This window comes from Catharus ustulatus, chromosome 17 (assembly GCF_009819885.2).
Source record: "Catharus ustulatus isolate bCatUst1 chromosome 17, bCatUst1.pri.v2, whole genome shotgun sequence".
Taxonomy (NCBI): domain Eukaryota; kingdom Metazoa; phylum Chordata; class Aves; order Passeriformes; family Turdidae; genus Catharus; species Catharus ustulatus.
The window spans coordinates 1620269-1691639 of record NC_046237.1 but is presented as its reverse complement, the minus strand read 5'-3'; the positions used below and the strand labels follow the sequence as shown (position 1 = coordinate 1691639).

The following is a 71371-nucleotide window of genomic DNA, read 5'->3' as shown; positions in this document are numbered from 1 at the left end:
TTGGCTGTGGCACCATGGGTTCAGGTACTCTGGGAGTGGAACAGGATGCCCTTTAATTCAGATGTCAAAGATACACCAGCAACCTGCTCTGGGGAGCTGGGGGAGCTGGGCTGCAGGTAGGAACAGCCTCACATTCATGGAAGGCTTGCTTGAAAGCAGATCTGAGGTGAGGGATGGATTCCCACCCCCCATTAGGCAATGCTCCCCTTGCAGATGGTTTTTGTGAGGTGTCCTCAGCATGGTCAGGATGTTGGAAATGCACACAAGGTGCTGCTGGCAAGGGAAACCAGTCTGAATTCCCCAGTGCAGCTCAGCTGTGCACTGGTGTGGGTTGTTTGAGCTCTGTTTGAGGCTCTCTGTATTAGATATATATTATTATAGATTAGATTGCACACTGGGTATTAGTTACATACATTAGATTTAGCTGTATGCAATATAGGCTGCTGGTTTTTCCTGAACAGGATATAAAACTGAGGGTGCCCTCAGAGTCAAGCACAATGTGTGCCCATCCCAGGCCCTGGAATGAGCCCTGCTCCTCCCTGGGTGAGCTGACCTGTCCTGGTCACCTCGTGCTCCTCAGCCAAGGTGAGCCCAGCAATGATTCCAGACCTTGCATTCCAGGTTTTCCCTCAGAGCCAGCCCCTCCTAGGGAAACATTCCCAAACTGAGATGAGGTTTGCATTTTATTAAAAGTAAAAAGAGGATTTACCTATAAATATTGCTGGGTTTTTGCTTCTGCTGTTGCTTCTCTCTTTCAGGTTTTTTTCTTCCTTTTGTTCTCTTTCTTTCCAGAAAGGCAAAAAACCCTGGGATGTTTGGCTGTAATGCAAGTATCTAATAATTTCCAGTAATAGAAGTGGTTTATTTCTACTTGAAAGTTGAAGCCAGCTCTGATGAAGTTATATATTCTTTGATTAAATAAGATATATAAGGCTGAGTCTGCTCTCTCAACATCCCAGAGCCACAAGGGCTTTAGCTGCTCAGAGGCTGTGTTACTCATTCCTCCCTTATCCACAATCCCAGACTGACCTAAAAAACTTTCCCAACTAATGCCTGACTGAAACTGCCAAATTTCCACATGAAGTCAGAATTTTACAATTTTAAATCTTCCCCACGGAGGGGGAAAAAATACCTTTGCAAGAAATTGCCAGAGCTTTTCTTATTTGCATCTTGCATGATTCAGCATTCTCTGAATTTCTCTGAACCCTGATTTTCCTCAGTCTTGGAGGGAAAAGGAACAATTTCTACCACCTTCATAGCTGGTCAATCAAATATTTAAAATATTAGTGCCTGGGTCTGCCAGTAGCTGCTTAAAAGGATTTTTATGAGTCCCTACCTGTGTTAGTGAGTGCCTAAACACCTCCAAATGTTTCCTCTCATTATACTTTGTATTGTGGTGAAGGGATAATGCTTTCATTAGATCCATCAGCCATTCACAAAATATAGCTCTGTGCCACATTTACATCAGGAAAACAAATCATACAGTGCCTCAACTTTCCCCCATTAGGAGCTGAATGGATGTCTTGCCTCACCCAGGCAACGGGAGATGTCAAAAGTTCATTGGATTTACGGATTACAAATCACCAGTTGTCTCTCAAGCATTGTGCAAATTATCAAACGTTGTTTTATGGCACCGAGGGAACTGCCTGGGCAGGGATTCAGGCGTGTGCTGAAGCACCTTGTTGACTTCAGCACCTAAATATCTAAAACGAGAATTTTAAATGAGAACAAGGGACACATTCTCCTCCTTCCCTGGACCAAAGTGTAGCTTAGTTCCCGGTCTCCTCCCTCAAGAAGTATTAAAGTCTGTGCAGGGGTTCAGCACATCAGCACCTCACTCTTGGAGTATCTGCATCTAAATTGCCTCTTTCCATTTATTTGGGTTTGTTGGGGGGTTTTTCTTGCTTATTGTAAAATGTCACGTATTCATAACTTCCTGGAAGTTGATATTGCAAGAAAAAACCCAAGTTGCATCTGCTTCATTATATTAAAATGTTAACATTTCTAATATTTCCTAATGGCACCACTATAAAGTGAACATTGGAATGAAAAGTTCTGTGCCAAAAGTGGAGCCTAGAGACAGTTAACGGCAAAGCATTCCTGGGGTGGCTGGGGGTTTGCTTTGGGGATGTATAGATGATTATAGAAAATTGGCTCCATTATTCCCCCAATTACAACGTGCAAAGTCATTTTACAGTGATGGCAGAATGGGGACCAGGCAGGTTACAGTGAGAAATACCACGGAGCTGTTGGGTTGATTTTTGTATTTTCTGCTTGTGTGTCGTGCCCTGTGCTCCTGCTTGGGTTTTTTTTTGCAGGGTTTTTATGCAGGGCTCTCATTGTCATCTGGCTGTTATTGTTTTAAATTGTTATTAGAACAATAACAGCCCAGGCACAGCCTGGAGGGCGGTCCCACAAACACCCCACATCCCGATGCTTTGTGCCCCGCTCAAGGTCCCGTTCCTAAAGGGTTTTTTCCGTGCCACGTCCAAGCCCAAGAGCTCAAACCCAGCACAGAAAGGGGTTTTGAGGCTGTGCATGTTAGGATGAGCCGTGTGATGCCTGTGTGATCAGCAATTCCGTATTCATGAGCAAGTAAAAGATGAAGTATAGTGTAAAGTAGCTGTTGCATTGGTGCTTTATTATCTTGAACCGGTAATTGAATAGCTGCTAAGTGCCGAGTCCTGGAGGGAAAACCCACCCCGTGCAGCTCCTTTATGCTCCAAGAGTTCATCCATCCAGCCTAATTTATGAAATGCCTTCGTGCTTTGGCCTTCCAAAACCCGAGCGAATGAGTTTGAGGCGCGATGTCTCTATCAGCATCTCGTGCTTTATCTCAGGAGAGGAGGGCAGCGCATTCCTGCTCATTGCTGCTATCTCTGAGCTCCAGCCCGGACAAAACCCCTGGAATGCAAAGCCAGGGAATAGCACAGCTCGGCCATGAACTTTGCAAGCAGGAAAACCCCTCTCCCATTCCAGCTCTGGCTGCTGAAATCCCTCAGGAGGGATGGCACAGCCCTGGTACCATGTGCTGGAGGTGCCATCCGTCACCCATGGAGTGAATCCCTGATGGAATCAGCTTTGGACTCTGTTAATTGGGAATTGAGCCCTGCAGAGGTTCAGCACTTTGAGACCACCAGCAGCCTGAAGATCTGTGTCCCCTGAAGGTGCCTGACCTGTCACAGAGGGGCTGAATTCCACCGTGATCAGCTCACTGCAGTTCTGTTTCAGCAGCAGCTCAGATGTCCCAGAATGCCAGCACTGCTGAGGCTGGCAAATCCCTGCCAGCCCATGGAGCCCAGCCTTGGTGACAATCCCCTCCTTGTCCCCAGCCCAGAGCTCCCAGTGCCACGTCCAGCCCTTTCTTGCAGCACACAAACCCAGAACACGGAGCATTCCCAACTCGCTTTTGTTACCTGTGGAAATGGGAATTCCCAGGAATGTTGTCCTGGGAGATGCAAGCTCAGCAATGGCCAAATTATTGACAGAAAAGGAAAAAAAAGCGCTCCCCATAGTGACTGAAGGTCTCCAAGAGCTTAGGGTGGATCCATGGCCTTCCAAAGTGCTGGATGCTGCGAGAATTGTGGAATTTGGCTCGGCTGTGCTGCCTCCTTCCTGCACCAAAACTTCAGTGCAAACAGAAAATGAAAATTTCTTCCTTCAAACACACTTAATTGCTTTCAAGTTTTGGCATTTCTGTCACTATTGGATTTCCAAGGCGTCCCATGGTAATGATTAGAACTAAGCAAATACCTCAAAATATTTTCCATGAAAACTCCTTTGAATAAAACATTGAATAGCCTTCAGCTGTGTTCACACCCCTTTCATATTTGCTTTCTCTGAATATTCCAGTGACTGATTTATGGGCAGAAATGTTAACTGAAACAGCAATTTTTAAGGGAATGTTGCATAACATTTATGGAAAGCAGATTTTAAACATGGATATAGTATCGAAATGCAGCCTAGTTGGAGTAAAAATAATACAAGGTGATTTAGTACCTTCAATCTGAGAAATCATCTCAGGCTCCAAAAGTGCAGAGACCACAAACAAAAGAAAGACCAAAAATGAGGGTCAGATGCAGGCAAAGCTTAGGAGGTACTTGGTGAGTTTTGAAGAAGTGTCTGAGCAGGGATTGTGTCCAGCTCCTGTGGACAAAAATATCTCCATAAACCTGGCCCCAACTCAAAATAAATGCTGGATATTTGATATTTGAAAAATGTGAAAGTAACTGGAAGTTAATTGTGAAGAGAGGGAGAGGCTGGGCTGGCTGAACTGGAGCTGTGTGCTCTGATTGTCCTTACTGACGGTGCAGGAGCCTGGGCTGCTTCTTGGAGACGTCATTGTCAAAGAGCAAATATTTGCATGCTGCTCTTCAACATCATTAGTTTTATTTTGGAAGGTGAGTCATTAAGAGCAAGGATTGAGAAAGTGTACAAATATTGCACACCTCTAATTTGTGCATTAATCAGGTGAGGTGGATCTGAGCTGACCAATCCAGGATGCTCACAGGCCACTCATGTTATCAGCAGAGTTTCAAAAAGAAATTAATAATACTTAAAGAATAAAAAGCCGAGCAAATCTTTAAAACTCAATTTTCGCATATGAAGCTTTTCTCCATTCTGCAGAGAGCACCAGGGAGAGAGAGCTCTGCTGCTACAGGAACTTGGACAGATCTGCATTATTCCCCTCGGAGTGAGAAAATATCTTCATGCCATCTCGGAAGAAAAGCTCATTTAAATGCTCTGTGAATGCAGCCCTTCCCAAAGGCCACCGTGTAGTCATGTATTTTGGATGATCTGCAGCTACAAAAGCGTGCAGCTAATGCACCCATCTCACCACGGGAAAGACTGAAACAAAAACACCAAAAAAAGCCCAGAGAGAGAAGAGAAAGCCAGCCCCCAGCTCTAACCCAGATTCCTGCTGTGAAATGAGGATGGTCTGAGGATGATCTTGTTCCCCAATTCCACCACAGCATTTAAAAATGAGCAGCCAGTGTTTTCAGAGGGACACTCACACTCCATTCTCCTTTTCACCCTCTGATTAACTCTCTCCAGAACATCCTTATCAAGGAGCAGTTTCAAGGCTGGACAATGATTTGTGTTCTCTTTCCATGGGAATGGGAGAATTTCCAATGATAAAAATCAGATATTTGAGGAGTTTTCCCCAAGAAGTGGTGATGTTCAGGCTGAGATTCTCCACCATCATATCTTTGGCATGGTGGATAAATGAACACACTTTAATTTCCCTTTCTTCCCTAAAAAATCATTTATTTACCCTCCTGCCATCACATGCTAAATTAAAGTCACGTCTTTCTTTTATTAAGGAGACAGCTTTTTTTCTGAGCTTCTTAAACTTTTCTAAATTTTCTTACCACAAACACTGCTCATTTTGTTTCTTATCCAGAGACTGATAACAGGGTTTCTATAAAAATGAACATTCATGATCAAAGAGCAACTCTGTATCATAAACAAATTACAACAACTGGGCATGCTTTGAAATAGCTTAACCTAATTAAGCTCAAACACTTTCGCAAAAGCTTTAAAAAAATGGGTGTAATTGGAGCTCCGTTCAGGTTCAGCTGACTTCATATTTTTAGTTTGGTTGGCTTTTTTTTTTTTTTTTTTTTCCCTTTTAGAGCTTTGCATAAACAAAACATTTTGACAGTGTTGCCTTCCTGGGGAAAAAAATGTTGGTGGTGCTGAAAATTCCGATTTCCAAATGAAACACAGCTCGAATTGCTCATTTTTGCAGCTCTGGGGATGTGTGTGAGAGGTGCCAAAAGCAGCCCCGGGTGCCTGTGACAGTGGCACTCGTGTGGCACTTGGGTGCCACGAGGGGCAGGGCTGGCTGGGCCAGTGCCCATCCTGTGCTGGGCTCCTGGGGGGGCTGGAAATGAAAATTGCTGGAGTTTTGTTTAAAAAATCAGTTCCAAGGCAGGTTTTGAGGATTAAAATGGAAATCCCAGTGGTTAAGCCCCATGTGTAAGGAGCAGGTCCAAGTGTTAGCCCAGCCATGGATTTCTCCACCTTTTCCAAGGCATGTTGTGGGTTCCTTGTGGAAAATTCACTTTAGGCTGAGATTATCAGACACTCAGCTTCTCACAGCTCATGTCTCATCTTACTCTCTCCCCTCACCTTAAAGGTGCTGTAAAAAACTTCTCACAGGTATTTATTGATTATAAACCTCTGAGCCACAAGGATTGATCATCCCCTTAAATCTGATTTTTAAAGAAAGAATAAGAATAAGAATAAGAATAAGAATAAGAATAAGAATAAGAATAAGAATAAAAGAATAAGAATTAGAATAAGAATAAGAATAAGAGAATAAGAATAAGAATAAGAATAAGAATAAGAATAAGAATAAAAGAATAAGAATAAGAATAAGAATAAGAATAAGAGAATAAGAATAAGAATAAGAGAATAAGAATAAGAATTAAACCTGCATCCTTTACTCAGGTCAGTGTTTTAAAGGTCCAGCACACCTGTGGATGGTAAAATGGCTCCCCAAAAATCTCTTTTTATTGAAGCATCAATTTTCTTAAACTTAGAATGAATAAATCTTCTGTAATCTCTATAGAATTGTGCCCTTCCCTCATCACCATAAAGCCAGAATGCTTTGGTTATTATCTGTTATAATCTGTTGTTATCTGGTCTTTTCTGCTGTAGTGAATTATTCCCTCTTTTTCAGAAGATTTTCATTTTATTGATTTTTTATTTCATCATGGAAACAATTTGCTGTTTGCCCAGCTGTGGAATTTCCATAAGGAGATGGTGATTTGCTGAAGGCTCTAATTTACACTTCTCAGGAATATTTGTGGGGAAAGAATCTCAAACCCATTCCTATCTGCTCCAGGTTTTCCTGCACAAGTATTAACACTGAATTTTGCTCCTTGCTTGTAAAAGTTTACTAATGATTACTGAAGGCCTTAATTGAAACAAATTTATGCATATAGCTCAAAACCACTTTTCCTCTGCAATACTCCATTTTTTATATATATTTCTTTTCCATTTCTTGAGGAGAAAATTTTCAGCAAAATTTCCTTTCATGATTGAAAAGCACCAGAAGTGCTAAGCCAAATTACCTGTAATTATATAACCTTCTGATTCTGCCTGTGTTTAACAGATTAAATGTTCTGTCTTTACAACTTTCAAGGTTAAGTGCCCATAATGGGACATGCTGGGGAGTAGGGTCATATAATCCCCAGCAAGAGGCACTCAGCAGCCCAAATGGAAGAGAGTTATTAAAATCTCTAACATGCAACTTTCATCTAACACTCAAATTATAAGGGAGCCACTTGGAAAGAGCCAAAGGCTATTTGCAGGTTCAATATATTCACTTTGCTCTCGACTGTGATCAAAGTTGGGAGCTTCACACGGCTTGGGCTGATGGAGGAGTTAATTTGGAGGAGTGCAGAAAATGCTGTTGTGTCCCCAAGCAAGTTCATAATTGGAGTTTTCCACCTGGGAGGGAGCAGAGCCTGCACTGCCCAGCTCCCCACAGGGCTGCACCAGCTCCTGGGCAAGGGTTAAAAGCCAGGGAGATTAATCTGGGCACCAAGACAAATTACACTTCTATTTTTTACAGAAAGTTTTCTAACTGGAGTGGTTCTGTTTTAATTGGGGACTATTACTTTAAATGAAATGCAAGATTGAGAGTCTTTTTTGCAGGGATATTTCAGTCACTGTCAAGACCTCCCAATAAGTTCATTCCTGCCTCTCCTCCACATATTATTGTTTTTTCATCAGGAATTTTCTAGAGTTTACTAATATTTTCTTTTCCTGATCTACCCCACATACCAAGTCTATAAAGTTGTGTCCAAAACCAATTTAGCCTTGGGGTGACCCATTAAAAAAGCAGGGTGTTTTTTTTTCCCAAAGGCCACTTTGGAATGTGTCACTGTCACACTGGAACAACTGCAGTGAAAGCCCCTGATCCAAACAACCACAGCACCTTTGCATGGCTGTTTTTGCTCTGTCAGTCCTTGAAATGACCTTGGCTTAATTACCTGCATCTCAATGAGTGAATCTACATAGCAAGTGAAGGTTAATTAATGAAGGATCATTTCTTACTTAAACCCATCAGGCAGTGGCTGACAAGCAAGTCTGGCCCGTGCAGCAGCAGCCTCTATCTCATTAGAAATGGTCAGATTGATGTGCTGGGCTGCTCCAGAAGCAGGGCCAGGACAGTTTGTTAATGAAGAGAACTGATGGGCTCCTGCTCAACACTCAGAAGCCTCTGTCTGTCATCAGCAACGTCACTGAACTTCAGCTTTTCCCTCCAGCTCCTCCATTCCCACAGTTTCATTTGTGCCTTTCCAACTAAACCTGGAATATTTCCACCCAAAAGCTGCTCTGAGTTTTCTACCTGGACAGATCCTGTCTCCCACACTGGGGTGGCTGGCACAAAACCCCATCAGCTGCAACACTCCAAACCTGGTGGCTGCAGGAATTCCTCCAGGGGACCTGGCACATCCCTGTGCCTTCCCCGACACTCAGGAGTCTTTCCCAGCCCTAGGAAGGGGAACATTCCTGCTGGAGGTGACAAAGAGGTCCCTCAAGGACTTGCATTAACCACATCCTCACCCTGCCGCAGCTCCTGGGGGTGAAACACCCACAAAGAGCCTGGAAGCCAAAACAAAAATCTGGAAAATAAGAATTGGAGGAAGATAGTTCCTGAAAGCAGGTGAATCCAAAGTTCAGAAGTTGTGCTGAGAGCCCTAAAAACCCTCAGAACTTGAGCTGGTAAAGAGCCAGACTTGCACTGCCCAAAAATCTTTTCGTTCCAATCACTCACGGCATTCCTGATTTTAGAAAAGCTCTTACACTTCATCTAGCTGGAAGCCCATGGGGTAGAATGTATTTTTCCAACAATAAACAGCTGGAAAACTGTCTTAGCCCTGCCCATGGCTTGGGGTGAGGGAGGGAATTTGCTCCTGTGTCACAGGGAACTTTTCACACACCAAGAGAGGCTCAGCTGCCACAGGAAGCTTTGCCCAGAGCTGAGCACACAGCTGGGTCACAGCTGCAGGGACTGATGGCACTGAGAACTCTGCTCTGCAGAGACCAAACCAGACCCCACTTCTGCCCCTCCAAAGGCAAAAACAGCACAGAGCAAAGCTCAGGAGGATTTCTGGGTGCTGGAACCAGAGCAGAGGGATCCAGCCTCACCATGGAACCATTCTGGGTTCTAAGTGCTGATGCTTTGAGGTCACCAAGTGTTTCCCTCTCCCATCCCTCTGGGTTTTGGGTGGGCAGCCAGGTTAAATCCATGATTGCCAATTTTCTCAGCAGGTTTGCCAAATGCAGAAGTGGCCAGAGAGGCAAACATTTCTTATGCTGGTGAGCAGAGCACATCAGGATAGAGGTGTGTTCCCTTCCACACCATGCCTGTAATCTTGCACAGTTACAGATTTGGGCTGCCTTGCCTCTTCTCTTTTTTCTTCAGGTTAAAATGTTCCTTTACCTTGTTCCAGCTCTTCCCTTCTCACTCTCATCCAATGATTAAGAAATAACAAGACAAGTCTCCAATATCTGTTCTTTTCTCATCCTTGCTTGTGCAGGTTTGCACGAGTGAAGGTGGGGCTGAGCTCAGAGGTAAAACTTGAACACACTCTAGAAAATAATTTAAAAGGTGAATTGCTCCCACCTGATATTAAGTGAAAAATACCTGGTGTGATCCTGCTTCTGTCTGTTCTATAAAAATTGATTTTTTTTTTCTATATGCAGAAGTATTAGGAATTGATTCTGGCTTGAGCAGGAGCCAGAATTTAACTCATCACACTTCTAATGTTTTCAAGTGCTGGAAAAAAATATATAAAAAGTTTTCTGTAACTGGGAAAAAGAGCTCATTTACCTTTGTAATTTTCTATTAATTTACTACTAGGATTCATTTTGCATTTAATTCAGTCCTCTAATGGCTTAAAACTGTGTCTTTGGTCTTTACACATTTGTGGTCTCAGCCGTGTCAAGCTTTTTCATCTACTTTATGTTCATTTATTTTAACTTTTAGTGGTCTTCTAGCCAATTCTTTATCCTTTTTATTACAAGAGCATGAAATTTTATAATGCCCTAGAGCTTTGTTAGTCAGCTGCTACAAGGTTCTTAACCTTAGTTAATTTATTCTTTCACTTTTGACTTTCAGATATGGAGCATGCTTTAATATTTTGGTTTTGAATATGAAAGCAACTTTTATTAAGTAGGTTTATGGCATTAATAGATCCTTATTTCATTTTTACAGGAGTGTTTAGGTATCCTGCTAGACACAAAATGTATCATTTTCCATAATTATCTATAATTTTTGTACTATAATTTAAACTCTACTATATTAAAATATTGCTAATATGACAATTTTAACCTTTTTAGGTAATTTTACTCCAGAATCATTGTAAACAAGCATAAGAATGGTTCTTTTTCCTTTTTCTAAAACCTGCATTTTTTTAGTTAGTTATTACATTAACAAGTAATTAAGTCATGGCAGTTTGCTTATGTAGAGAGAAAAAAAAAAAGATAAAGTTCTGAAATCATCTCTTGCTGTAATTTTACATAATTATTGTGAGCACATCCTGTACCCCAGCAGTGATGTAATGCTGGCCATTCATTCCTGCAGTCTGGGAAATCCCCCAGGAATCCATGAAATCCCTGCAGCCACCTGAACAATTCCAAATCCTGTGGCTACCTTGGCTTCAGCCCCACTGAGTTTCTTCACAAAACCACAGCAGGAGAGGATGCAGAATGAATATCTGCTAAAAAGATAAAATTCATGGCAGAAAAAGAACTGGAGTTGAGCAGCTGGGCAGTGGGAGCAAGAGGAAGATGAGGAGTGGGAATGGGAATGGGAATGGGAATGGGAATGGGAATGGGAATGGGAATGGGAATGGGAATGGGAATGGGGATGGGAATGGGAATGGGAATGGGGATGGATGGGAATGGGAATGGGCAGAAATCCCAAAAGTGGTGGAAAAGAAACCTCTGGCTGAAGGATAGGAAATGATTGCTGAGGAGTCCTTGTGTCAGAGTCCAGGCATGGGCACCCCTGGAAAAGTGTGGGATGGACTGAATCCTTAGAAAAGGGATTGGATGGATTGAATCCATGGAAAAGGGATTGGATGGATTGAATCCTTGGAAAAGGGATTGGATGGATTGAATCCCTGGGAAAGGAATTGGATAGATTGAATCCATGGAAAAGGGATTGGATTCACTGAATCGCTGGGAAAGGGACTAGATTGATTGAATTCCTGGAAAGGGTTTGGATGGATTGAATCCCTGGAAAAGTGTGGGATGGGATGGATTGAACCCCTGTCCTTGTGTTCAGGAATTGCAGCACTGCAGGACCCAGCCTGGAAGGGATGCAGATGTGGGCTGCTCCCAAAGGGGAAAACCTGGAATGTTTGAAGCAGGAGAAGTTCAGGTCTCCTGGGTTAGTTTGCCTGTGAGGCTGGAGGCACCAAGAGACCAAAGCAATTGTGAGCAGCATTCCCTGAGCAATCACCAATCCAAAGGGGGGACAAATGGAAAATGAACAGCAAGGGAAAATGTGGAATCCGTGGGCCAGGCTTGAAACAACCACATTTGTCTGCAGTGTTCCATTTTTATCCCTTCTGGTTTCCAGAACCTTCATTAATCTGTGATTTTAATAAAAATGCATTTTCATTTCGGCCCAGGTAAGAGTCCTTGCTATAATTCTCCTTCTCAATGTGGTGGAGTTGTTATTTCCCCTCCATTATTTACTCATGTGTAAGCACCAAACCAGCTCCACTGCACTGAGTTCATTTCTGTTCCACAGGGAGTTAACACTTAACATGATTTTATATATATATATATATATGTAATATATATGAACATTTCTTTGTCAGGTAGAAGCTTTTAGTTATTCTGACACCAGGCTTTCACACTGCAAAAATATTACTAATACTATTTTGCCTCTAAAGTGCATTTGTTATCAATATGCACTTAAACTGGTGATCAAGAGTTGGTGGGAGAGACACCTGCTCTGCATTTCTTATCTTTTTAATACCTTAGGGATACATCACTTAATAATTTAGTGCTAAACCATTTAGCATTTTAGCCCATCATCTCTTATATTACACATAGGATTTCAGTAATGTCTGATAAAATTATGTGTTAGCTGCCTTATGTGTGTGTAAAACTTAATAAGTCTTCTTCCCCCCCTCAAGTTTAATAACTGATTTCTTACATTTATGGATGTGAAATTTTATTGCTCATGGATATAGTTTGAACCTAAATCTTCATATCTTATAAATTGATTTTTAGTTTCCTTTTTGACCTTATGAATTTCAATCAGACATTGACCTCTTGTTGCTCATGAATCTGACTGATTTAGTGCCATATAACAATAATACTGTAGAAAAGCATTATCATAAGAGCCCACAGGGTTTGCTGAAACCCATAACTAGATTTTGGAGGCCTCTAGCAATAATAATTCTTGACCCAAGACTATTCTCTAATACCTCCATCCTTTACTGTCCTGGACTGGCCAATCCTTGTTTTAGTACATTCAAGGAAAGTGCTGGAGACTCCCAGGAGGATACGAGCTCAAACTGTGAGGAGAAGATAATGCTGAATATACTCCTGTAAAATGGAGCTTATAAAAGACCAGTTCTGTCTGGGATTTGTCACATTTTGAAGTGAGAGGGGAAGACAATTTAAAAGGAACCTTTTGTGACAGAAATTAGTATTTACTCAGTGTTTGAGATTTTCAAAAAATAAAAATTTAATAGTAATTGTCTTTACTGGAATGTGTTGTTATTCTTCAGTCTATCACTATAGCTGCAGCCTAAATAGAGGACTTGAATGATTACTTCTTTGTTTGCTTGGCTGTGCTAATTTAATTTAATTTAATTGCTTATATGCTTTGCTTTACTGAATAACCGGGTGTTGATGTTCATTATTCCTCATTAAGAAAGAATCTCACAGTGAAAGCAGAAGTGGGGAGGCCGTGGGCCTGTGGTGTTGGTTCCCAAATGCTGAATTTGGGGACACACATTTCCTGAGAGCAGGTATGGAAATGGTGATTTATTTATCACCTATCACCAGCACACCAAGAAATCAGAGAACACATCTTGTGGTGAACAGGGCAGGGGTTAAGGAAGGAGGAATGAGCTGGGAGCTGTGCAGTGCCCCTGGAGCAGCCCCAAACTGCAGGACCAGAGAGCCCCAAGCTGCCAGGGGGATTTATGGGGCCAGACTGACACGGGATCATGGCTTTAAAAATCCAGTGTTATGTAAAACTCAGCTAAGAGAGAGCACTCAGATTAATCCTTTTCACTTTGCTTTGTGATTCCCTTGCTTTTGACAGCAGAGCTGGCACAGAGAAAGGCAGAGCTGCAGCTGGACAGGAGTCTGTGCTGCTCTCCATCCTGAGAAATGCATTTTTTAGGCTGTGCCAGCCCAAGCTGGTCCCTTGGCAGCTCTGAGAGTGAATGTGGAGCCACAGCTGGGGCAGGACGTGGCCACAGCCCTGTCCTGCTCTCCCAGGGGCTCCTGCAGGACACCCAGCCCTTATTTCATGTGGGAGGGCAAGAGAAAGGCAAGGTGCTCCTGTCCTTCTCATCAAGGATATCCTTGATGCTGGGCATTTAAAAATGAATTGAAAGTGAAGCCCTCTCCATGGCAGTCCAAACAGTCCCTGGCACAGCAGCAGGGCCGTTTCCTCCAGGTGCCCTGCAGAGCCCTTGGCACAGCCCAGCTCCCAAAGCTCCCAGGGCAGACACAAAACTGGAGCTGGAATTCCCAAAAAGCAACTCCCAGCCTCTCCAGCATCACCCCCTTGCAGGAGGGCTCGTGGTATTTGGAGTAAATGATGCCAAGTGTTGCTCAAGGAGCAAAACTCAGATTCAGTGTGAGCCAGAGCAAGCAGATTTCAGGTGGAACCAAAAGAGCTTCTGCCTCCCCAGGCACTGGGAGCTGCTCAAGGCAGGAATTCCTGTCTGCTGTATTAATGTTCAAGGCTTTCCAATTTACACACAGAATGCAAGAGGTGAGTAGTCCAAAATGTAAATATATGAGTGGGGCTGTGTACTATTACTGCTCTGTTTATGATGCTGAAAAGTCAGAACTCTGCCAAGCCACTGTTTTCTTATAAACTATTTAAATAATTTATTGACATGTGAAGTTAACAATTCTCTGTGTTTACTCCAGCTTGTGTTAGATCTGATATGAATGAGGCTCTTTGGACCTTGCATTTTTATCCAATTTCCTCAATGTTGGCAATAATTTTGCTGTTTCAATAACTGATCTTATTCACCTGCTGCTAAAAACACTTGTCATGTTGAGTTACATACCCTGCACAGATATTGTTGCAATTAGCAATTACAAAATATCACAACAGAAGTGTACAAAGGTTTAGGATCCAGATTTTTGACTGTGTGTAATCATGTCCTAATTTGCTGAAACACGAGCCAGCAAGTTCTGTTCATCTGTACTTCTTTTAATTGATCTGCACGTGCAGATGCAGTAATTGCACATGTAAACTTGGAGCCAGTGATATAAATACAACAAGAAATTCCATGTTTTTCCTCATTACCAGAGTTCCTGACTGGAACACTGAGCCCAGGAGCTCAGGTTTTGTTTGTTTGTTTGTTTAAGAAATAAAAAAGACAATACAAGATTTATAAAAAATACTATACAGAGATATGTAAAAAGGAGAGAAACATTGGAGATTTTTATTGTTGCTGTTCCCATCCAGTGCCCTGGTACAACTCTAACCTGGGGACCAACAGCTCTGGTTTCTCTTTTGGCTCTCCAGCCACTGGAGTCTGTTTGGATTTCTTGGTGTCCTTCCTGGTGTGCTGGATTACTCATAACTGCAGCTCAGTGGTAGCTGCCAATACAAATTTAGTCTTTTCTGTTTGTTCTGTACTGTCCTGTCAAAGCAGATAAGTCTGCTTTGCATTAGAGCTCAAAAATTTAATTGTGGGAAAATGATGAGTCACTGCAGGGAAGGTAACCCAGTGTCTGTGTCAGGGGATGTTCTCCTGATGGACAGAGCACTGAAATGACATCAGGGCCACGAGCCAAAAGCAGCAGCTCTCACACCAAGGTGCCATTTCATTCCCCTGGGACGATGGGGCTTTTTGAGCCAGCCACAAGATTGATTTGGGGTCAAGTGGGAAAAACATGTAAGAGGAAAAGGGAATTTTCCAAGCTCTGTTAGCAATTCAGGCCACCTGCTTGGGAACATCCAATGAAATTCTCTCAGGACAGAGCAGGAATTTCCATTCTCATCCCCTGAGGTGTGGAGCTGGGCAGTGGAACAGTGGCAGTGCCCATCCCCAGGAGCCAGGACTGCCAGCACAGTGAGAGGAGCAGAGCAGAGCACAGCAGAGTCCAGCAGAGCAGAGCCAAGCCCAGCCGAGCCCAGCAGAGCCAAGCCCAGCAGAGCCGAGCCCAGCAGAGCAGAGCCCAGCAGAGCAGAGCCCAGCAGAGCAGAGCCCAGCAGAGCAGAGCCCAGCCCAGCAGAGTAGAGCCCAGCCCAGCAGAGCCAAGCCCAGCCCAGCAGAGCAGAGCCCAGCAGAGCCAAGCCCAGCAGAGCCAAGCCCAGCAGAGCCAAGCCCAGCAGAGCCCAGTAGAGCCCAGCAGAGCCCAGCCCAGCCCAGCAGAGCCCAGCAGAGCCAAGCCCAGTAGAGCCCAGCAAAGCAGAGCCCAGCTGTCCCAGAACCACAGGGCTGGAAGAGACCTTCAGATCATCCAGCCCCACCCCGATCCCAGCAGCACCATCACCCCTCACCTGTCCCCAGGTGCCACATCCAGGTGCCACCTCAACACTTCCAGAGATGCTGATTGCTCCCCTGCCCTGGGCATTCCAAAGCCTGACCACTCCTGCAGTGAAAAAAATGTTCTAATATCTAATGTGATCCTGCCCTGGTGCAACTGAAACCAATTTCCTCTCAGCCCTTCACCAGGACGTGGCAGAAGAGCCTGACCCCCATCTGGGGGCTGCACCCTCCTGGCAGGAGATGAGGAGGGTGAGAAGCTCCCCCCCTTTTCCAGGATGGAGGTCTGGCAGCCTGGAGCTGAATTACATCTGAATTCTGCAATCAAATCCCTCTCAGAGTCACTGCACCCAATGGAACGAGAGCACCGAGCCCTGCACGTGTCTGGTGCTGCTGTCTAAAGGAAGGACAAACGCAGCCAAACTCCTCTGGAGCTCCCCCAGGCCCAGTCTGAATCCTGCCCAGGTTAAGGTTGCCATCAGCCCTTCCCTGGTGGCTGGAGCTGTGGCTGTGAAGTTTGTGTGGAGGGCCCCCATCAAATCTGCATATCTGAGCCTGCCCTGCTGCATCCCGAGCAGAGCTTCTCAAGGGCAAACCCAGCAAGGCACACCAGGACTGAATGAAGTGGCTGCAGGATTTCCTTGTGATATGATAAATCACCAGCAGAACAAATAGCAGAAATGGAGTAGGAATGCATAAGGAAATCCCAGGAAGGATTGATAGAAATTAATTCAAAACCTTTTTCTCCAGCATAATTTGGACGAGACATAATAGAGTTCACAGTTTACAAGTAAGAAGCAAAAAGCAGGAAGTGCATAACTACTAAAACAGCTCAATTAATTCCCATTTCGTGCTGCATCTTTATGGGGAAACTCAGCTGTGTGCTAATGATCCTCAGAAGAACCCAGACAACACTGATGCTCTACTTGCACTTCTTGTTAAGGGTAAAATTCCCCCTATTGAAGAGGACAAGGAGAAGATCTATGCATCCACTTAGTACCACTTATCCCAATTTTCACTTAACAAGAGCCTAAGTAGTGTATACGTCTGGATTGTCCTTCTGCACTAAAGTGAATTTTCTGCCCAGTAAATTAGATTGGTCTGATGTGTGCTTAAAAGGAAGAAAATCTTTGCTTTCATTAGGGGCTGTGCTGGGAAATTGCTGCTTGACCTATAACTTAAACAAAAAAATTAGCAGTTGTTCACAACTGCCCTGCCAGAGGGACAGGGGATATCTGCATCATTTTCTGAGCAAGCAGCAGAGCTGAAATCAGGGAGCCCATCAATCCTGCAGGGAATAAACTTTGTGAGGGAGCTGCTCGTGGCTTTGTTATTCAGATCCTTCTCGTGGATGGTTCTTAATACACATTTATCTTGATGTCTGAGTTAAATTGGCATAGAGTGGGCTGAGAAGCATCATGAGACCATCAGCAATCCCTCAGCAGAGAGCACAGAATGCTGGAATGAAGTTTTATATTTAACTTACATCTGAGATAAACATAAACAGGAGAGTTCTGCCAGCCAAGGAGTCCTGACAAAGTTGAATTAAATGGCAGATCCTGAGTGTGTGTGTGTGCCTGTCACACCCTCCTGTGTGTCCTGAGTGTTCCAGGTCCAGCCTGGGCTGGACAAACACGGACTCACCATTCCCAGGGACACCTTCCAGCCCTCTGGGATCAGCAGCTGCCTGTGCAGCAGGCTCAGGACAGGCAGGGGCCCTCCCTGCAGCCCCAAACCGTGTTTTTATTTGCAGGAACACAGGCTCTGCGAGATATTGCAGTCACAGTTAATGAAGTCCTTAATGAACTGACAGGCCTGGCTCTTATCTCACTTATGCCAGATTTAAACCTATGTAACTCCATTAACTTGGTGAGTTGATCCTAATTTTACATAAGTGTAAAAAAGATGAAAACCAGACGTTTTATGTGCTCATTATCTAAGAGAATACAAAGTATGGAGTTCTTAAAAATCTTTTTTTCTGTTTTCTCTCAGTTGCAAAGAGATTTAAGGGCTCCTCCACCTCTGACCCTCCCCACTTTCCCTATGCACCCATTTCTGCAGCTCCTCACTCTGTTTTCCAAGTTAGTCTGATCATGCAGGTTCTGATCTCGTGGTGGTTTGGTACCTCCTGAAAGGAGTTTTGTAAACTTTGTTCCTAGTGAGCACATTCCTCCTGGCATGAATCAAAACTCTGCATTCTTCCTGCCTTCCCACAGAGCCTCCTCTAAGAGTTCAGCCTCCTCCAGAACATCCATGGCTTTCTTTAATGCAAAGAAATTACCAGCACACAAACCAGTCACACAACAGGGGTGTAAAAGTGTGGAACTGAAGACAAAATCATTTTCCTCCTCACAGTTTAACTTTGGAGATGTTTCATCCTGGCCTGCTGCTCTCAGCCAGCTCTGCTGAACTTTCCTGCCTGCAGTAGTTTACTTTCCACTTGAACTCTGAGAGATCAGTTTTACCCCAAGGAGACACACTCTGTGTGCACAGAGAAAATGATTTCAGATGTTTAGGTTCGCTGTTATTGCGTTTTGATATTGATATGATTTCCAATGAACATCGCACAGCCAGGCTCAAACAGTGATCCTGATCTCAGAGCTGCAGGGCAGGGACATCAGTGCCAGCAGCTCCCTGTGCCAGCTGGCTGCCAGACACACCAGGGAAGGGAAGGGAAGGGAAGGGAAGGCAGCAGTGGGCAGACATGTGAAATGCTGAAAGCACTGCAGGAATGCCTCTGCCTCTGATGGAGTCACTCAGGATTTACAGCTCTGGCAGAGCAAACCCAGAGCACAGAGCTGTTAGCAGGGACTGTCCCTGTCAGAGCAGGGATGCTGATTCTAATGGTACCTCCTGTCACTCACGGCACAGACTGGGTGTCACTGCTGGGGACAGCGGGTCACCCTTTTCCCTGCATTCTGAATGCCATTAAAAATATCAGAGCCAGAATGAGGGGAAAAGGAGCTATCAGGGAGATAAATAAGAGCACTGGAAAGAGAAATCAGAGAGGGGAATGGAAGGCAAGTGCCCTGCAGAGCCCCAAGGCAATTCCCTGGGGCTGGGCAGGGGAGGCAGCTCTGGGTGAGCCCCTCACCCAGCTGGGTCACAGCACTCATTCCTCACTCCACCCTCCCCAGGCTTGTGCCAGACTCCTCCAGAAGGTGCCAGGTTCCTGCCAAGAGGCAGAGAGAGCTGCAGGATGTGGCAGGGAGGGATGGGGGTGATCCCCTCTGCCTCTGGTGACATCAGTGAGTGAGAGCCAAGGCTGAATAAACTCCAGCCAGGGGCTCAGCTGAAGGGGAAATGAAGCAAATTTGGGATGTGAAATGCTGAGCAGGTGATTATTGCCTCTGTTTGGCCCTGCAGTGTGCCCACCCTTTGCATTTCTTGTGGCAGTGACCAAAGGTTGAAGTGAAGGCTGCTCTCCCTTTTGTGCCCTTTATCATGAATGAAACAAGAGGGCCCAGCTCCACTGATGACATTTCTGTACCTATTCACAGTCCTAGATGTGCTGAGAGCTCACATCAGATTAAAGACTGAATTCTGCTCCCTGTCCCAACCTCACCCTGCCAAAACCCCTGAGTGTCCCAGTGCCTGCAGCAGGAGGGCTCCAGCCTGGATCCAGGATCTTCACAGGGCTCTGGGGCTGCTCCTGCCATCCCTGGGCACTCAGACTCAGCCCTGGAATGTGCCGGGACACAGCCCTGGCTCTCTCTGACTGGGATTTTTAACCACTGGGAGCTGCAGGAGATTCCCAAAAAGGTGAAGAGGTTTTTAAAGCAGAGCTACACCTGAGTATGACAAATGCCACAGGAGGGCTGATGCTGTTTGGCAATTCCCTGGAAGCCCTGTGAGCAGAAGTTCAGTTCAGATTGTTTTCCTGAAATAAAAGCTGAACCCAGATGGCAGAGGTGAGCCTGCCTTGCCAGCCTCCACCAAGGGAAGATGCAGGTTCAGAAATAATATTTATACCCCAAATCTCCATCACCCTCTCTTTTTTAAGCTTATTAAAATTAAAAGCATGACCTGCCACATCACATTACATCAAAACATGATGTAACTTCTTAAATTAAAAAAAAAAAAAAGTATTAATTTATGATCTCGTATTATGCCACAAAAAGCTTTTGTTTTCCCCGGAGAAACTATAAATTTTTTACAGTGACTGTTTCTCCAGTATCTTTGGCAGACTGAAACAGTGAGGGTTGGCAAAAAGCAGATATTTAACAGCTCCTGACGAGCAGCCTATGAATCACCAGGCTGGGATGCTGGCACAGCTCCCTGCAGGTACCTCTGAAATCTGCTCCTGCAGGAACCCTGAGCCACCAACTGCTCCCCAAGCTCCAAGCCAATTCCTGAAAGAATTCCCAAAGCCTGGCTGGCTGCCCCACTGCTCCCAGGGCATGGAGTGAGGAGTTTGGGCAGGGAATGGGGAGTTTGGGCAGGGAATGGGGAGTTTGGGCAGGGAATGGGGAGTTTGGGAATGGAATGAGGAGTTTGAGCAGGGAATGGGGAGTTTGGGCAGGGAATGGGGAGTTTGGGCAGGGAATGAGGAGTTTGGGCAGGGAGTGAGGAGTTTGGGCAGGGAATGGGGAGTTTGGGCAGGGAATGGGGAGTTTGAGCAGGGAATGGGGAGTTTGGGCAGGGAATGGGGAGTTTGGGCAGGGAATGGGGAGTTTGGGCAGGGAGTGAGGAGTTTGGGCAGGGAATGGGGAGTTTGGGCAGGGAGTGAGGAGTTTGGGCAGGGAATGGGGAGTTTGGGTATGGAATGGGGAGTTTGGGCAGGGAATGAGGAGTTTGGGCAGGGAATGAGGAGTTTGGGCAGGGAATGAGGAGTTTGGGCAGGGAATGGGGAGTTTGGGCAGGGAATGGGGAGTTTGGGCAGGGAATGGGGAGTTTGGGCAGGGAATGGGGAGTTTGGGCAGGGAATGGGGAGTTTGGGCAGGGAATGAGGAGTTTGCTGGCCTGGGGCTCTCACAAACTGATGATTTTTTTGAGGGAATGTTCCAGCTGAGGTGAAGCTCTGTGGAACTTGAGAACAGGGACTTGCTCTTGTCCAAAGCAGAGGTTTCTTGTCCAACACTCCTGCTGTCATTCCCACAGCCAGCACCTCTCCATCCCTGCCTTTTCCTCCAGGGAGGGGCTGGGGAATGAACCTGGGTGGGTTTTACAGGAGATCACATCTTAGTGGTGATCAAAACTGCCAGAGGCTGACAGGAGCTGGGGCTGCACAAACCCAGCTTTAAACCCTCACCTGAAATGTGCTCTGTCCCTCTGCAGCCTGCAGGACTCTTGGCCACTGAGAGGAGATGGAAGAGCTCTCAGGTGAATGGATGCAGCTGAGCTAAAAACCTCCAAACTCTTCCAAATGTGGAAGGAATTATCTGGGATGAGCCTCCTCTTGACTTGACACAGGAGTTTCAAGTTTCATGGCATCTTACATTATTGTTTAAATTTGTTTCAGGCAAGAAACACACTTTTTAAGGCCAGGAATACAGATTTGTGAGATGCTAAGACACCTGAAAAGCAAGAATACAGATTGTAGGATGAATATTTCACAGAGTAATTATTTAAATATATTCAAGTATGAACATCTTTAGATCCTAAATTTAGTATTCCTTAAAAACATAATATTACAATAAAATCTAGCCCGCTCTCACATTGTTCCTAACATCCCAATTCACTGTGTGAACCAGCTGGGATTTTTAATTGTGTCTTGGTTGCTTATTTAAAACATCCCACTGATATTTTTGCCCCAGACTTTAATTTTTGGCGCAGCACTGGCACACATGTGAGCACCTGGAGCTCCCAAAACACGATGGCACAGCAGGGCTGGCAGAGGCAGCTCCTGTTCCTGCAGAGACCCCTCGGGCCAGGGGGGATTTCAGCAACTGCCTGGGGCACTCAGGGCAGCCCAGAGCCTTTGGCAACCTTTGGGAATATTTGGGAACCTTTGGAAACCTTTGGGAACATTTGGGAACATTTGGGAATCTTTGGGAACCTTTGGGCACCTTTGGGAATCTTTGGGAACATTTGGGCACCTTTGGGAACCTTTGGGAGCCTTTGGGAACATTTGGGAATCTTTGGGAACATTTGGGAATCTTTGGGAACCTTTGGGAATCTTTGGGCACCTTTGGGAACATTTGGGCACCTTTGGGAATCTTTGGGAACCTTTGGGCACCTTTGGGCACATCTGGGAACCCTTGGGAACCTTTGGGAATCTTTGGCAACCTTTGGGAACCCTTGGGAACATTTGGGCACCTTTGGGAACATTTGGGAATCTTTGGGCGCCTTTGGGAACCTTTGGAAACCTTTGGGCACCTTTGGGAACATTTGGGAACATTTGGGCACCTTTGGGAACATTTGGGAACCTTTGGGAACATTTGGGAACCTTTGGGCACCTCTGGGAACATTTGGGAACCTTTGGGAACATTTGGGAACATTTGGGCACCTTTGGGAACATTTGGGAACATTTGGGAACCTTTGGGAACATTTGGGCACCTTTGGGCACCTTTGAGAACCTTTGGGAACATTTGGGATCCTTTGGGAATCTTTGGGAACATTTGGGATCCTTTGGCCACCTTTGGGCACCTTTGGGCACCTTTGGGAACCTTTGGGCACCTTTGGGCACCTTTGGGAACATTTGGGCACCTTTGGGAACATTTGGGAACATTTGGGAATCTTTGGGCACCTTTGGGAACCTTTGGAAACCTCTGGGCACCTTTGGGAACCTTTGGGAACATTTGGGAACATTTGGGAACATTTGGGAACCTTTGGGAACATTTGGGAATCTTTGGGAACCTTTGGGAACTTTGGGCAGGAGCACTCCAGGCATGGAGCAGTCAGGGAGCAGCAGGAAAACGTTCCCTGGGAGATGTGACATGGGAGAGGTGACAGCAGCTGGAGTGCCAGGAGCTGGGACTGAAGGAGCTGAGAGCTCTGGAGCTGCTCTGGAGGGAGGCTGTGGGACAAACACAGGGTGGATAAACACAGGGACAGAGCAGCAGCTGCTGCTGGGAGCTCCTGACAAACCCTGGGGTGAGGGAAGGAATCCCTGCTTTGTTTGGAAACCCCATTTTTCAGTTTTAGGGCTCAGCTGTGGTGCTCAGGCCCTGGAACAGCAGGAGCTGGCAGGTTTGTGTGCTCAGCCCTGTGCTGGGCTGGGCTGCAGGCACCTGCAGGAGCTGAGGCTGCTCTGGGACAGCAGCACAGCTCTCACTCAGCCACACCTGCCCCATTTAAAACCCATCTAAAACCACTGGTGAATGCTTATCCCACTGAAATGGAGATGGCCTCTATTATGTCCTGTAATTACACAAATCCCTTCTGTTATTCACGGTGCCACCAAGCCCAACAGGCAGGGGCACACTGTTATCAAGTGTTGGCCATGATCTAATTGCTGATATAATTGCTGATATAATTGCTGATAGCTTTCTCCAGCCACCTGTTTCCTGCACGGCTTTGGGGTGTCCTGATGGGTGATTCCACCTCCTGAGGTGCCCTCATGTGCAAAGCTGACAGGGAAGGTGCAAGAGAGATTTTTGTACCCTCAGTGTTACCTCGTGTCTCTGCTGGTCTGTGGGATCCAGCAGGTTTGTGTCCTTCACAGCAGCATTTCAGAGGAATCCTCACCTTTGCCATGTTAGATGTAATGTTGGAATGAGCAGAAATGCTGGGTTTGGACCAAGCTCTGCCTTTGGTCCCTCGCTTTTCTGGAAGGAGCAGTTTGGAGTCACAGGAGCGAGTCCAGCCCAGCCCAAAGGTTCCCATTTTGACCCCGATTTATTTTCCCAATTTGTTTCCCTGTTTCCAAACCCTCCATGAACTAGCAGAAAGGCCCTTTCTCCTCCCAACCAAAAGCAGAATGCTTTCAGTAATTCCAAATACAAATGTGCAATGAAATCTCAGCCTGGGTGATGCTACGAGAAGGGAGAGTGTGCAGTTTGCTTTATGTGCTTTTAGCTGTTCTACCCTACACTGCAACATGTGCACCCACTCTTGTAACCTTTACTGCTGTGCAAAGATGATCTGTCATTTCTACAGAATATATATTTATATATATATACATTTATTTATTTATTTATCCCCAGGCAGCTCCGAGTCCTGACTGCCCTCTAGAGAAATTCTGCTGCAAAAGCTCAGACCCACGGAGTCAGCAAAAAATAATTGCAGCCCTAATCTCAACTGCAGCAGCTGCACAGGGGCTGGTGACAAGATCTGGAGGAGCAGAAATGCACTCCCAGGAGTGAGCTCCTTTTTTCCTCACTGTCACTGGGAGCTGTGGCCAGACACGAACACCCCAGCCCAGCCACTGCCTGGGGAAGCTCAGCAAGAACTCAGCCTCCACCTCCCACCAGCTGAGGTGGAAAAGAAATGAAAACATTTTTGGTGAAGAAATTAAAAGCTGCTTCATATTTGCTAGCATGTGATGCTGAAATTATTGAAGCTGCACACCTGAAACTCTGTGTTCTTACCTTGTTCTCTTTGTTACCTTTCCTCTCTGGAGACACCCCAGCCCCTCCTGGATGTGTTCCTGGTGGCCCTGCCTTGCCCTGGAGCACCCCCAGAGCTCCTTTGCCACCCAAATTTTCTGGGATTCAGGGAGTGGGGACCAGGGGCTGTGAGGCTGCTTGGGACTCTGAGCCCTGCAGGGACAGGTGAGCAGGGACAGGTGAGACCTGCAGGGACAGGTGAGCTCTGCAGGGACCCCTGAGCTCTGCAGGGACAGGTGATTTGTATTTGAATTTATATTTGTATTTGTATTTATATTTGTATTTATATTTGTGTTTGTATCGGTATTTGTGTTTGTATTGGCATTGGTATTGGTGTTTGTATTTGTATTTGTATTTCTATTGGTATTTGTATTTGTATTTATATTTGTATCTGTATTTGTATTTGTATGTATATTTGTATTGGTGTTTGTATTTGTATTTGTATTGGTATTTTTATTTGTATTTATATTTGTATCTGTATTTGTATTTATATTTGTATTTTTATTTGTATTTATATTTGTATCTGTATTTGTATTTGTGTTTGTATTTTGTATTTGTATTTATATTTGTATTTGTATTTGTGTTTGTGTTTGTGTTTCCTGGAGCAGCAGCAGTGGCTCCAGAGGAGGGAGGAGGACAGAGGTGCCTCTCACCTCAGGGCAGCGACAGAGAATGCACAGGGAAATGCTCCAGAAATTGTGACTTCTACCTCATTTCTCTCTCTGTTTGCTCTGTGTCAGGAGGACCTACAAAAGATGAATTTTAACAGGCAACCAAGCTCATGAGGGATTTGAGCTCCCATCCCCAGTGCTGCTGAGTTATCCACCACTGCTTCTGTGCCTTTGCTTTGGACCAGGAAACCTCCTTGAAGCTCAAAAAATCCTCCTGGCAAACACTTGTGCCTGTCCACACAAGAAATTGGTTTAAATACAGAACAATTTCAGGTGAAAACTTGTTTGGGCAATAGAACACCCAGGTATCTCTATGAACTGACCTAACCCTGCCCTGCCAGCAGTACCTGGGCACAGCTGAGAGGACAAAGTGTCCCCAGAGCAGCTCTGGCTGTGACCATGGTCCCTGAGTGCCCCATCCTCACTGCTCCAGCCCCTCAACAGCCAGCCTGGGCTTCTCTCTTTATTTTTAAACACTTCCTCCCCTGAATTACTCAATTTTCATCCCCTCTGAATCCCTTTCTGGCTCTGTCTGTGGGATTTGGTGCTGAGGGGATTTTGGGTGGCACTCTCACTGGCTGCAGACAGGGAACTCTGCCTTGGGATTTCCATCATCTGGGGCTGCCCTGGGTCCCTGGCAGTGCCCAAACAAACCTGGACAAACCTGGAGCAGCCTGGCACAGGGGGAGAGTCCCTGCCATGGAATGAGATGAGATTCAAGGTCCCTCCCAACCCAACCCTTCTGGGATTTCAAGGTGCTGTAACTGAGTTTTGGATACATCCCAGCCCTGAGAGGTCAGACATGGACTAAATGGGGACTCTGGGGTGGAGTCCAACTCTGGCAAATTTTCTTCATTGCAGTTGTCAGCAGCATTATTCAAAACAGCTTAATCCTGTCTGGCTCCTTGCACACAAATGTAACATGCTGATAATATCCATTCCCTTTCTTCTGTACCTTTGTCTCTCTCCATTATCATAATTCTGTCTTCCAGCTTTTTCCTCTGCTGAGCTTTCAGAGACCTCCCTAATCAACATTTGACACAGAGGGAAGATGGGTGGCACCAGGGTGGGTAAAAGGCTGTGCTGCAATTTGAGGGGCTCTGCAATCATCTCCAGGAGTGACAGCACAACCCAAGCAGCAGCCCCAGCTCGCTCACTCTGGGGAAAAAACTATTTGATTTTAGCTAGAAATGTATTTATATTTATGTGCATATGCTTGTACACGTCAAATATTAATTTCTTTTATTCTAATTTCCTCTCATTTCCATCTGTCCCTGCGCCTCACCAGTCTGGGCTGGGCTGGCTCTGCCTTGGAGGTGGCACAGAGCATCATCCCAGCAGGAACTGTCCCCAAAAGGCCACAGGGCTCTGGGAACACTGGGGCCAGCCCAGGGAGGAGCTGGAGCTGCTGCAGAGGGTCCAGAGGAGGCTCCAGGGTGATCCAGGGATGGAGCAGCTCTGCTGGGAGGAGAGGCTGGCACAGCTGGGATTGCACAGCTGGGATTGTTCACTGCACAGGAGAAGCTTTGGGATGAGCTCAGGGTGGCCTGGAGGGGCCAAGAGGAGAGATGGAGAGAGGATGGGCAGGGATGGAGTGACAGGACACAGGGAATGGCGTCAAAGGAGCAGAGATGAGAATTTGGAAGAGATGAGGAATGGATCCTTCCCTGGGAGGGTGGGCAGGGATGGCACAGCTGTGGCTGCCCCTGGATCCCTGGCAGTGCCCAGGGCCAGGCTGGATGGGCTGGGGACATTGGGACAGTGGCAGGTGTCCCTGCCATGGCAGGGCTGGGTGAGGAGATTTTTAGGGTCCCCTCAATCCCCTGCATGGTTCCATTCCAGGAGCAGGGCAGCCAGACTGCCATGGGTGTACCCAGAGCCCCCAGAGGTGCCAGGCTGTGCTCCCAGCTCTGGGCACCCCAAAAATCCTGCCCAGACAGGGATCCCAGCTCTGGACACCCCAGAATTCCTGCCCAGGCTGTGCTCCCAGCTCTGCACACCCCAGAAATCCTGCCCAGGCAGGGATCCAGCTCTGGACACCCCAGAAATCCTGCCCAGACAGGGATCCCAGCTCTGGACACCCCAGAAATCCTGCCCAGGCAGGGATCCAGCTCTGGGCACCCCACAAATCCTGCCCAGGCAGGGATCCCAGCTCTGGACACCCCAGAAATCCTGCCCAGGCTGTGCTCCCAGCTCAGGGCACCCCAAAAATCCTGCCAGGCTGTGCTTCCAGCTCTGGACACCCCAGAAATCCTGCCCAGGCAGAGATCCCAGCCCTGGACACTCCAGAAATGCTGCCCAGGCAGGGATCCAGCTCTGCACACCCCAGGAAATCCTGCCCAGGCTGTGCTCCCAGCTCTGGACACCCCAGAATTCCTGCCCAGGCAGGGATCCCAGCTCTGGACACCCCAGGAAATCCTGCCCAGGCACGGATCCCAGCTCTGCACACCCCAGAAATCCTGCCCAGGCAGGGATCCCAGCTCTGCACACCCCAGAATTCCTGCCCAGGCAGGGATCCCAGCCCTGGACATCCCAGAAATCCTGCCCAGGCAGGGATCCCAGCCCTGCACACCCCAGGAATTCCTGCCCAGGCAGGGATCCCAGCTCTGGACACCCCAGAATTCCTGCCCAGGCAGGGATCCCAGCTCTGGACACCCCAGGAAATGCTGCCCAGGCAGGGATCCAGCTCTGGGCACCCCAGAAATCCTGCCCAGGCAGGGATCCCAGCTCTGGACACCCCAGAATTCCTGCCCAGGCAGGGATCCCAGCTCTGGACACCCCAGGAAATGCTGCCCAGGCAGGATCCCAGCTCTGCACACCCCAGGAAATCCCAGCCTGGCCCCAGAGGGGCTGCCCAAGCCCAGCCATTCAATGTGACTCCCTTTTCCAGCCCCTATAACTTGTAGTCCTATAACAAATGTCCCCATGACTGTGGATGTGTAAATGAGATCCCCTCTGTCCCTGGTAAGGAAAAGGAGCACCCTGGCTCCCTGCAGGCTCTGCTGGAGGCCAGCAGGTTAATTCTGAGCATGGATAAAAAGGAGGAGAGCAGGAAAGAGCAGGTCAGACTGGCAAAGGTGGAGAAGCTCTGCTCTAAACACTTCATGGGGAACTGTAAAACTTCAGAACAATTCAATAGATTAACTTCCCCTTTCAGTGGCATCAGTAAAACTGAATTATCATCCCCACTTTTAACTGATGGCCAGGCCCCAGAGTCATCCATCAGGGATCATTTCCTGATAAAGCAATCAATCCTGCCACGGTGCAGAGGGGACAAACTGCTCCAGATACCATCACCAAATATCCTTCCCACCCCAAAGCTTTCTGTGAGGCTCTGTCAATGAAAGTGCATTTGTCTGCCCTTATCTGCTGCAGGAGATGCAAAGGGAGAAAGGGAAATCTGCATTTGATGTGCAGGGGGCAGAGATCTCCCACCCAGCAGGAGCAGGCTCTGAGCTCAGCCTGCAGCTCCACCACACAGAAAGGAGGGAAATGGGAAGGATTTGAGAGGAAAATGGGAGAGGATGTGGGGAAAAAGGTGTTTCTGTTTTCCCTGTTTCAGGGCATCCTGTGTGACTTGAGCCAGAACCTCTCAAATCCCACCCATCTCTTTCTGAGCCTCACAGCTTTGGGTTGGGTGTTTGCCTTCCTGATCCATCAAAGATTTGTTTTATTTATTTTTGTATGTATCAAAAAGCTCAAAAAGAACTGGGAAAATTCATGAAAGTCTCTGAAATACTTTTAATCAGCAATTTGATTTTGTCTTAATGAGCACAACTATAATTTGAAGAAATAACTTCAAAAATATTCCTTTTACTAAAAATATCCCCACTTGTCCATTCCCACTACAAAACAGGGAGATTTTTTGGCAATAGGAAATCGTGTTTGAATGAAACTTATTTGCTAAAATAGGATGATTTAAAAATGATTGATTTTCCTGCTCATTGTAGTTCTGACCATAAAGTGAAAAATTAGAGCAAGTTTATTTCTCAGCCAGATATGAACTGCACTAAAACCAAACTCCTTGGATATTTGTGGATGATAATGTGGCCACTGGAGCAAAAAGAAACTTCTCCCTACAGCTGAGGAGCTGGGATTTTCATCAACAAACAGGTTCAGGGTAAATTAAGAGGTTCAGTGTAGCAGAGTTCTTCAAAGGCTTTCCAGCTGTTCAACTCCAATTAAAAGTCAATTGAATTGGACACTTAATTCCCATTTGTGTCTATGAAAATCTCTCCTCTGTAATGTCCTGGGCTACAATTCTGAAAAAAAAAAAAAAAAGCAGGAGCACAAAAATGCATAAAGAATGCAATGACAGTGTTTGTTTTGGGGAGTATTTTGGCATTTACAGTTTTTAACAAAAGTGTCTCCATAAAAGCACACACACCACCAGAAAATAACAAATTGAGACTGGAATATTTGTATTTATGTGTGATCCATCGGCCAAGGGGCTGTGTGATTTTTATGTGCAGAAAATGGGTTTTGTGTGGGGTGCCCAAGCTGCTGGAGCAGAGCCAGCACAGCCCTGCTGTGACACAGAACTGAGCAGATTCTCCAGGAATCCACAGGGCAGAGACTGCAGAGGGGCTTGAAGTGATGACAGCACAAAACTCCTGAGGGGAGACAGCCTGACTGTGCAGAGCCACTGACAAGTGTAGGACAGAGGAGCAAACACAAATCCTGCCTGAGATCCGTGCATCCAGAGGAACTGCAGCAGAGGGGAATCCAAGGGAAGGGCAAGGGACAAACCCTGACACCAGCCCCAAAAACCTCAGCATGTTCCTGTGAGCCAGCTTTGAGTGAGCAGCCAAAGCCACCGAGGGAGATTCTGATTTTGGGAGAGATCCCAAATACAGTAATTTCTCCATTATAAGCTGCACCATTTTGACTAAAATTTTGGTCTGAACCCAAAGTGTGGCTTATAATCAGGTGTGGCTCATGTATGGACAAAGAATGAAAAGTTGCTGTTTTAGTTTGGAGGACAGGTGTCTGCTGAGAAAGGCAGGAGCTTCTCTTTGAAATGGAGAATGTAAACCCCCTCCCTCCACATTATTATAATTTTAAAATCAAGGGGCTCTCAGGCAAAAATATGGGAATTAAGAATAACAGTTCTTTACTAGGGAAATTAAAATAGAAATACAGCACTACAAAGAACAAACCCCAAACCCTGACACAGTCAGAGTACAACCTGACACCCGTCAGGCAGGGTGTTGGCAGCAGTCCCATCCCATGGTGGCTGCATCCTCCTGCAGTGACAGATGTGGCTCAGTTGGAGCAGTGCTCCTGTACAAGGTGCAGTTTCCCTCCGGAGCTCCAGTGGGGATGTGGAGAAATCCGGTTTTCCTCTGGAGTCCAGTGGAGAAAGGGGCTCCCTGAGTGTCCCAAACCTCTGTTTTTATCTTGGTAAGAAATGTTGGGCTCTTCCCCCTGGCTGGAGCAGCTCCCAATGGGATGCAGTAATTTTATCAGTCCCACAGTGGGACTCAATGGCCATGAGCAGAAAATGACTGGCTGGAGGAAGGATGGGTTGTGAAAAGATAAAGAACAATGCCCTGCCTGGTTTCAATGGATGGCCCATTAGCAGAATATCTGCCCTTGAGATAAGGATCACTGTCCCCACCTTCAACAGATGGTGATAGAACAGATCCCTTTGATCACACTCTGTACTGTAACGTGTGGCTTATAATCAGGTGTGGCTCATGTATGGACAAAGAATGAAAAGTTGCTGCACCCAGAAGTGCGGCTTATACTCAGTGCGGCTTATAATCGTGAAATTACTGTAAATTGATTTATTCCTTGCTGCTGGTGGGGATGTGAGTGGAGGGGATTCTCACCCCTGGGGACTGACCAGGATCAATAAATATTAACAGAGGTGAGACCCACAAGCAAATTCCCAGCTCAGGGCCAGTTCCTGGGTGTTCATTTCTCACACCAAACTGATTCCCACCAGTGCTTTGCTTCTGTCTCATTAAACAGAGCAGACCCAGCTTTTTCCAGGTGTCCCACCCTGCTGACCCCTCTGGGGATGTGCTGAGAGCTGGAAAATGCAGCTCAGCCCCAGCTGGCAGCTGAACCTGAGGCAATATCTGCAAATGCACTCCTAGCACGGAGCCACGACCCATCTGCACACACAACAGCTGACTTCTGGCTCCACAACATTTTCCTATAACTTTCCCCTGAAAATCTGATCCAGACTGTCTAGACAAGTCAAAAGGCTCATTTGTGCCTAATACTTTATAATTTATTGTTTTGTCTTCCATTTGGGTTAATTTGGCAAGGGCTGCTAGCGGAGCTGGGAGGATGTGATTTCCATGATTTCCGTGATTTCTGTGATTTTTTGTGATTTTCAGGCCACTCACACAATCCCCCTGCTCTGCTCAGACAGACCCTTGCAGTTTGTTCTGAAGCTCACACAAAATCGTCATAAATCTAATTCTACCTACTGGCATGCACTTTAGACATCCCCAGTTCATCCAAACACACATTTGCTTTTTATTTCCTCCTATAGCTTTTTTTTTTTTTTTTTTTTAATAGAGGCATTGTAAATGTTTCAGCAGGTGAACATTGTAGAGCTAAAAGAGATTTAAATGTGCCTTGTGTTTGCTAAGCCAAGATACCCTGGCAAGACACTGAGACACCTTTAAAAGAGTCTGGCTCTCCCCTTCTTACTCAAAATGCAGCTTTTACAAATAAAACATCTGAAAATGAAAATGTTTGTTCTGAAAGAAAAGGTATTTTAATTTTGAATAATGTACACTTATAGATATCCACCAAAGGATGCAGTGTGGGGTTAAAATAAAATCCCATTATTTCCCCTGTAACAAGTGCAGGAGCAGCTTTATTTGCATGAGGCACTTGCAGGGATGCAATCTCAGATTACAGCTTTAATTCCCTTTGTTTCTGGAGATATCCACGTGGGGCTCTGTCCCTTTGCACGCACAGGAACTCAGAGTCACAGGAGCCTCTCTCAAAAGCTGGGTTTGGATCAGCTGCCCCTGAGCCCCCCCAGCTCCATTCACTCCTCACTGTGCCTGCTCCTCACCAGCTCTGTCCCTGTCCCACACAGAGCCTGCAGCCCAGGGATGGTTTGTGTGTGCCAGGGCCAGGGGCTGGGCTGGAGCTCAAACACAGCCTCAGCACCAGTGAAACCTTCCCAGGGAGGGGCAGAGCCCTGGGGAGCCCAGGGAGGGCTGAGTGTCCCTGCAGTGTCCCTGCAGTGTCCCTTAATTTCTTTGGAGTTCCCTGGAGCTCCCTGGAATTCCCTGAAGTGTCCCTGGAGTGTTCCTGGAATTCCCTGAAGTGTCCCTGGAGTGTCCCTGGAATTCCTTGGAGTGTCCCTGCACTGTCCCTGGAGTTCCCTGGAGTTCCCTGGCGTGTCCCTGGAGTGTCCCTGAAATTCTCTGGAGTTCCCTGGAGTGTCCCTGCACTGTCCCTGGAATTCCCTGGAATTCCCTGGAGTGTCCCTGGAATTCCCTGGAGTTCCCTGCAGTGTCCCTGGATTGTCCCTGCAGCTCCCTGGAGTTCCCTGGAGTGTCCCTGGAGTGTTCTTGGAGTGTCCCTGGAGTGTCCCTGGAATTCCCCGGAATTCCCTGGAGCTCCCTGGAGTGTCCCTGGAGTGTCCCTGGAGTTCCCAGGAGTGTCCCTGGAGTTCCCTGCACTGTCCCTGCAGTGTCCCTGGAATTCCCTGGAGTTCCCTGGAATGTCCCTGGAGCTCCCAGGAGCGTCCCTGCAGTGTCCCTGGATTGTCCCTGCAGCTCCCTGGAGTTCCCTGGAGTGTCCCTGCACTGTCCCTGCAGTGTCCTTGGAGTGTCTCTGGAGTTCCCTGGAGTGTCCTTCGAGTGTCCCTGGAGTGTCCCTGTGCTGTCCCTGGAATTCCATGGAATTCCCTGGAGCTCCCTGAACTGTCCCTGGCGTCACCCCAACCCCACCTGTGTCACCGCTGCAGGTGACCCTGCCTGCCCAGGGGCTGCCCAGGGATTCCTGAGGTTCCTTCCAACCCCAAGGGCTCTGCCTGGACCCTGGGATGCTGAGTGCCAGGGCACTGTCCCAGCTGTGCTCTGCCCCCCAGATGTGAGCCCGTTCTCACAGCCTGCCCGTGGATTTTATATTTCACACTGTGGGCTCAGCACGCAGCAATTTCACTGATTTTCAGCTCAGGACCTGGGTGCTGCCACACAAATGCAAACATTCCTTAAATATCTCCCTGAACATTCACTGGAAACACCTGCCATGCACTGGCACCCTGGCAGGAGGTGGTTTGTGCCCACCAAGGTGCTCATGGATTTTTGGGAGGTTCCCTGCAGGGGGACAGTGCCAGCAGTGGGGCACAGAGTCCATCAGAGCACAGCCCAGGTTTCACACTCCCTGTGCTGTCTCTCTCTGGTTTCTGTAGCACCCAGGTGCAGGAGAACTCAGCAGCTCTTTGAGCACAACTTAAATCCTCAGGAAGGGATTTAATGTGAAAAGCACCCGAGGAAGATGATGTGAAGTAAAACAAATCCAAATTGTGCAGAGACAGTTCTTCTTTAATTGCAGCTGGTAAGTAAAGGATTCCCCACACTTAACCCTGTAATTAAATAAAGAATCACAACCTCAGGTTCACTCTCCCATTAGAAATCTTACATGTATTTCCAAAGCTGCATTTCGAGCCTTAGAAAATAGATTTGAAATGCTAGCTAGCAGAAATCACCTTTTATTCACTACTCTCAGTAAAAGTGCACGAGCTGAGGATAAGGACCCTGCTCCTGAATTATTTGTGCAAGTGCTTGTAGCAGAGGGGTGGGAGGGGTTCTGTGCTGGGACAGTTAATGGATATTTCTGTCTGAAGAAGAACATTTCAATCAGTTGAGCCTGCACTGAAATCTCTGCTCAGATTTCCAGGGGAGGCAGAGTGCTTGGCACCTTCCTCCTCACACAATCCCACGCTGGCTGTGGCCAGACACGGCGTCTGCAGCTCTGCCTGGAGCTTCCAGCAGCCTCTGGACACCTCCCTGATCTAAACTCCAGTGCTGAATAACTGCAGGTGAAATATGCACCCTTAATTATTGCTTTGCTCAGGCACAAAAAAAACCAAAAAAAAGAAACAAAAACCTGCTGGCATTTGATCCTTCCCTGTCTCTTGTTTTTTTATACAGCACAACCATGAGGAATACTTTCCCACAGCACTGTGCACAGACATTTTAGCCTTTAAGCCTCCAAAAAACATCAAGCCAACACTTTAATGATGTGCCTGCCCTCTGTGTGCCCAGGCCAGGGTGCAGAGCCTGCAGAGGCAGCAGCAGCAGCTTTGGGCAATCATCTCCAGAAGTGCCCCAGGGATGCTCTGAGAGCAGAGAGGTGCCCGTGGGGCACAGCTGGGCAGATGTGGGGCTGGGAAAGCTGCTCCTCTCCCCAATAAATCCCACTCAGCAAATCCCAGCCCTCAAACCCTGCCCTGTGCAGCACACACAGAGCTGAGGAATGCTCTGTCCAAGGGAACAAATCCAACCCAACTGTGCCCCTAGCTGAGGTCACTGCTGAAAAACGAGCACTCACAGAGGTGAGGGACACCTGCCTTGTTCCTCTCCTCCTGCCACATGGATGGGATTTCTAAAAATTCACTGTAGTAATCACAAAGAGCTGCTGCAAAGAATTACTTGAGAAAACCTTCTGAGATTTCAGCCTACCTGGTCCCTTTGTTTCAGAACTAGAAGGAGCATAATGAATGCAAAAACTCTGTGAATAGAGCTCAGCAGGGCCTACTTTTTTCCTCCTGGCTCCTGTGATAATAATAATTTGATTTTATAGGTGTCTATCCTCAGACCTCGGCTAGGGAGCAATCTTTACTGAGTCATGAACTTTCACATCATTAAATCTCCCTACATTTATTTTAAACATATCAAAAGTGTCAAGTAACTTTAGATCCACTAAATTTTATTTGCACTGGGTGAAATTAAGTTTGGCCACTCGGGAGAAGGAGTGGAACAGTTTCCTGAGCAGTTGGGAAGGGATTTGGGAACAATTCCACGCAGAGAGCAGAGCAGCACATCCCCTGTACACGATGTGTTTACAAGGACAGAACCTGAGTAATCTCCTCCAAGTCTGAAGGGAATATTAAACTCTTCTGTCAGTTGGATGGATATTATTTATGGCCCTTTTTTTATTGTTGTTGTTGTTGATTTCAAAAAATATTTCTTTGTTGGTGCAACGCTGACTCCCGATAGAAAGTGATGAAATGCCCAATATGTTAAAAAACCTTATCACTAAATCAGAGGCAGAACTATAAATTTGGGCTTTTGAAACTGAACTGACTGTTGAGGATCATTTTGCTCCTGAAATATTACAGCAGTGATCAATTTGCTGTAAAATTAAGCAGTTTAGCTCTGCAATCTATAGATGGAAAACATGTTGTTCTTGAGCAAAGTTTATGCCCTGCCCAAGGGATAAATTAAATTTTATGGGTAAGACATGCATTATTATACGCTTATCTGTTTAACATATCATTCTTCTCCACATCAGTATTATAAATATTTTTAATCATACATTTGATCTCTTGTGCATATAGTGATATGGTAATTCCCCCTGCCCCCCTCCAAAAATACGAGCAAACACAGCTAATTCATCACAGAACAGGGGAGAATATTCTCATCTTCCCCAGAAATTGAAGCAGAGCCTCTTGGAATCAGGGCTACTTTGCAATCACTTAGTGGGATAAAATTTTCCTGAAGGAAGGGGTGGAGCTGCATTCCCCATTTTTATTACAGGTGTTATTATTGAATATTTATCTTACAAGGCTCTAATCAAACCTGGGGGCTGCAGTCCGAGACAATTCAGTCACAGGAGTTTGGGAAAGTGGTGAAATACCCATTTAGCAAACCTTTTAATGGTTTTAGAGAGTTCTGCTGGTTTTCCTTGAATTCTCTAAATTAGAGTCAAAGCTCTCAAACTGAGCTTTCCAGCAGTGGGAAGTTTGTACAGAAATGGATCTTCTGGAGAAGCTGTGGATCCTCTGCCTCTCCCAGGGGACAGAGCAGGGAGAGGAGCCTGGAGGTGTTCTAGGGAGAGAAGAGCTGCAGCAGTGCCAAACACAACCCCAGATAAACCCCAGGTACAAGATGTGACACTTTGGTGTGCAGTGACAACCAGAGGAACTCTGGCCATGTCTGCCATCAGCCACATCCCTGGAGAGGTTCTGTAAATCCATCTATTGTGAGAACAGAGCTGGAGGTGGGCAAGGACAAGGGCTGGGACAGTGAGCACCCCCAGGGTTTTGGGGTTTTTGGTTTCTGCTAAAGCAGATTAAAGGGGATGGACTCAAACACTCAATTCTGAGTTGACCTGGTTGGTTTGGATGTTAAAAGGAAAAGGAATTCCCCTAAATCTGGGTGTTTGCTCCCCAGCTGCCTTTCCCAGCTGTCACCTGCCCTTGCTGCTGTGTTTGTATTTCTGAGTAAATAACTTTTCCATGGGTCTATGGGATGAGGTGAATATCAAAAACAACAGGGAGGAAAAAGTGTGTTCAAGATGAGATCCATCCAAGTGTGGAGAAAGCATTGCTATATTTATTATACACCCATTCTAAATGTACATTTATTATACACCCATTCTAAATGTACATTTATTATACACCCATTCCAAATGTACATTTATTATACACCCATTCTAAATGTACAGCTAAACAGGTTTGGAATTTCCCACTGGTCAAAGCCATCCTACAGGAGCTGCTCCATCCCCACACTGCTGAGGAACCTGTGCAGGACAGAGCTGAATTTCTGCAGCAGGGTGTTCACAAAGCCCAGGCACTGAATCCAATCCCAACCTGCCACTGTCCTCAGCTGGGACAGCAAAATTCCTTCAGACTCCTCCTCGTCTCCTGCAGGAGAACAAGACAAAGGAGGTGGTTCCAGGCCCAATATCTCACCCAACTCAGCTACACTTGATTATTATTTGCTTCTCACAGGCTGAAAAGAATCCCACTCCCAGATTTGTCTGTCTCAGCCCTGCTGAAGCTGAGCACTTTCATACATATGTATGGATAGCTTAAGTTTTTATGAGCATAATTTGGGCTTTTCAAAATAGTGACACAATAACAAAGCAAAATTGAGACACGCATGTAATTTGAATACTGATTTGGTTTTATCTTTTCCCCGTGCTGGCACTTTTGATGCTGCTCTTTTCCACTCCATCCTCCCTGTGCTCTTATTTCCCAATGAATGGAATTGGTTGGGAGGGCATTTGTGGTTTCTACCAAACCAAACCAAAACCTGCTCTGTGACCTCGCTGGGAGCTCTGCAGTCACTGCTCTGAGTTTGGTCCCAGCCCTGAGGGCTCCTGATCCTCCTGCCACACACAGAACCCTGCAGAAGGCTCCAAAGCCACAAGCCCTGATTGCCATCCTGCATTCTGAGGCTGCTGCCCAGCTTGGCTGGTTGTGTTTTGGGGCTGACACCTCAGAGCTGTCAGCACCCTCTGCAGTGCAGGATTCCCAGCGCTCCCAGGTGAGCCCAGCAGCCAGGGCAGGATGCTGGGGCATCTCCCAAACTCTAGGAACCAGAAATGATGAAACTCTGACCTGTCCCCTCACCCTTTTCTGAGGTTTCAGAGGCAAAACCCCAGCCCTGTCACCCCTGAACAGCAGCACAGAGCCCCCTCAGATCTGAGCAGTTCTGTGTCCTGGAGAGCCTGAGCCTCAAAATTATTCATTAAAAATACCCACTTAAAAATTTCAAAGAGAAAGCTGGGAGATGCTCAGGGGCAATCTGTGAACAGAAAAAGGGGGTTAAATTCACCTAATAAATTATTTGCAGACTGAATAATTCATGGGGAATCCAGGGTGCATTTAGAGGGGTTTGATTGGGGCTGTCAGCTCCTCTGGAAGGGGAAGACACCTCAGAACTTGGCATTTTCTAAGGCACCAGTCAGAATTTCCACCTGGAACCAGATGTGTGGGTGAAGTTTCCTGCCCTGACCCCAGCCATGCCTGGTGTTGGAGGGAAAGCCATAAAATAAAATCTTACAACTGGTTTATCCTGTCCCTATCCAGCTGGAGGCTGCTGGCAGTGGGCAGAAATGGGAATTCAGGATTTTGGTAAAACCAGGACAAACCTGGTGTGTGTTTTGAACTTTATCAAGTGCAGATTAAGGTTAAGCAGATGTGGGGCCAGGTGTGGGAGTGCAGGTGTGGATCATTCACTGGACACCTCAGGAATTGCTGTGGCACAGACAGGTTTCAGATTATCAGACAGAAAAGTCAGTGAAGATCTGAGACCTTTCTGCAGGCTCCAGCTCGTGGCAAAGGGTTAAACTCAGCACTGGCACTGGGTTTATTTTAACTTGGGATAAAGTTTCCAGGAGGTCCATGAAAATAAGCTGAGCTTTGTCCAAATGCAATGGAAAAGCTGGAATTTAGTGCATGAAGCAGGTAAGGAAAGGAGCACACAAAACTTTGTAAACAGAGGTGTTAAAACAAATTTAATAATAGACTTTTTAAACTCCCAGATCACTGTCAGAGCATATATGTGTTAAAAGACCTATAAATATATTTTAAAACAATCTATTTTCCTTTCACTTAGCTGCCAAGATCTCCATTAGGAGGTTTGTGTTTCCTTCCAACATTAAAGAATCTCTCTAACATCTGTAGCAGTGAAGAGTGTCACTTCTGCTTCTGAAACAAGCAGTGCCACCATTTGAAGGAGGAAAAATGTGAAATAATGAATATGCTTCTGCAGATCAGGCTGCTGTGGGTAACAGGGGATGTGCAAAGCCTCGTGCCAGGCTTGAGCTCACGAGTTCCTCCTCCCCACCTCTGAGGAGTGCAGTTAATTATGCAAAACTTGGAGAAAGGATTGTCCAGAAATGCTGAACCCTGGCACAGAGAACTCTGCAAGGACTGGGCTGTGTGTTCCTTTCCTTCCAAGGACTGGGAGTGTGTTTTATTCCTTCAAAAAAACTGAGTTCTGTTCCTTTCCTTCCAAGGACTGGGAGTGTGTTTTATTCCTTCAAAAAAACTGAGTTCTGTTCCTTTCCTTCCAAGGACTGGGAGTTTTCTTCCTTCAAAAAACTGAGTTTTGTTCCCTTCCTTCTAAGGACTGAGGTTTGTGTTCCCCTTCCTTCTAAGGACTGAGATTTGTGTTCCCCTTCCTTCTAAGGACTGAGGTTTGTGTAAAAAACTGAGTTTTGTTCCCTTCCTTCAAAAAACTGAGTTCTGTTCCCTTCCAAGGACTGAGCTTTGTGTTCCCTTCCTTCAAAAAACTGAGTTTTGTTCTGTTCCTTCCAAGGACTGGGAATGTGTTTTCTTCCTTCAAAAAACTGAGTTTTGTTTTCTTCCTTCAAAAAAACTGAGTTTTGTGTTCCTTTTCTTCTAAGGACTGAGGTTTGTGTAAAAAACTGAGTTTTGTTCCCTTCCTTCAAAAAACTGAGTTCTGTTCCCTTCCTTCTAAGGACTGAGCTTTGTGTTCCCTTCCTTCAAAAAACTGAGTTCTGTTCCTTTCCTTCTAAAGACTGAGCTTTGTGTTCCCCTTCCTTCTAAGGACTGAGGTTTGTGTAAAAAACTGAGTTTTGTTCCCTTCCTTCTAAGGACTGAGCTTTGTGTTCCCTTCCTTCAAAAAACTGAGTTTTGTTCCCTTCCTTCAAAAAACTGAGTTTTGTTCCCTTCCTTCCAACGACTGAGCTTTGTGTTCCCTTCCTTCAAAAAACTGAGTTCTGTTCCTTTCCTTCCAAGGACTGGGAGTGTGTTTTCTTCCTTCAAAAAAACTGAGTTTTGTGTTCCCTTTCTTCTAAGGACTGAGGTTTGTGTAAAAAAATTAGTTTTGTTCCCTTCCTTCAAAAAACTGAGTTCTGTTCCTTTCCTTCCAAGGACTGGGAGTGTGTTTTCTTCCTTCAAAAAAACTAAATTTTGTTCCCTTCCTTCTAAGGACTGAGGTTTGTGTTCCCTTTTTTCCAGAAGTCAGGAAGAGAAAGGGATCACAGCACAGCACGAGCCAATCTCAGCTTCACTGGGGCAGCCACTTGAAAAATTATCTGTTTTTTTTTCCATGAAGGTTCCCAGAGCAAGGCCAGCAGCGTTGGATGGGGATTCAGGAGGTTTGGGAATGGTTTTATTCCCACAGTGTCTATCACAGAATAGATAAATGCTAATAGTTATGTTACATTAGATATAATAGTTACATTAGATATAACAATAGCTGCTAACATAGAATGACCTGCACACACAGCTGATAAATGCTCATTCTGCCTAAAACTGCAGGACATTTACAGCATGAAGATCTGCACAAATATCACAGACATTCCCAAATTTTATGTGGAAAATTGCTGCAGTTATGCATGGAAATGTCTCTTACCTAATCCAGACAGGGTGTCCTGACACCTGAGCAGGGGAGAGAGAACATGGACTGCAGTGAGACTCAAAAAGAACCAATTTTAAACAATTTTCAACAAAATCTTTGAGTGCATTTTAATCTCAGGACTATCTCACCTGTACTTAGATTTCACTGCCCTGAACTGGAGAGTTTTATACCAAATGCACAGGTCCCAGGATGAGTGTGTGAGCATGTAATTTATAAAGACATGGGGGGATTCAAACCAGAATTTGCAAATCTGAAGGGTTTTCAAAGCTGATTCCCAGGATTCCTGTGCCAAAGCCAGAGGTTCAAAACCACAGTGGTTCAAAGGAAGATAATAAACTGCTCACTACTTGACCTTAACTACAATGAAGAGGGAAAATCAGTGTTAATCTTGCTACACAAACCTTAATCTAGTTTATTTCTTGCTTAGCTTTCCTTTCTTCAGCATCTATATAATTGCATAGATAAGATATGCAAGGGTTTACCTTTATTATCTGTACATTTGATCAGCCCAAATTGCTAATTCCTCCTTAATTTTTCTGGTTCAAGTTACACACTCGGTGTTATTTTAACATAAGGCTTTTTTTGTAATGTGGTGATATTTAATTTGCATTAGCACAAGTGACATACAATAGATCATGCTATTATCATGATTGATATCAGATGAACTGGCATAAATTCAACGTTATAAATTGAGCCTATAAATGAAACTCTGATTTTACAGGAATTACTGGAGTAGAAAGGCTAAGGACCCTCAAGTCAACCTTACTCAAACCCACTTTTTAGAGCTTTAGATATTTTATGCCTGCAATAAATGCTTTTGTGAAAGCCCATAGCCTGCAAAAAATATAAAAAAAAAGTCATTGGAAGTCTATTAATTATAATAATCCCATCCAAAAAGCTGTGAGGGCTTATTTTTGTGACATCACTCTTTGATTTCTTACTGCCTTAAATTATCCCTTTGTTGGCTGGGTGAGGGTAACAGCCATACTTTTGTCATTAAATATAAGGAGTTTTAAAGCCTGATCCACCCCAGCTCTAATTGATATTGCTTTCATTTGGCAGATAGTGACCTGATTTATAATTTAAATATGCATCATTATATGCACCTCTTCTGTATAATGAAAAAGTGAAGTTACTCTCATCTTCTCCTGCAATGTTAACATCAAGGAAAAGTATCTTCCTTTTTTCCCCTTTTATACTTAGAGCCTAATTGAAAACTGTTCATTGAATTTCAACATGATAGAAAAGTCTTTTTATCTCTCAATTTGTCCATTAGCTATTATAATTGAAGTATCTGCTCCACAGCTGAATTGATATTGTTCTTGTTTAAATTCGGGATTTCTCTAAATCTTCCATGAGGCAGCAACTCAAAATAAATAAATAAATAAATAAATAAATAAATAAATAAATAAATAAATAAATAAAAAGCAGAATTTGGGTTAGGAGAAAAGGGTGAGCAGTGGCTCGATGGTGCAGAGCAGGATTCTCCTGCAGAACGTGTTGCACAATAATGCCACCAGCATGGCCAGAAGGTTTGCTAATTGCCACATCTGTTTAACAGCTGTCAGCTGTTTGCCATATGCTGCCATCAATATTGCAGCAGAGCACATTACAGGGAGTTTGATTGTGCTCCACTGTTATTTATTTGCCACAGACATTACCACAGCCAGTGACGTCTGCTGATGTTAGATCACTAATTATGTTTTAAAGGGGCTTCAGCCTCCTCAGCCCCTATTTCTGATGATGTCACTGAGAAAGTTTCCCCTACAGATCTCTGAACTGGTTTATACATTTCTATCTCTTCTCATGGTAAATAATTCTCCTGCAAAATAACTTATTTATGTTGTTTTTGCAGGATGTTTCTAAGCCCACGTTATATTTTAACGGTGATGCTTGTAAAAACTCAAACTTCTTCAAAACCCACTTCATTCCATGTTCTCTTTTCATCAGGGCACAGGTCAGGGATGGAGGACAGTTCATCTTTGCAGCTCAGAAGGTTGACAGCCCAGTTCTGCTCCCAGACCTGCCACTGACTCAGCCATGCCCTGGATTCTTGGTGTGACCCTGATTTTCCAATCTGGGAGCCAAATCCCTGAGCTGCATTCTGGGCAAGCTGTGGGGTGAGCCAGCCCCTTCCCAGCCACCAACCTGGCTGAGTTCTGCTGTTCTTTTAAACATTTTCTTGCAGGCAGTTTTGAGACAACTCTTTTCAAGTTACTTTTTTGTCACCACGGCAGGGAAAGAGGAAGCAGAGATTGACAATGTGCAGACGAGGCAAAATCTGCATGATGTGATTTAATGTGAGTTGATAGGTGTCACTGATCTCTATTATAAATAGACTGTGTGAATTCCATATGATGTATTATTTATCTATTGTAGATGCCTTTTTGTTTCATTAATAAACCTGGGAATCAGACGTATACATTTCCAATGATGAGATTTTGGCAATACAAGGCATTGTGACATTTGTCTGCAATTGCTCAATTATTTTGATGATTTTCTTCTTCTTTCTCTATAAATGATTAATGCTTGAGATGTTTGTTCAAGATTCTCCTGATTTTAGCTCATTTGTCCAGCTGAGTTCTTTTTTCCTCCTCTAATTAGGGGAGATTATTGCAGTGTAAGGACTTCCAGTGTGACCTGAATTCCAGTTCCTGGGAGATGCTGCTCTGGAACACCCAGCAGGGTCCCCTGGCTGAGTCTGGGGGGTCTGGGACACCCAGAAAATCTCACATTAACAGTGAGGTTCCCATTTAAATCTGCCTGAGAGCAGAAACTCCTCTGCTGTTATTCCAGCTACACTCGAAAACATTTCCATGGCATTTCTGAGAAAGTTCAGAAAACACTTTGCTCTCTACTCAGCCAGGAGAGGACTTGAATTTCTCCCATTTCTGCAGAGAACAATAACCAGCAGCTGGTACCTTCACTCGTGCTTTCAGGAGAAACACTGAGATATCCTCAAAGACACCACAGGGCAAAGAATGGTGAAGGAAAGGTGAAGCTGGGGGGGTTCCAGTGTCAAACTGGGGGTGCCTGGGAGGGGGAGGACAGGGGGGCCCTGAAGGAGGGAGATGGGGCTGTGAGTTCAGGAGGGAGATGGGATGGGGCTGTGAGTTCAGGAGGGAGATGGGATGGGGCTGTGAGTTCAGGAGGGAGATGGGATGGGGCAGTGAGTTCAGGAGGGAGATGGGATGTGAGTTCAGGAGGGAGATGGGATGGGGCTGTGAGTTCAGGCTGCAGGGAGATGGGATGGGGCTGTGAGTTCAGGAGGGAGATGGGATGGGGCTGAGAGTTCAGGAGGGAGATGGGCTGTGAGTTCAGGAGAGAGATGGGCTGTGAGTTCAGGAGGGAGATGGGATGTGAGTTCAGGAGGGAGATGGGATGTGAGTTCAGGAGGAAGATGGGCTGTGAGTTCAGGAGGGAGATGGGATGGGGCTGTGAGTTCAGGAGGGAGATGGGATGGGGCTGTGAGTTCAGCAGGGAGATGGGATGGGGCTGTGAGTTCAGGAGGGAGATGGGATGGGGCTGTGAGTTCAGGCTGCATGTGCCTGCAGGAGCAGGAGGTGCTCAACTCCCACAGAACCGAGTGCCACACTCGAACACCTCCCTCAGCAATCTAAAATTTCTCTGCCTTCTGCACTGGATCTCCTCATTCTCCTCTCCTGTGCCATTCGAATGCTGTTTGCAGCCATTTCAATTACGTGATTTCCTTATCTGTGCACCATGGAGAATACTGTACAAGGCTTTATAAACAGCTCCTTAGTTTATCTGCCTGTCATTTGCTTTTCATTATGCGAGATAACAATCTTCCTCGTATCTCCTAAGAAGATAGAATGTGATTGTTTTGAGAAGGGGAGGGGGAGAAAAGTCTACTCTGCATTATCCCCAGCCCTGTAGCATTTGTAACGTCACGAGTGGCAGCACAATCTCCAACATTTCTCCTTGCTGTGGTCCAGGAAGAATTATCTCTGTAGTTTTTTGTGCTTGCTGCTATCTCCTCTTTTTCCCCATTTTAGACACACTCAGGTTCTTATCTGGAGCGTGGTTCTGCAGCCGCAGATTTGCCTAAATTCAGTGTGATCGCTGCAAACCCTTGGGTGGAGCTCGAGCACCGAGGGGAAGGGTGAGAGGCAATTGTCAGCAGCTCGTGGATTAAACGTGGACAGATATTATTCATGTCATTTGACAGTTCCTGACTTTCAGCTGTATAATGACAGAGCAACAGTAGGAATTCCAGCAGCCCAGCTTCTGTCTTACTTCAAGATAAGCTTATCAACCGTAGCCTGAATCCATTCAGCTCCTCAGCGGATCAGAACTCGTGTCAGGCTGAGCTGCTGCTCTGATTCCTGCTCTGCACATCCCTGTGGGCTGCCCTTGTGCCTCCCCAGCTGCCTGGCAGGGTTTTCAGCAGACAGGCTGAGCCCTGGATCCTCCTGGTGCTCTGACCAGGAGAGGGAAGGAGTGAGAGCAGGGGATGCTCAGCCCTGCTGGGCTCTGCTCCCTTCATCCTTGGTCCACGCTTTGTTTGGCTCCTCAAGGTGAAACCCCCCTGAGGTTTTCCCTGTGCTGTTTATCCCAGATTTTCAGAGGGATCTCTGAACAATGCAGGAATCACAGCTGGCACTGCACCCTCAGCAGTGCTCTGGGTTAATTCACCAATTGTCACCTTCCCCTGTGTGCCCTCCAGATTACAGCACTTCCCAAAGCTGTGGGTCTTGGTGTCAGGTGGGTTCTGAGAACTTTTGGTAGGTGAATGTTCAATTTTAAAAAAGAAAAAAAGAAAAAGCAAAGTCGCGAAGGGAAATTCAGCCAGTTTGATCACACAGGATTTGATCAGCCAGAGTTTGATTTTACAGGAGCTGGAAACTCCTCCAGGCTGGGATTATCATTCTGGTTCTGCCTGTACAATGAAGAGCATAAAGCACATAAAAATGTGCAAATGTTGGCTGTGGCCACAGGCCAGTGTCCTGTCCTGTCCCCTCACCAGTGTCCCCAGTGTCCCCCTCCAGCTGGAAAATCAGGGAACCAAAGAACGTCAATCACTCCAGACTTCTCCAGAATATTTTCAAATAATTTGTGTTCATTAAATCATTGTTGATTGGGTTCTTCTGCTCTGAACGTGGTCACTTTTTGAGGAGCAGCCAGCAAAAGTGATCATTACAGGAAAAATGGAAGATTTGGAAGTTTTGCAGTTTCTTTTCAGTGGGAAACTCTTGGCTGCTTGACGTTTCCCTGGAATGCTTTGGTAGAAATATGAGTTCGTGTTCCAGAATGAAGTGCACGCCTCAACATCTCGGTTTATGCACTCAAAATTATATTTACAATTAGAAACAATAGAACCAAGAATAGAACTTTTCTTGTTGGCTGAGTGCACAGAATAAGTTGTGGAGAAAATGTCATTTTAAGCCGTGCTTTCTTCCCCACAATTTAGGAGCATTTAAGCTCCATCTCCGACACACATTAGGAAATTAGGAGCTAATTAAGTCCATACGGGGCTGCAAAACCGCTGGGTCCCTCCTGAAATTCCCTTTTGCACAGCAAACCCCAAATGCTGGCACACGACAGGACACAATGGTTCCCTGGAAATATCTGGATTCCTTCCGAGCAGCAAAGCCGAGCTCCGAATGGAAATGCAGATGGGGTAATTGAGAATTGAGAATTGCAGACCCTGCCAGGGGTTAATGGGCAGTGCCCTGCAGAAATCGGCTCCTGCCAACCCTGGAAATGTCACAGTGGTACAAAACAAGACGCTGATCCAGGTCCTTGTGGTGTTAAGTGGAGGCTGCAGGGCAGCTCTGAACCCAAACGCATAATTTGTAGACACAGGATGTCATTTACGATTGCTTACCTCTCATTAAAACTAATCAGAGCAGCTTTCTGGCAAAAAATTGATTTTTAATTGGAAAAGTTACATCTGTGAACCTGTTTTCTTTTCCCCTGAAAAGCTGGGAACTGACGGACAAGGTCCTTGTTTGCTGAGAGCTTCAAGAGCTCTGAATCTGATTTTTTTTCCTACAGATTTTGGCCAAAATTAGCACGAAAAATATTTCTTTGTATGCTTTGCAGGATGATTTTAGTCTGAAAAGTTATTTCCCATTGAAAAAAAAAGCCAAACTCGAGGATGTTTTCACCTCCCAGCTTGGGAAGCAGATGGATGCTGGGATGCAAACAGGAGGGCAGGACTTTACAGTGGCTTCCACAATTCTCAGGTTCTTTTCAGCAGGACTGGCACTGGCAGCACAAGGTGCAGCAATGTCACTTTTCATTAAAACTTTTGTTTTACCTGCACACAGAACAGCTGCAGCACCCACAACACCTTCAAGGCCAGGAAAAGGAGATTTTGGCAATGGGAAGCTCACACAAAGCTGGTTTGGACCATAAATCCCAGAAAATGCTGCTGACCTCTCCCTGGAGGGGACACTGAGTGCTCTGGGCTGGTGACCAGGTGGGGATGGGCACAGGATGGTCCAGGGGGGCTTTTCCATCATTCTGTGACAGCTGCAGGGCTCGAGTTCTTTTGGAATTTCCGTGGGACTGAAGCATGGGCAATGCAAACCCCTCCTCAAAGAGATGCTAATTCCCATTAAATCCCTCAGGTATTTAATTTAAAGTCCTGAACGGGACTGCAGCACTCAGTGATCCTGCAGGACAGGAGCAGTTTTGGGGTGATTACCACAGCACAGTTTAATTGTCCCTGTTTTATCCATCCCGGGTGAGAATTCCTTTGGAAGCAGAAGGGTTTTGTTACAACCCAGCCAGCTCTGGGTGCTCCCAGCCCTCCCACCCAAAGCCAGGCAGAACCTCACAAAATTCCGTGGAGCAGGGAGCATTTCCAGGGCTGGGAGAGGTGGGAATGTCCCCACGGGCAGCAGGACAAGGAGCTGGAATGGCAGCAGGGTCACGGCAGGTTTGTCCCAGCCTGGCACTGCCAGCTCCCCTCTCCTCCCTTCCCAACATGCAGGGAAGCATTCCCCCCAAGGACAGCCAGGTTTTCATTAGATAATAACACAGGTTGTTTTAAACTGAACAACTGCTGAGCCTGGTGTGCAATGAGGGTTTATTTCTTTGTTTTGCTGAGATATTTTCTCCCTTTGCCAACACTCCCAGAAATATCCTTGCAGGCTGTGCCTCTCATTTTCCCCAGGATTTTCTGAGGATCCCAGAGAACAGAACTCTTTTTACCTGAAGTCACCTTTCTGTCACAAGATCCAGGCAGGAGACACAAAGGACCTCAGGAATTTAAACTTCTTTGGTGTTGTGCTCAACACAGCCGAGCAAGAAATCACGCTGGCCCCGAAGTTCTCCGAGCTAGGCTGTGCTATTTAAAACGAATTTCATCCTAATGGAGCCGAAAATAAAACAACGTGTGGAAGGAGATTTCAGAGTATCCTCGGTTGGATCAGGGATTCGGGAGAAGGAGGAAAAAGCTGCAAATCCAACCAAAGAGCACCCTCTCCTGGACACGCACCGAGCCGAGCATCCCATCCCTGCTGCTCCTCGGGGACAGGGAAATATCTCCTGGACAACACGGAAAATACCCATCCCTTTTTGTTCTTCCCTCTGATTTCTACTAAACCATGAAGAAATGACCAGAAGCAGGGGCTCAGCTCGCTGTGAAGGGAGATGTGAGTTATGCAAGGGTCATTTCCAGGTTTTGTGGTTACTGGGAGAGCTTTCAGGTGGGTCACGCAGCAGATCGGGGTTAATCTTTTCTGTATCATTTCTGTATCATTTTCTGTATCATTTTCTGTATCCAACAGACGCTTCATCTGGATCTATTTCCAAGGTGATCATAAAAAAGATTTTTTTTTCCACTATAGAAAAATAGCTTGTGGAGATACATTTTATTTTGAGGTGCTTTAAGAGAAAATATCTTGTATGTATTTGATATTCTGCTTATTTCAGGAAGATGCTCTTCAGTTTCTGCTTCTTGACCAAATAGGTTTGATGGTGAAGTTTCCAATTTCAACAATTAAAAGCTGCTCTCCATGAACACTCTGCCACATTCTCTGAAATTCACAGATGAATGAATTTTTACAGGATTCCTGGAAAGCAAACACATCTGACCACAGGGAATATTAGCCTGATAAAGATTTAATTGTAAAATGACAACGAGCAGCAGTTGAAGTTCAGATAGTATTTCCCTGGCTGTCATTTCTGTGTGCAGACATTATTCTAATAGCAAACCCTCTCATCTTTGTTACCCTTTTCGTGATCTTTTCAGTGCCTGAAAAAGTCAAGTACCAATATCTTGTGGCACGAACACAAAGCCTTTTTTCACAAAGATTATATTTTCTTTCTTTTTTTTTTTTGCAGTGGGTGACACAGAGTTCATGAATAGCAGCATTGAGTTGTGATACCAAACCAAAATCCTATTATTATTATTATTATTATTATTATTATTATTATTATTATTATTTCACACCAGGGCTGACCAAGACACATACCTGCTAACTAAGGACCAGCAAATTGGATTTTTTTAGCTAAAATATCCCAGGATGTTCTCCACAACAGAAGTGTGTTCACATAGCTCAAATTAATTTCTGATGAAGAACTGTGCAGTCACACTAGTTCTCTGTGCCATGTCTGAGTAAATTAAAATCTGCACACAAAGAAAGAATTTCCTACACTTTGTTTATCATTCTAACAATGTTAAATGTCATCAGCAGTAGCATAAATAGGGATTCAACTCCTGCTCACCTGGATAACCCCACTAAACTCAGAACAGGACTTCCCTTCCTGTAGCTCCAGGGGTATTTAGTAACTGATGGATAATTCTGGAGCACAAAAGGAATTCTTTTTACCTGCCTGCAGTTCGTTTAGCTGAGGCAGCTCTGTCAGTCAGAAGCTGCACAGGGCTGCTCCAACAACCAAGAAATGAGAATCCTCCTGTCACTGGCCATGGGACAGCCCTTGCTCTGACCCCAAAATGGAATTGTGTGGCACAGACAGGCACAGCTTGTCCTGGAATCCTTCTGCAAGCACAGCCCTTGTGAAGGATGGTGAGATTTACACAGCAAAACTGAAGCAGAAGATTATTTTTTGTAAGCTTGGGAGTGCATGGATTAATAAATCCTGCTTGTCCCAGCTCTTAGGAATTCCATTCTGTCTAAATTTCAGTTTTGTTTTCTCCTTTCCCCCCCCAGTGGAGCTGAACCTGGGAACAGCATCACTCAAAGGCTCGTTAGTTTGATGAAGTGGCAAAAGTGACTCCAGCTCCCGTGGGCACTCCCAGCCTCGAAACATTTACACATCCCAAGGGAATTCTGAAAAACACCACCAAGTCTTTAGGTACTGAATCACAGGCAACTATTTTGAATCTTTAATTTTTTTTTTCTGCATTCTTTTCTATGAGGATGTCAGAACTAAAATATGGAATATGCTTTTCCCACTTGGTTCCTATTACTTGTAAAGCATTCAAAAGCTTCCAGAATAAAATTACCTCTATGCCCTGCCAGGGAGCAGGCAGAGCTCCATGGAGTATCAAGGGAGTCCCTCTGCTGGTGTTGCTTTCCATTTTTAACCCAAATATAATCATAAAAATGACTAAATGTGAGACTGGAGCTGTACAGCCTTGGATTCAGCATTTATTTGTTATCATGTTCTTCCCGGAGGGGTTTTACTGTACTTTCATATTTATACAAAAAGTGCTGAAATAGATTCCATAAATTAAGGAGTTCATTTTCAGGTGTGACACATTCATCATCTCCACCATCATCATCATGTGAGTTTGTTTTAAAACTTTGCTCATATGAGAGCAGACAATTTGCATTTAGGAAGAAAAAAAACCAAAACCAAACAACAACATTTGAGAGAGAAATGCAAAGAGATAAGAGGTGCAGGAAGCAGAATTCACTCTGAAATGACATCCCTTACTTTTCTATCCCAACTGCACATTTTCCATGGGGGGAAAGGCACTGGGGCACATTTAACCCCATAAATGCCTGAGATTTCCCCTGGGTGGATTCAGGTCTGTGCCCTGACAGTGAAGAATTAAACAACTCAAGACAAAAACACATTTCTATTTTGTTCCACTGTTCATTTGAGGCTTAATCACAGTTGTCAATGTGCTATTGCAGTGAATAACATTTTCATATCGAGTTATTTTACAGTTCCTGCAGCAGAAAGGAATATCTTAGGAATATCTGATTGCTTTGGCTTTATTTATTGTACAGGAAAGCAATGATATTGAAAATATTGTATAAACAGCAAATACACTGAGCAGCAAAACCCCTACCCTGCATTATGAATTGAAATGACATTATTTTAAAACACTTGAAAAAAATCATAATTATATGTTCTCAACAGAGACAAATTACCAATTATTTTAACATAATTAATTTGAGCTCAGAGCATTTATGTTGCTGTGTGTGTCATTATCCATCAAAATGCTAAAAATTGGGGGTTGAATATTTAAGTTTTTTCCTCCAAATCTGTCATTTATTTTCCTCCACCTTCAATACCTGAAAGGTTTAATTCCAATTGACATTTCAGTTTGTTGTCTGCACCCCTAGGTCACATTTCCAAGCTCACTTGTGATGATCTTGCACCAGGGCCTTCAAGAGAGAGCTCTCCCTCCTCAGTGACCTCAGGCTTGGAACCAAGTTTCTGTTTTTTCTATGATACTGATGGGTTTTGAGGAGATTTTTTTTGTATCTCATTGGTATATCCTGATCATTTATTCATTTATACTGCTGATTCATGTGTTTTTCCTCTTTCCCTTTTCAATGCACCCTCCTCCACGTGCTGTGCAGGCAAAGGGAACGATGATGAGTGCTGTGGTGTTCCAAGGGTCAGGGTTTGTTCTCCAGCTGGATGAACAGGTACCTCCCTTCCAGCACCTGGGCAGGTTTGGGCTGGCTTTTCTCTGAGCTCAGGGTGGGATCTGCTGCTCCTGTGTGCTCTGGGGTGACAGGAGATGGATGGGAGCTCTGCATGAAGGCAAAAGTCCACCCATTTCTTGTAGTCCTGTCTCCAGGAGAGCACTGAGGCCACAGCTGTCCAAACTGCGCCAGGGAATGCCAGTCTCCGAGGCTCTGATGAGCTCTGACTTCTTTATGCCTCTGATTTTTTTCCCCTTGTCTCTCCTGATTGACATTTGTCTGTTCTGGGCCGTGTTTGCTTGCACTGCACTTGTGGGGAGCCCGGAGCAGTGCAGTATTTTCATGTCAGCCGGGTTAAGGGTGAGGAACATTACACATGCACACTGATTTATGCCTCAGAGGCTGCAAATCGTGTCAAGTGTGATCTCAGCACAGCTCTGCTCCATGACTCAAGTGCCTGGTGCAATGTTACACTCGCAGACATCAATCCTCAGCCAGGCAAGGGAGAGCTCCTCCAGAGCATCCATAAAGTCCTGGGCTGGGAGAGTTATTAGTTATTCATGAGGCAATAATGGTGTTTGCAATGTTCATGCCAAAGCCAGAATCCCATAACCACTGAGGCTGGAAAAGATGTCCAAGCTGGGCCTGATCCCCACAGAGCTCTGAGTGCCACCTCCAGCCCTTCCTGGGACACCTCCAGGGATGGGGATCCAAACCATCCTGGGCAGCCTCTGCCAAAGCCTGAGCACCCTTTCCATGGGGAAATTCCTCCTGATGTCCAACCTGAGCCTCTCCAGCACATCTTCTCATCCTGGTCCTTCTACAGTTCTGTTTTGTAGGGCCACGTGTCAGGACAGCTGTGGACAGCTCCTGGCTCTGAAAGCTGCTGCTCTCCCAAAGGCTTGCGGCAATTTCTCCAGTATTTCAAGCTCTGTGTTTGTTGAAGTCACTACCAGTGACTGGTTTTTCTTCTTCTGACCATCCCTGTAAAACAAAGCTCAGAGAGAGGGATATGACAGTCAGAATTCCCTTGGGACACCAAAGGCTCGACCCTCAGACCTGCTGCTGGGGTGTGCCTCTCCCTCTGCTTTTAACCATGACCTGCAAACCCTTCCCAGCACAGCCACCACCAAAATCCAGGAACCCCTGTGATGGTGCTCATGTAAATCTCCTGTATGTTAATTTAACACATCCCACCAGTACTGTCCGATTAATATACAGCAAATATTGCACCAGACATGCTGGGGGTGGAGGCTGGGGCAGGGCACGGCTCTGGGGCTCAGGCTGGGGCTAGGCACGGTTCTGGGGCTCAGGCCGGGCTCTGGGGTTCAGGCTGGGGCTAGGCACGGCTCAGGGGCTCAGGCCGGGCTCTGGGATTCAGGCTGGGGCTAGGCACGGCTCTGGCGTTCAGGCTGGGCTCTGGGATTCAGGTTAGAGGTGTGGACAAGGCTCTGGGGTTTGGACAGGGCAGGGTTTGGGGTTCAGGCTGGAGGTGTGGGCACGGCTCAGGGTTTAGACTTGGGCCGGGCACAGCTCTGGGGCTCAGGGGTTCAGGCCGGGCTCTGGGGCTCAGGCCGGGGCCAGGCACGGCTCAGGGTTTAACGCCGCCGTTCCGCCGCCTCAGGCCGCTCAGGGCCGGCACCGCCGCAGCCTCACGGCCGGAACTGAGCATGCTCGGTTCCCGCACATCCGCCGGCGCCCGGCGGCCGAGCAGCGCGGAGCGGGGGCCGGGGCCGGGGCCGGGCCGGGGCTCGGCCCGCGCAGGAGGCGGCGGCGGGGCCGCCATGAACCGCGGCGGGGCGGGGGCGGCGCCCGCCTTCCCCGGCCCCGTGCAGTGTAAGTGCTGCGCCATGCGCGCTCCGGGGCCCGCGCCGCGCCAGCGCCGCGGAGCCGGGGCCTGCCCGGGCCCCGAAACATGAGTAGCGCATGAAGCGGGCGGGAGCGGAGCCCGGGAACCTGGCTGGGGGGCGGGGGGGAACCCGGGAACCTGCGTGAGCGCCGCGGGCACCGGGCGGGCAGCGGGGCCGGAGCGGGGCCGGGCACCGGACACCGGGCACGTACCGGGCACCGGACACTGCTCCACGGTGGTCCGTGGATCCTGGGCGATGGCCCGCGTGTGCCCGGTAGCGGTCCATGGATCCTGGGGGAAGGATGCTCCATAGGCGGTGGTCCATGGATCCTGGGGGATTGTCCACGCTCCATGGGCACTGGGTGGTGTCCGTGTGTCCTGGGGGATTGTCCACACTCCGTGGTCACTGGACAGTGGTGGCCGTGTGCCCCAGGCACTGATCCGTGGTCACTGGGTGGTGTCCGTGTGTCCCGGGGGAAGTCCACACTCCGAGGTGTCCGTGTGTCCCGGGGGACTGTCCACACTCCATGGTGTCCGTGTGTCCTGGGGGATTGTCCACACTCCATGGTGTCCGTGTGTCCTGGGGGACTGTCCGCACTCCGTGCTGTCCGTGTGTCCCGGGGGAAGTCCACACTCCGAGGTGTCCGTGTGTCCTGGGGGATTGTCCACACTCCATGGTGTCCGTGTGTCCTGGGGGACTGTCCGCTCTCCGTGCTGTCCGTGTGTCCCGGGCAATGTCCACACTCCGAGGTGTCCGTGTGTCCTGGGGGACTGTCCGCACTCCGTGCTGTCCGTGTGTCCTGGGGGATTGTCCGCACTCCGAGGTGTCCGTGTGTCCCAAGGGATTGTCCGCACTCCGTGGTGTCCGTGTGTCCCGGGGGACTGTCCGCACTCCGTGGTGTCCGTGTGTCCCGGGGGACTGTCCGCACTCCGTGCTGTCCGTGTGTCCCGGGGGACTGTCCACACTCCGTGGTGTCCGTGTGTCCCGGGGGAATGTCCGCACTCCGTGCTGTCCGTGTGTCCCGGGGGACTGTCCGCACTCTGTGCTGTCCGTGTGTCCCCGGAGGGCTCCGTGCAGCGATCCCGCAGCACTGGGCGAGTGTCCCCGCGGGACCCCGAGCCCTGCGGGGGTGCGTGCCCGCAGCTCGGATGTCTCTGTGCCACCTGGGGCAGTGTCACCTGGGGCTGTGCCACCTGGGGCAGTGTCACCCCGAGCTGAGCGTGCCGTGTCCCCGCAGTCCCCGGCAGCACCACGGTGCTGGTGGAGCTGACCCCCGACATCCACATCTGCGGCATCTGCAAGCAGCAGTTCAACAACCTGGACGCCTTCGTGGGGCACAAGCAGAGCGGCTGCCAGCTCACCAGTGCCACGGCCGGGGCCACCAGCACCGTCCAGTTCGTGTCCGAGGAGACCGTGCCAAGCACACAGGCTCAGAACACGAGCAGGGCCATCGCCTCCGAGACACAGACCATCACAGGTACACAAATAGCACAGGTACAGAAACCTGACAGGTACAGAAACAGCACAGGTACAGAAACAGCACAGGTACAGAAACCTGACAGGTGTACAGACCATCACAGGTACAGAAACATCACAGGTACAGAAACAGCACAGGTACACAGACAGCACCGGTACAGAAACCTGACAGGTGTACAGATCATCACAGGTACAGAAACCTGACAGGTGTACAGACCATCACAGGTGTACAGACCATCACAGGTGTACAGACCATCACAGGTACAGAAACCTGACAGGTACAGAAACCTGACAGGTACAGAAACATCACAGGTACAGAAACAGCACAGGTACAGAAACCTGACAGGTATACAGACCATCACAGGTACAGATACAGCACAGGAACACAGACACCACAGGTGTACAGACCGTCACAGGTACAGAAACATCACAGGTACAGCAACCTGACAGGTACAGAAACCTGACAGGTACAGAAACATCACAGGTACACAAAGAGCACAGGTACAGAAACCTGACAGGTGTACAGACCATCTCAGGTACACAAACATCACAGGTACACAGACCATCAAAGGTACCCAAACCAACTCAGGAACACAAACCTCACAGGTACCCAAACCATCTCAGGTACCCAAACCATCTCAGGTATACAAACCTAACAGGTACCCAAACATCACAGGTACACAAACATCACAGGTACACGAACCTAACAGTTGTAGAGACCATCACAGGGTACACAAACTCACAGGTACCCAAACCCTACAGGTACCCAGCCATCCCAGGCACCACCATGTCACCTGCCAGGTGCCAGCCCTCTGTCCCTGTGTCCCCATGACCCAGGGAAAGAAGAGTTTTCACATCAGCTGTCACGTAGCCAAGGCAATGAAATAATGCTGTGCTGCTTTCTTGGTTTTGTTATAGCAATAGTTGCTTGATTTACTAATTGAGATACAAGTTCTCTCAGAGAATTGCTCAAGTCTGTTGTGTTGTGGGACCAGCTCATGAAAATTAATTTAAATTGTCGATACTTATGGAAAATAAGTAATTACTACGCATTTTATTTTTTTAAGAGCACTCTCAATGGAAAACAGCCCCAGAATTGCTGTCAGGCACCCATCCAGACCTTTTTATGTGTGAACACTGCATTCCCTAACATTGCTCCCACAACTAATTGGCAGGAAAAATATTACTCAAAATTTCTGCCTGTGTGAGGACTCGAGTGAGATCCCGATCCTGGAGACATTTAAATAAAACTAGGATTTTGTTCCGTGTGTGAAGGTTTGCCCTTCTATATATAGTTTTGTTTTATTTTGGTGTGGGACCTTGCTAAACCTCAAATTACTTGACTCTAATTTGGATAGACAGATTAAGGCAGGGAGTCTGGAAGAGCAGTGAAACAAACTGAATTCAGGGACCACTTCCAGGAATTTTTGTATTATAATCCTTTAACTCAGTGTGGGTTTTGGGTGAGTCATTTTCTGCTTCATATTTACTCATCTTTCAAATGAGGACAGTTCTATCCATTTGCCCTTTTGGGCTATAATGTTGTTTAATTGATTTAAAAGCTGCTACTTTGGCAGAGATATTTTCACCTGTTATTCTTGTGAGTAACAGCTAAAAACAGTAGAGTTGAAAGAGGCTGAACTTTTTGAACAATTACAGAAATAATTTGTGTGATCCATCTTGACAACATTTGCCATATAAATAATGATATTTTTTCTCGTTTGGGCTATAACACAGAGTTGAAAAACAAATACATCTTTATTTGGTATTTGGAAGAGAAAAACCTTTTTCCTTTCCTTCTCCCGCAGGTAAATAGGAGGAACAGGAGTGTTGCTGGGGGAAAAAAAATAATAATAGAGAATTCAAAACTAGACAGTAATTAGTTTTTTTTTTTAATCTGATTAGAGAAGTTAATGCTATCACATGAAATTTTTTGTGTTTAGTTTCTGCCCCAGAGTTTGTGTTTGAGCATGGCTACCAAACCTACCTGCCCAGTGAGAGCACAGAGCCTCCAGCTGCTGCTGCTGTCTCTACACCACCAAAAGCCAAGTCCAAGAAAAACTCATCCTCAGTGCCACTGAAGAAACTCAGCTGCCTGTACCCAGGTGAGATGGGCATTTACCTTCTGCCTTTTCTTTGAACCTGGAGAGCTCTCCTGTGCTGGCACAGGGGAGATTTGATACCTGCAGCACTTCTGGAGTGAGTTGCCTCTAAGGGGAAGCATTAGGAAACTCAAGTTCACAGGTGAAAAGCTCACTGTTTTAAGTAGATGTGAGTAAATAAGATTAATTAATTTTCTGTTAACAGTGAATTTTAAAGAAAACACTGTTGAAAATAAACAAGTCCAGAAAATGGCGATGTATTTTTATTATTTTGCTAGATTTTCCTTGAATTTAATGATCCTTATCCTCCTGTTGTCAGGTTGTCAGTTCAAGACTTCCTACGGCATGAAGGACTTGGAACGTCACCGGCGAACACACACAGGTTTGTGTTCCTGTATTTTCTTTGGGGTTGGTTTCCTCCTTTCAGCTTTTTCACAAAAGCCATTTTCCTATGAAGTAATGTCTCTGTGAACAGGATGTGGACGTGTCTGTACTTTCTGGTATTGTCCTGCCTGGCCTGAGCACTGGGACATGCCCTGCCCTGGCCCAGCTGGGACACTGGAGGCTGATTTGGGGCACAGTTGAATTTCTGAGTGCACTCACCTGCTTTGCTCTTTTTATTAAAGCAATTCCATTATTTTAGCTCCCAATTTCAGAGCTGCAAAGGGAGAAGGCTCCAAAGGCTCTGCCTGATGAGCAGCTCCTACCAATGAGTCCCTTTCCTGGTCAGCTGTTGTGTTTTATTTCTTTTTTGTCAGGGTCAGGATTAAATTTTTGTTTGGATTGAGATGTTTATTAGTTTTAATTTATATCACAGTTTCACAAACTGTGAGTTTTATAGTACTTGAAGCTAACAATTTAAAAATGGAGCCATATTTCTCTTTTTATAAGGCTTTTTAAGGATAAACTGTTTAATTAAGAAATTATACTTAAATTATTTTTACTTTTAACTTAATAATTAACCACCTGTGGACTTTTTAATCTAATTATAAAATACTGTAAGGGATTTGTTGCACCACACCTTTCTATTCAGCTACACACCTGTGATTTCAACTCCATCACTCAAATTTGGAAGCCTTCTCCAAGGCCTCAAGTCAAAAGCAGTGTTCTGCTGGGGTCAGTGTCAGAAAACACAGAAAGCTCAAAACTGCCAGGCTTCAGGGTTCCAATGAAATACTATTTAGATTTATGAAGAAGAAGGCAAAAAAGAAGGACAAACTTCTGCCTTAAAACTTTTATCTTGTTATATTTTAAAACTTTAAATTCTACATTTTCCACTGTGTAACATTACACATTTTTATTCCAACTACCCACCTACAATCTCAGTTTTATTCTTTAAGTTTGAAAGCTTTCTTCACGGCCTCAGGTCAAACACAGCATTTCCTTGGGGGTCAGTGTTATCAGCACAGAAAGTCTCAAATTCTCAGTGAGCAGGCTTCCAACAGGCAGTATTCAGTGTGTGCTTTGTGCTCTCTGCTTTCTGCACCTCTGAGTGTGTGAGTGCTGCCCTTGCAGGAGACAAACCCCACAAGTGCGAGGTGTGCAGCAAGTGCTTCAGCCGCAAGGACAAACTGAAGATGCACATGCGCTCGCACACGGGGGAGAAGCCCTACAAGTGCAAGCACTGCGAGTACACGGCAGCCGACAGCAGCAGCCTCAACAAGCACCAGCGCATCCACTCCAACGAGCGCCCCTTCAAGTGCCAGATCTGCCCCTACGCCAGCCGCAACTCCAGCCAGCTCACCGTGCACCTGCGCTCGCACACAGGTGGGGTCGTGTTCCCATCCCCTGGGGGTGGGAGCTGGAAGGGCTGCAGGGTCACAGGGATGGTTGTAAGGCATGGACAGGGATTATTTGAGTTCTTGAGTTCCCATTCAAGTGGCAGATCTGCCCCTACGCCAGCCGCAACGCCAGCCAGCTCACCGTGCACCTGCGCTCGCACACAGGTGGGGCTGGCCTCACATCCACTGGGGGTGGGAGCTGGAAGGGTTGGAGAGTCACAGGGATGATTGTAAGGCATGGACAGGTTGTCCTAAAGGGATGATTTGAGTTCCCATTCAAGTGCCAGGTCTGCTTCTATGTCAGCCGCAGCTCCAGCCAGCTCACCGTGCACCTGCGCTCGCACACAGGTGGGGCTGGCCTCACATCCACTGGGGGTGGGAGCTGGAAGGGTTGGAGAGTCACAGGGATGGTTGTAAGTCATAGACAGGTGTCCAGATCCCCAGAAGGGATGATTAAAGTTCCCCTTCAAGTGCCAGATCTGCCCCTGCACTGCAACTCCAGCCAGCTCACCATGCACCTGCACTCACACACAGGTGGGGTCGTGCTCATACCCATGGCTGTAAAGGTTAGAGAGTCACAAACAAGGTTTTATGTCATGTATAGATGTCCAGATCCCCAAAATGGATGATTTGAGTTCCCAAAGAGTTCCCATTCAAGTGCCAGATCTGCCCCTACACCAGCTGCAACTCCAGCCAGCTCACCGTGCACCTGCACTCGCACACAGGTGGGGTCATGCTCATACCCATGGCTGTAAAGGTTAGAGAGTCACAGATGTGGTTTTATGTCATGTATAGATGTCCAGATCCCCAAAAGGGACCATTTGAGTTCTCATTCAAGTACCAGATCTGCCCCTGCACTGCAGCTGCAGCCAGCTCACCATGCCCCTGCGCTTGCACACAGATGGGGTCATGCTCACATCCATGGCTGTAGGAGTTACAGGGTCACAGAGATGATTTTGTCATGGTCAGGTTCCCCAAAAGGGATGATTTGAGTGCTCACACACAGGTGGGGCTGTGCCCTTCTAACCTGGCAGCTGAGCCCTGAGTGAGCACGTAGGAATGCTCATGGCTCTCTGCTGTTTCCAGCAGAATTATATTTCTGTGCCATTCAATATTCCAGTAGTTGGGAAGGGATTTTGGGCTAACCTTTCTTTTTGCTATTTCAGTCTGTTGCATCTTAAGCAGTTGAATTATGCTAAAACTCAAGGGTTAGTTTGGTTGTTTCTTCTATTTCTCCTATTTCTCCAAAATCAATCTTTTTTTTTTTTTTAAAGGACTTTTTTTTTTTAATTTGCTGAAAGGAGGCTCAAGAATTTTGAAAGTAATCATTTTATCCTTGTTAGGTTGCAAAGCTGTCATGCACACACCCAATTTTGAGAGAAAAGTAGGACTGGTATGTAGAATATATTGCTTACTGGAATTAAATTAATAATCCTCTAGAAGGTGAGTGTAATCCCCATTGTTCAGAGAGAGATCATCTTCGCAGAATTACTTGTTGGACCAGTCACTAAACATCAGCTTCCTGTTAATTTGGGTGAAACTACTTTTAGAATTAATAATCCTATGGTCAGACACAAGTTTTTATCTAAATCCTGGTAGTGTCAGTTAGGGATGGGCAGAAATGTAAAGAAATCTGTCTTTAAACAAACAGAACCAGAATTTGTTACATTTTTTTCATATATTGTGCTACCCCGCATATGAAAATTAAGTTATTGAAATATGAACTGAAAAAGCAAAGCAGATAAAAATCTTCATCAGCAAAGCAGATAAAAATTCAGTCGCTGAGTGTGCAGCTGAGGCTGTAAAATAAACTAGATGAACAAACAGTGCATCTTCATTAATAAAGTCTGTTTAATACAGATAGCACACCATGTATCTCAATTATTAAACAGATACATGGATTAGCACAGTAGGCCACAACTTGATTTGAAAAATATGCAGCTAAATCTATGACATATGTAGCTGGATAAGCAAATTATGCAAAATTATACAGCTCTCACAAACTCTATAAAATATTAACTTCTAAAATAAATCAGCCATTTGCAGTTTGATTATTAAAGAGGATAAATGCTTGTTGAACTGAATACACTTTCTTTTTCCTCCTCTCACCAAGAGTGTCTTAGAACCTAATAACACAATTCTTCCACTTGATCAAAATAATGCTTACCTAAAGACTTCATGCTCAGGAACTTTAGAGAAATTACAGTAATTTCACGATTATAAGCCGCACCATTTTGACTAAAATTTTGGTCTGAACCCAAAGTGCGGCTTATAATCAGGTGTGGTTTATAATCATGAAATTACTGTAATTATTTAGTTAGGTTGCTAAGTTTGCTTTGGGTTTTTTTAATGGCTTTAGAACAGACTCACTGGAATTGATTGGGGATTAGCACAGCTCCACGTTAATATTGTGACAGCAACCTGAAAAATACAGAAAATGCAAAATGATTTAGATCTGAGTGTGTCAGAGCAGGTGATAATCCTGTCAGGAGATTTCTGTTGACTCTGAGGATGCTCTGGCTGCTGCTGTCCCCTGTCACCTGCGGGTTCTCTCGGCAGGGGATGCCCCTTTCCAGTGCCAGATGTGCCCCGCCAAGTTCAAGATCAACTCGGACCTGAAGCGGCACCTGCGGGTGCACTCGGGGGAGAAGCCCTACAAGTGCGAGTTCTGCGAGGTGCGCTGCGCCATGAAGGGCAACCTCAAATCCCACGTGCGCATCAAGCACAGCATGGAGAACACCCTCAAGTGCCCCGAGTGCGACTTCCAGTGCGGCAACAAGACCAGCCTGAGGCACCACATCCGCGGCCACCAGCCCGAGCAGCCCGTCAAGTGCTCCGAGTGCAGCTACTCGTGCTCCAGCAAGGCGGCCCTCAAGGTGCACGAGCGCATCCACGGCAAGGAGAGGCCCTTCAAGTGCGAGTTCTGCAGCTTCGACACCAAGCAGCGCAGCAACCTCACCACGCACGTCCGCAAGGCCCACGGGGACAAGGCCAAGGGCAAGAAGCTGGACAGGAAGGAAGGAGAGAGGCCCAAGCAGGGCGGCTCCAGGCAGGTGGCCAAGCTGGACGCCAAGAAGGCCTTCAAGTGCGACCTGTGCGACGCGTCCTTCGTGCGGGAGGACTCCCTGCGCAGCCACAAGAAGCAGCACAGCCTGTACGGCGGCTCCAAGGGCAGCGAGCTGGCCGTGCTGCAGCTGCAGATGGATCCCGGCCGCCAGCCCAGCGCCCCCATCACCGTCAGCCACCTCCAGGTGCCGCTCCAGGCCGCTCAGGTGTCCCCGTACAACGAGGGCAGAGTCAAGATCATCGTGGGCCACCAGGTGCCTCAGGCCAGCGGCCTGGTGCAGGCCGCCTCCGTGAACGTGGTGCCGCCCGCCCTGCTGGGCCCGGGCCAGGACGAGGTGCTGGCCGGCGGCCGCCTGCAGCTGCTGGGCCAGGTGAGCGTGCTGGCCCCAGCCCCGGCTGCGGTGGCCACGGGGGATGCAGGGCCGGGGACAGAGCCGGCCGTGCTGCTGAGCACGCAGGAGCAGGGCGAGGGCAGCGCCCTGCACCAGGCCCTGCTCCCCGCGGCTGCCCCCGGCCACGAGCCCCCCGCCGGCCAGGCCTTCATCGCCAGCTCCGCCATCAGCTGCTCCGACCTGGAGGGGCTCAACGCCCTCATCCAGGAGGGAGCCGCCGAGGTGACCGTGGTCAGCGACGGCGGGCAGAGCATCACCGTGTCCACGGCCGCTCCTCCTCCTCCCATCTTCTCGTCCTCCTCACACGCAGAGGGCCCCAAGCAGAGCTATTCCATCATCCAGAGCGGGGCTCACACAGCCCTGCTGTGTCCTGCAGACTCCATCCCTGACTAGCACAGGGCTGCTCCGGGCCCTGCTCTCTGCTGGGGCACTGCTGAGCCTGCCAGGAATGCACAGGAGCAGCTGAATGCAGGATTTGGCCTCCAGAAACAAATACCTTCCACTCCCACGCTGGATTTGTACACTGAAGGGAGCAGCCTGTGTGTGACAAGGAGGATGTGTTTGTATTTCTGTGCCTGTGCTCCTTGGGAAATCAAAGCAGCTGTTGCCAGTGTCCCCAAGCAGTGACACCCTCTAAGCAAGGCTCTTGTGTGTGCTGCATGGAAGAACTCCTCACCTTGTGCTGAGTTACCTCCAGAGCAGCTTTGTTTGATGCTCACACAGAACCACAATGACCTGAGCCGTTCTGGAGTTGAACAGAATGTCAGTTCTGTGCTCTGGCTGCATTCCCTGCTCCTGGCTGAGCTCTGAGCCCCCACTGCTGGCCCTGCTCCAGCCCAGCTGAGCTTTGGGGGGCTGCTCCTCGGTGTCTGGAGCAGTTGGTAGCACCTGGCACCTGAAAGGCTCATGCAGAGACCAGGTGGTTGTTTTAGAAAGCAAAACGATGTTGTCCCTCTCTCAGTAGTAACTAACTTTGTTAGCAACAACACAAATTCTCTCTGGCATGGTGATGGCTGTCAGAGGTGCCTGTGAATTAAAGAGCAAAACAACTGGAAATATATTTTTTACAAACACTACTTACCTGTTGTTTTTATTTTGCTGCTGCCTGTTGGGAGTTGCATGGGTGTTAAAAGTGAATAACAGCTTGGGTCTTCATTTCACATTAAAGGAAATTATTGAATTTAATTCAATTTTTATTTTTTTAAATCTAATCCAAGATCTGTCACTCCAGCAGGAATTCAGGTTGGATCACGAGGAGATGATAATTTAATATTATATTTATAATAATATTATATATACACTCATATATATATTATTATACTAATAATATTATATATACTTATATATTTATAATAAATATTATTATATTTATAATTTATTATGGACATTTCTCTGATGGAAGAATTCCAGGCTGTATTTTGAACTATGCAAAGGTCCCACAAAGTAAAAGCAATGAATTTTCCATCCCCAGTGGTGGAGGTGAGCTCTGCAGGCAGGGTTTCCTCAGCTCCCAGTCTCCTGTGCCATCCATAGGTGGTGCCAGAGGCCCAGGGAAGCTTTGGAGCTCCTGGATGATATTTCCTGTTTAACACTTCCCTCTAAAAACATTTCAAATTTCAGTTTTTACCAAAAAATCTCACTGTCACTTAAGAGAAAAAGCTGCAGATAAAAAGAAACACACAGTTTTCTACAAGAAGCAGATCTGTGCCCAAAACTTAGCCTCACCATTTGTGTTAAATTGATGTTTTGCTCCCTGTTAATTCATTTTACCCTGTTCATAGTTCACAGCTGTAGAACTGTCAAGAATGATAAAACCCGAGGGATTTTGGCAAAGCTGCTGGTTTGAAATGCAGTTTATCTGTTTGCCCTTGGCCAGGAGCCTCAGCTGCAGTCCAGTGTCCCACTGAACGTGCCCCAGCTCTGTTATCAACCCTGCAGCTGCTCAGAAAGCCTCGAGAACCTTCTCAAGTAGGAAACCAGTAGATTTGTCATATTGTAAAGACTCACCTTGGTACTGGGCCTCAGAGATAAACAGGAAAGATAACAAAATGGTGTGAATGGATAGGCAGAGCTCAGTGCTGCTGCTTCAACGTTTGGCTGATTGCATCATGTGAACAATCTAGAGACTTCTTCCTCCACCCTGAGAAAAAAAAACAGCTGATAACCAGGGCTGACACAGGGGCAGTTTCTTTTCAATTTTCTCTTCCAGTATTCTGGCTGGATTTCTGTGTGTGACAGGAATGGTCTGTGTGTTTTGGAGCTGGCAGGAGCAGATTGTTTTAATCTCTGATGTTCACTTAATACATTCTTCATGTAATCAGCAGAACCATCCCAGGAGGGAGCCTGGTAATTCAGAACAAGTGTCTCTTGTAGAGCTCTCCTGCTTTTGAGCACATGGTAAATAAATCCAATCCCTCCCCTCCCTCCCAGAGCTCTCGAGCAAGCTGGCTCTTTCCAGGACAAAATACTGGAATGGGGTTTTGTTCCTGCTGCCTGGAGATCCCCAAACTCCCCTGGGCCCAGGAGCAGAGCTCAGAGGTTCCAGTGCTGCTCACACTGCACAGCCCTGACTCCCAGAGGGAAGGGGAAACCTGGATATCCCACCCAGCACAGCCCTAAGGAAGGGAAAACCTGGATATCCCACCCAGCACATCCCTAAGGAAGGGAAAACCTGGATATTCCACCCAGCACATCCCTGGGGGGAAGGGAAAATCTGGATATCCCACTCAGCACATGCCTGGGGAAGGGAAATCTGGATATCCCACCCATCACATCCCTGGGGAAGGGAAAATCTGGATATCCCACCCAGCACATCCCTGGGGAAGGGAAAACCTGGATATCCCACCCATCACATCCCTAAGGAAGGGAAAACCTGGATATTCCACCCAGCACATCCCTAAGGAAGGGAAAACCTGGATATTCCACCCAGCACATCCCTAAGGAAGGGAAAACCTGGATATCCCACCCAGCACAGATTTGGGGAAGGGAAAATCTGGATATCCCACCCAGCACATCTCTGGGGATGGGAAAATCTGGATATCCCACCCAGCACATCCCTAAGGAAGGGAAAACCTGGGTATTCCACCCAGCACATCCCTAAGGAAGGGAAAACCTGGATATCCCACCCAGCACAGCCCTGAGGAAGGGAAGTCAGAATACATTCAGTCATCCTTTTTGCACTGTGCTGCTCTGGTGACTGCAAAAATATTTTCTGCATCCTCAATGGCAAGATCTCTATCCTGTAATTTCAGGAATATTGACTGGCTACTCTAATGGCTTTTTACATCTCCAGTTGGAAAATCTTTAGCCTTGTTATTTAAATTTTAAGAAGAGAAACCAATATTGTTAGGAGAAACTGATGTCTCCTGTCACTTACCCAATGACCTTTCATGAGGTGATAAAGGTTTCTATAGTGACCTGAGGAAATGATGGCTCAGGTATCAGCGTGAATTAAAAGTCTGTGGCAGGAAAAGCTTTCTTTTCTCTGTCTCTCAGGTATCAGTTCTGCCTTTGTCTTTATTCCAGTGGCTGACATGGAGAAGGACTCATAAACCACCCAGTATTTGGTTACATGGCTGTCTTTAGAGGATTCTCAGTGTTGTAGGGAAGGAAAAACATCCATGGCAAAGCAGAGGTGAGGTTTTCACAAGCTCACGTTCAGGAGCTGTGCTGGAGTGCCACTGAATTCTGTCACCTGTGGGATCAGCCAAATTATTCCACAAGCCTCAGGAGCTGTGTTTGCCCCTCTGAAGCCAGGAATTATCATTGGCTGCAGATTCAGCTTTGGCAGAGGTGTTTGAGTTCCTCGATTCAGACCTTGTGTAAACTCACCTTTAATTCTGAAAGTGAAAGCTCTTGGTTAGTGAGACTGGCTGCATTTTGTAGGTAAAAGTTGAACATGATCTGGGCAATAATTAACTGAGGGCCTGGAGAGTGTTTTGAGGTATTTTTATTTGGTTGTTGTCCTTTGGTTTGGTTTTATTTTAAAGACACAAGGATGCATTTCTGCCTTCTTGTGCTGCAATATCTCCCATTTATCAAACCTGATATGAGACACCTCAAAAAGCCTTGGAGGAACCTCCAGTGTTCTCAGCTTGAGTTTCCCACTGATGCCTTCCAAAGTGGAGGAAAGCTGATAAATCTTGGTGCTGTCTGTCCTGGCAGTGTTTGAAATAAAGGCTGGCCCTGGTCCCTGTTGCTCTGAGCTGTCAGACAGTTTTCCATCACTGTGCTCCCCAAGCCCTGGGCCAGCCCTGAGCCCTCACCTCCCTCTGCCTGGGCTCGTATTTGCACTTTCTGAATGTCAGCCTGAAAGAAAAAATCCACCCCACACCTTTTTCTAGCACAGATCACAGCTTCCTCCACCTCAGTGTGTCTGCACATCTGTGTTTGCCATAATTCCTAATTCTATCAGTGACACCAGTGTATTTTATATCAGTTCTGTCAGTGTGCTGCTGGATTCCCCACCTGGACAAGGTGTCCTCAGAAGGATATGGTGAGGATGGGAATAACTTGGATACCTCAGTGATGACTGAGATGCAAATTCCCAGATGGATCCTGGAGATAGTCACATCTCCTGATGGCCCAGAGGAAAATTTGAAAGAACAGGAATGCGTAAAGCTCAGCTGCATAATGCATAGCAGTCATAATTAATAGATTAAAGTTCTTTGTGAAACATGCTTTTTTATTCTAATAAAGGGAAGGGACTACAAATGGTGCCACAGCCTGAACAAAACAGCAATGTGAGATGCCATGTTAGAGTTGTAAAGCTAAAGAGGTGATAAAAATGTACCCTGGGTTTAAATTTTTACAAGACTGATGTAAGACTCATTACCTTAAATAGCAGCACTTTTCCTTGTCTCTGGGCATGGATCATTCTGGTTCTCAAACCATATAAAATTGCTGGGGGATTACTATTAAATATTTGCCAATCCTTGCTGCTTAGTCCTTCCTAAAAAGTTCAGGATTCATCCTGTGAATCACTTTGCCTTAACAGTGTTAAATTTTGCTCCTGTTGTAAAATCATGGAGATTAGCCATTGATAGAACTTTAATTGGCTGGGGATATTCATGATTTCTTTCCTTTAAAAAAAAAAAGCCTGCCAGCAAAATTGCTTTTTGGTGATGACTCTGCTTGAAAAGTGCTCTGCAGGGGCCCATTCCCAATTGATTATCTTTCACAGCTAATAGCTTCAAAGGCTATTTGGTGGACAGTCCAGTTTTACATTTAAATGTAAATCTCGATAGCCTTGACAGACTGATGATCAGAAAAAAGAAAGGTAAAACCAGTAAAATGGATGTACAGCTGGTATAACTTTCACCAGCTCCTCCCGGGGCAGCTGCAGTGAAATTTAAATGGTTGCAGGGTGACAAAGCTCTTGGAGGGGATGCTGGCTGGAAACTTCCCTCAGATGCAGCATTAATAAATTGCTGAGGGGCTTGGCAGCCCTGAAAGTTCAGTGTGGTGTCAGTGGTTGTGCTGCCTTTGGGGTCAGCAGGGAATTCAGAGCTCTGGAGCCACAGCAGGGACGTTCTCTGGCCAAGGTGGCTCAGTCCTGCTGTGCTGGGCATGGCAGAGGTGCCCCAGCTCCCTGGGGCTGCAGGAGTGCAGTCTGAATGCTGACAGCCCTTAAATCACAGAATCACAAAATCACAGAGTCATAGAATTCACAGAATCACAGAATCACAGATAATCACAGAATCACAGAATAACAAAATCACAGTCACAGAGTCACAGAATTCACACACTCACAGAATCAGAGAACCACAGAATCACAGAATTCACAGATAATCACAGAATCAGAGAATGACAGAATCACACAGAATTCACAGATAATCACAGAATCACAGAGAATCAGAGAATTCACAGAAACACAGAGAATCACAGAGAATCACAGAATAACAAAATCACAGAATTACAGAGTCATAGAATTCACAGACTCATGGAATCACAGAATTCACAGATAATCACAGAATCACACAATCACAGAGAATTACAGAATCACAGAATAACAAAATCACAGAATCACAGAATTCTCAGGGCTGGAAGAGACCTTCCAGATCATCGAGTCCAACCCAGCCCTGACACCTCAACTAACCCATGGCACCCAGTGCCACATCCAATCTTTTTTTAAACACATCAGGGATGATGATTCCACCACCTCCCCAGGCACACAATTCCTTTATCATAAAGTCTTTATAAAGTACTTCATCACTCTTTCAGTAAAAAACTTTTTCCTAATATTCAACCTGAATTTCCCCTGGCACAGCTCAAGGCTTGCAGGAGTGACTGATACCATTCTTATTCCATCTTCCCTGGGAGAAAAGGTGCCCAAGGAATTCCTCAGCTCCCAAACACCTCAGCAGTGTGAGGAGATGCCTTTTTCCTCATTTTTTTAATCTTTGTTGTCATGGAAACAGGGCACAGACACTGCTCATTTTCACTGCCTACTCCTCAGGGCCAAACAAGTCCAGAATTTTCCAGGCTTCCACAGGAAGGGAAAATAAGGGACAGGAAGGGAGAATGTTCGGTGTGGAACCCATTGAGAAACTGGAGATGAAGGAAGGAATGTCTGAGGAAAACAGGGAGGTGTTTTCAGGGGTACCTGGGATGAGAGCACAGAGGGTGTTTGTCCCAGGGGGACTGGCACCCCTTGTCCTCTACTCTGATTTTCCTATGGATTTCTGGAATCATCTATGTAAGGCAGAGAGAAGAAGAGAATGCTTTTGTTTAAATTAAGTTTAAACACTTCAGTAGCAGAATATTCCTTTGCAATGGAGTAAAGGGCATCTATGCCTATCTTTTTCCTATTTCTTCTTCATATTTTCTTTTTCTTCTTTTTGTTTGTTTGTTTTTGTTGCTTTGATGTTTTGTTGTTGTTCTTTTGGGGGTTTTTTTTGTTGGGTTTTTTTGTTGTTGCTGTTGTTGTGGTTTTGTTTGGTTTTCTGGAGGGTTTTGTTGTCAACTTCTCCATAAATCCTCTGCACCAAATCCCAAACTCCCTCAGGAGTGCTGCCCAGCACATTGATCATGGCAAAATGGGATCAAACCCGGGCAAAACCCACCTGCCTTTTATTTGTCCTTTGGGGCAGCACCATAAATTATCAATGATGCCCCCCAGTGAAATCACACCCTCCTTCCAATACCAAATTCATAAAAATGCATGGAACACATTTAACAAAAATTGACACTTCTTCCTCCTTCCCCTGATAAATTCACTGCCCCATTTTTGTATTTATTCAGGAGGCACAAAGCCAAGGATTCAGCAGATGCAGAGACCCCACCAGCCACGTGGGGAAGGTTTGGGATGGATCTGAGCCCATGGGATGGGCAGGACTGGCAGCAGAGCAGGGGCATCCCTGCCTGGGGCTGGCTGCAGCACTGGGAGGGAAATCCCTGAAAATCCAGGGTGAAATCCTTGAAAACCTAAAGATGAAATCCCTGAAAACCCGGGGTGAAATCCCTCAAACTCAGGACTGAAATCCCTCAAACCCAGGGGTGAAATCCCTGAAAACCCAGGGGTGAAATCTCACAAAACCCAGGGGTGAAATCCCTCAAACCCAGGGGTGAAATCCCTCAAAATCCAGGGATGAAATCCCCAAAAACCCAGGGCTGAAATCCCTCAAACCCAGGGCTGAAATCCCTCAAACCCGGGGGTGAAATGCCTGAAAATCCAGGGGTGAAATCCCTCAAACCCAGGGGTGAAATCCTTCAAACCCAGGGCTGAAATCCCTCAAACCCAGGGCTGAAATCCCACAAACCCAGGGCTGAAATCCCTCAAACCCAGGGCTGAAATCCCTGAAAATCCAGGGCTGAAATCCCTCAAACTTTCAGCTGAAAGCTCCTTGCAGTGCTCAGCCCCAGCTGCTGCAGAGCAGTGGCAGCAAAGTATTCAAATTATTGGAATTAATCCTCTTTTCCTCCCCGTGCAGGTAAGTCTTTAATGATAAATCCAGCTATCAATCCAGTGGCAATGAACAGGGAGGATCCATAAAACCCATGGGCAGAAATACAAGTTTCTGTCTATATTAAACTCTGAATAAATTATCCATGTGGCCACTGAACTTTGCAGTGATCTCTCCATTGATTCCCTCCTTAAAATCTGAAATGACTGGTACAGAAACCAGAAACGAGCAGAAAAAAAAACTTTCCTTGTTCTTTCACCTTTTGGCAGTTTCCTGCTCTGGGTTCAGCTTTCACAGATTTTTTTCCAGAGGCCTTTGGCCCATTCGTGCAGAACTGATCAATTTGCATGTGCAAATTTCTGTTCTTTGCCCTGTCCCTGTTCCATTGTGTGAGTTCAGTTTTTGCATTTGGTAAATAGAAATACTTTGTATTTGGAGAAAAAACTGGGCCACACACTAACAATTCTTGTGTTTACTACAACTAACAGCAAGTAGTAAAAAAAATAAATAAACAAACATGCTCCCCATTAAATCAGTATTAATTCATGCAGAAAATCCACTTCATCAAAGATTTTTCATTTTATGCCTCACCATGTTATACAGGTGTTAATTTTTTTAAATCCAAAGGACTATCATTATTTTAGCTCATATTTAGACACAGAGACTGTAACATAAAATTTTAAGAACATTCTTCCCATTCCTTCTGCATTGTTATTAGTGGAAAAAAAATTACCAAAACAGAACCTCCTTGAAGAGAACTTCCCAAAAACTTTTAAATTTATAAACTTTCAAGTGTAGTATAGGATTTAAATACTGAGTACAATTTACTGTATTCATGCTGGGTAAAAAGCTGGGTGTTGATTACTTTCCTGTGAGCTGTTTTTTCTGCAGGAGCACGGTATCACTGTGGCAATCAAAGCAGTTTGGGGCATGGGGCTGTTTAGCATCCTGCTGATGAGTTATGCCATCAATACCCAACTGATTTCCAAGATAAACCCAACTGAGGCATAACAAAGCCCAAGTGATGGCCAACTGTGCTTATGTGATCATCTTACAGTGGTTCCACAGCTCGGAGCTGCTTTTATCACCGGGCTGGTGATGCATTTATTGTGGGCTTTGCAGAGAAAAGGATTCAATTAAAAAGGCATCGCGGTGTTATCAGCCAAATTCTTCAGTTCGGCTCCCGGCCGTTAAACGAGTTACTCAGTTTACACCGAATGAATCGGAGAAAAATGGAAGCAGGAGAGATTTGTTAGAAAAGCAAATAAATGTGGGTACAGTTGCAGAGGGAGGACGTGAGGCCCCTGGGTGAGCACATCATCTCCCATGTACAAACAGCTGCTAATCTTATCAATGCAAAGATGCCTCCGTGCTGCATTTAAAAGCGAGCTGCCTTTATTCCAGCTCCCACTCATTGAAATCTGCTATAAATACCGACTTTATAACACTGACCCAATGTATAAATTGCTCAGTTCAAAAGAAAAGCTTTTTTGGAGGAAGGGGGGAACGGGGTAAACGCAGTGTGTTGTAAAAGCTAAGTGGTTTTATTGGCACTTTAAAATACCCTTTTCTGCTGGACTCTATCAGCTCTGATTATATATAACAACACTGGTTATGTATTAAAAATGTGTGTCAATAGTTCTGGTAGCACTGTGATTTGTCATTTGTGTGCCAGAGGTCCCAACAGGCTTGATTGACAAAATCTGGCTCAGAGGGATGACACGGGGGATGTGTTTGGCTGCTGAGTTGATAAGAGCAGCATC

The 71371-nt window shown here is 46.3% G+C and overlaps 1 protein-coding gene and 1 long non-coding RNA gene across 2 annotated transcripts; both read left to right on the top strand.

Annotated features, from left to right (window-relative positions):
• The first annotated feature begins 47423 nt into the window (after window positions 1-47423).
• On the top strand, window positions 47424-51730 carry LOC117004435. Its single transcript, XR_004419624.1, has 3 exons — window positions 47424-47893; window positions 49361-49505; window positions 50729-51730. It is a non-coding gene; the product is annotated as an uncharacterized LOC117004435 (long non-coding RNA).
• Window positions 51731-52821: 1091 nt separating this feature from the next.
• ZFP64 (ZFP64 zinc finger protein) lies at window positions 52822-62780 on the top strand. The gene is made up of 6 exons (XM_033075210.1): window positions 52822-52873; window positions 54125-54364; window positions 56307-56468; window positions 56785-56847; window positions 57981-58232; window positions 60806-62780. The coding sequence occupies exons 1-6, from the start codon at window positions 52822-52824 to the stop codon at window positions 62095-62097; spliced, it is 2061 nt and encodes a 686-aa protein (XP_032931101.1). The 3' UTR covers window positions 62098-62780.
• The last annotated feature ends 8591 nt before the right edge of the window (window positions 62781-71371 follow it).

Coding starts and splice junctions, on each gene's coding strand:
- ZFP64 (XM_033075210.1), top strand. CDS start 52,822: ATGAACCGCGGCGGGGCGGGGGCGGCGCCCGCCTTCCCCGGCCCCGTG. Junction 54,365..56,306: donor CGAGACACAGACCATCACAG/GTACACAAATAG, acceptor TTTTGTGTTTAG/TTTCTGCCCCAGAGTTTGTG. Junction 56,469..56,784: donor ACTCAGCTGCCTGTACCCAG/GTGAGATGGGCA, acceptor TCCTGTTGTCAG/GTTGTCAGTTCAAGACTTCC.